Below are 72,089 nucleotides of genomic sequence, written 5' to 3'. Positions count from 1 at the left end.
TTTTGTTAAGTAGAAGTATTTTGATAAGTGTCTTGAAGTCTTTCAAAAGTGTATGAATACATATTAAAACACTACATGTATATACATTTTAACTGAGTCGTTAAGTCATCGTTAGTCGTTACATGTAAATGTTGTTTTGAAATCTTTAGGTTAACGATCTTGTTGAATGTTGTTAACCCATTATTTATTATAACAAATGAGATGTTAAATTGTTATATTATCATGATATTATGATATATAATATATCTTAGTATGATATATATATACAGTTAAATGTCGTTACAACGATAATCGTTACATATATGTCTCGTTTCGAAATCATTAAGTTAGTAGTCTTATTTTTACATATGTATTTCATTGTTAATACCCTTAATAATATATTTACTTATCATTTAACATAATTAACCAAGTGTATCAATATCTTAATATGATTCATATGTACCTAGTAAGACGTTGTTATAACGATAATCGTTATATATATCGTTTTCGAGTTTCTTAAATTAATAGTCTCATTTTTATGTATATAACTCATTGTTAAAATACCTAATGAGATACATACTTATAATAAAATCACGTTAACTATATATATAACCATATATATGTCATCGTATAGATTTTACAAGTTTTAACGTTCGTGAATCACCGGTCAACTTGGGTTGTCAATTGTCTATATGAAACCTATTTCAATTAATCAAGTCTTAACAAGTTTGATTGCTTAACATGTTGGAAACACTTAATCATGTAAATAACAATTTCATTTAATATATATAAACATGGAAAAGTTCGGGTCACTACAGTTGTAATGGGTGGCTTTTGTCAAAAGATGACAGTGACGTGACATTTAATTTTTGATTTTTTTGTTGTTGTTGTTGTTGTAATTAGATATTATTTATTAAAGAAGATAAAATAAAACACTATGTAAAAAAAATACATTACATAAAAATAATACATTACATTAAAAAACTTTACATTAAAAAAAACGTTACATTAAAAAAAACGTTACGCTAAAAAAAACGTTACAGTGAAAAATTAAAAGACTAGCTTGTAGAACGAAAGTTTTGTGGGAGGTTCCAAATATGAGCCGTTAAATCTTCACGTAGTTGATCGTGTACGTTTTGATCCCGAATTTCCTTTTCTCGTGATTTACGATCTTTGACTCTTCTCCTAATATTACGACGGGGCCTGTTTTCGGGTTTATCTAACCATTCTTGTTCCCAAGTACTTAAGGCAAAACCGTTATCTTCTTGTATCATGTTGTGCATAACAATTCAACTATACATTATCCTTCTCATCTTGCTAACGCTCATAACTCGTGCCAGAGTTTTTAAAATTGCAAACCTACCTTGTAAAACACCAAAAGCGCTCTACGTCCTTTCGAGCACTCGCTTGAAATCTAGTAAATTTGACTCGTGGCTCATCAATAGGCGTCGAATATCCCTTTATTAAGGTTGTCCAATCAGGATATATCCCGCCGCCAAGCAGTAACCAAACGGATAGACGTGTCTGTTTACTTCAAACGGAGACGGTGCAGCTCTATCCTTTTTGAGTGAATCAAACAACGGAGAATGATTCAACACATTTATGTCATTGTTTGAACCAGGCATCCCAAAAAACAAATGCCATATCTACATATCGTATAAAGCAACCGTTTCAAGCATGATCGTAGGGTGACTGATAATGCTAAAAACGAACATATATTTCATAGCATTATCCCTCAAGAAAGACAAGCTTTTAGTTGCAATTGTTCTATTTACAAGTGATATTTGTTTAAAAATTAAAAGGTAAAGACAAAAGACAGATTCGACAAATTGAAGACGCAAACGACCAAAAAGCTCAAAAGTACAAAGTACAATCAAAGTGGTTCAAATTATTGATGAGAAACGTCTCAAAATTACAAGAGTACAAGACGCAAAACGCAAAGTAAAAGATATTAAATTATACGAAAAGACGTTCGAAAATCCGAAACCGAGACATGAACCAGCTTTCAACGTACGACGCAACGGATCGAAAATTATAAATTAATTATGTATATAAATATAAAATAATATATAATTAATTATATAAATTATATATTTATATTATATTTATAATAAAATCCGTCGGCAGACTAAGATCCAAACTTGGGCGAGCTGGAATCCACAGCTCCGCACTTGCGGAGCTTTGAAGACCAAAATTCACCGCACTCGCGGAGCACTCTCTGCCTATAAAAAAACATGCATTTTGACGATTTATATATACCTTTTATATTTTATATATATTTTTCTTTCCCCATTTTTATGTATCAAGTATCACTCCAAATCGTAATCTCAATTTGTAATTTTAATTTTAAGTTAGTGATAATAATAAGGATCGATTAGTCGAATGTTTTAAGGTTTTGTAAGTCGAAACACTGTCCGTGTACCACTACGCTAATAACACCCACTGTAAGTTATGTTTATGTTATTTTCATTAATGTCTCGTAGCTAAGTTATTATTATGCTTATTTAATGCCGAAGTAATCGTGATGTTTGACTAAAAATATTAAAATGGGGTAATTGGGCTTTGTACCATAATTGGGGTTTGGACAAAAGAACGACACTTGTGGAAATTAGACTATGGGCTATTAATGGGCTTTATATTTGTTTAACTAAATGATAGTTTGTTAATTTTAATATAAAGATTTACAATTGGACGTCCCTATAAATAACCATATACACTCGATCGGACACGATGGGCGGGATATTTATATGTACGAATAATCGTTCATTTAACCGGACACGGGAATGAATTAATAGTCTATGGACTTATTAAAACAGGGGTGAAATTATGTACAAGGACACTTGGCATAATTTATAACAAAGTATTAAAACCTTGGGTTACACGCAGTCGATAACCTGGTGTAATTACTAAACAAAGTATTAAAACCTTGTTACAGTTTAAGTTCCCAATTAGTTGGAATATTTGACTTCGGGTATAAGGATAATTTGACGAGGACACTCGCACTTTATATTTATGACTGATGGACTGTTATGGACAAAAACCAGACGGACATATTAAATAATCCAGGACAAAGGATAATTAACCCATGGGAATAAACTAAAATCAACACGTCAAACATCATGATTACGGAAGTTTAAATAAGCATAATTCCTTTATTTTCATATTTAATTGCACTTCTAATTATCACATTTTTATTTATTGTCATTGTATTTAATTGCACTTTTAATTATCGCACTTTTTAATTATCGCAAGTTTATTTTATCGCACTTTTATTTATCGCAATTTCATTATCGTTATTTACTTTACGCTTTAAATTAAGTCTTTTATTTATTTAATATTTTACATTAGGTTTTAACTGCGACTAAAGTTTTAAAAATCGACAAACAGATCATTAAACGGTAAAAACCCCCTTTTTATAATAATAATATTACTTATATATATTTGTATTTTTATAAGATAAAACTAATATAGCGTTAAGCTTTGTTTAAAGATTTCCATGTGGAACGAACCGGACTTACTAAAAACTACACTACTGTACGATTAGGTACACTGCCTATAAGTGTTGTAGCAAGGTTTAAGTATATCCATTCTATAAATAAATAAATATCTTGTGTAAAATTGTATTGTATTTAATAGTTTTTCCTAGTAAAATATACACTATTTCCTAGTACGCCTCGCACACATCAAGTATTTTTGGCGCCGCTGCCGGGGAACAACACTTAACGCCGAAGCGAGACGCTATTATTATAAAAAAAAAGTAGTTTTTACGTTATTTTTGTAGAAATATAATTACATAAGTTTTAAATATCAAAAATATAAAAACATAAATATATATATATATATATATATATATATATATATATATATATATATATATATATATATATATCTTTAAGTCTTTTAAAAAAAATAAGGTATTTTTAGTTATAAAATACTCATAAGTGATTTTTATTTAAAATATAAGTTTTAGTTATATTATAAAACATTTTTTTAACAGAAAATTAAAAAAACAAAACATAAAAAAAAAAAACGAACCTACATAAAAATCAAACCTTTCTCAGCTGAAACTGAACCCTCCGCGACTCGCGGAGTATTTGAACTGGGTTCATCCGCACTCGCGGAGGTACCCTGACACGCCTGATCAACCCTAGTTTCGCATTTATTACGGTGTGTTATTATTTATTATAATTAAACCCTAATTAGGTTTTTAGTATTTTATTATTTAGTTTAGTTTTATTAATTAATTTGTATTTTTAAGTTTAATTAGTTTAAATAAATATATAAATTAATACTTTTATAAAATAAATAATATAAAAATAATATTTTTATAAAAATTATAATTTTATAAACTTTAAGTTTATTTTTATATTTTGTATCTTTTTATTTGTTTTAGCATAATTTGTATTTTTTTATCGTTCGTACTTAGTTTTAAATATAGTATTTGCCATAGTTATTTTTATTTCTAGATTTTTAGGCTTTACCGTAAAATCCCTTAAGTGCTTTTTCTTTAGACTAAAATTTAGGTGCTTTAGAATTTTGCGACACCGTTTTTAGTTTTTAGTTCCTTTTTAAGTTATTGCCATTTGGGATATAGTATTTCTTTTAAGCTTTAATATTTTTAGACGCAACTTTTAATTCTTAGTTTTTAGTTCCTTTTTAAGTTTCGGCGCTCTACTTTCTTATTTTTATTTTTCGACGCCTATTATTTTTCGCCTTTTTATTTTTCGACGTTTTTCGACGCGCTCTTTTTCTTTCTTATTTCTCGACATTCTAGTTTTAGGACTTAGATTTTTTTTCCATTTCTTCTCTAAAATTTCTTTAAATTATGAAAAATTGTTTTAAGTGGTTAAATTGATAGACATCAAAATTTTCTGGTTCGTAGTAATAGTTGGATTTGTACGTGGATCGGGTTATTGGAGCCAAACAGTACTCAATTATATTGAGACCAAACGAATCCTGCCCCTCTGCTGCATCTTTTGGCTATTCGAAACGTGGGCAAAATCAGAAAAGTCTATTAATTGGATAACTTATATAATTTTTCTTATTTTTATAACTAATAGGATATTCAGTGAATGCACCGAGCAAAACGTTCACCACCTTTTGTACGTTCACCACCTGTAACTCGATCAAGACATCTAGCAAACATTGTTACCGTTGATTTTTCTTTAGAATCATCATCCAGTCGACCAAGTACTCCAATTCAAATTTCTGATAATCCATTTTTTGAACCCGACCTCACAATTGAGAATCCGGAGAATATTCAGGGACAATTCATAGATCCTGAACCACTAATCTTTCCTCCGGAACCACCAATCATTCAAACAGAGATTGTTGAGGAACGAACCATTAAATCAGAATCCTCTAGTGATTCAGATTCAACAAATTCAATCATGGAAAATCTGGAACCTCTAAGTATGGAAGACCGAATGAGAGCTAAACGCACTGGCCAAGGTCACGCAATTACTCAACCTGACATTAATGCGCCAGATTATGAAATCAAAGGACAAATTCTACATATGGTGACTAATCAATGCCAATTTAGTGGTGCGCCGAAGGAAGATCCAAATGAACATCTTCGTACCTTTAATAGGATTTGTACACTATTTAAAATAAGAGAAGTTGAAGATGAACAGATATATCTCATGTTATTTCCCTGGACTTTAAAGGGAGAAGCCAAAGATTGGTTGGAAACGTTACCTGAAGGGGCGATTGATACATGGGACGTTTTAGTTGAAAATTTTCTAAAACAATTCTTTCCGGCATCTAAAGCCGTAAGACTTCAAGGAGAAATTGTTACGTTCACACAGAAACCAAATGAAACTCTATATGAGGCGTGGACAAGATTTGGAAAGTTATTGTGAGGATATCCGCAACATGGTTTAGACACTTGTCAAATAGTACAAACATTCTACCAAGGATGCGACATCACTACAAGGAAAGACATAGACATAGCAGCTGGTGGTTCCATTATGAAGAAAACAGAAACTGATGCTTATAAAATTATTGATAACACTGCTTCCCACTCACATGAGTGGCACCAAGAAAAAGATATCGTTAGATCATCTAAAGCAGCTAGAGCCGATTCTAGCCATGACTTAGATTCCATTTCTGCAAAGATAGATGCTGTCGAGAGACGAATGAAAAAGATGACTAAGAATATACACTCAATACGAATTAGTTGTGAGCAGTGTGGAGGACCACATTTGACAAAAGATTGTCTTAGTATTGAACTAACAATGGAACAAAGAGAGAATGTTTCATATCTAAACCAAAGGCCTGGAAATAATTATCAGAATCATTATCAACCGCCAAGACCAATTTATAATCAAAACCAAAATTATAATCGAAATGTTCCATACAACAACCAACAAGGTCCTAGTAATCAACAAGTATCCAATAATACTTACAATCAGCAAAGACCTAATTTTCAAAACAAACCACCACAAACCGATGATAAAAAGCCAAATTTAGAAGATATGATGACAAAGCTAGTCGAATCTCAAACACAGTTTTTCACATCTCAGAAACAAACCAATGAACAAAATGCTCAAGCATTTAGAAATCAACAAGCTTCTATTCAAAATTTGGAACAAGAAGTGAGCAACCTAGCACGGTTAATAGGTGAAAGAAAATCGGAAAGTCTACCTAGTGATACAAATGCTAACCCTCGGAATGAAACAGATAAAGTCATTACCACAAGAAATGGTATTACACTTAAACCACCTGAAATACCTGTAATTTCTGAGGAAGCTATTCCTACTCCACAAGAACCACAATCTGATCAAGATAAGGAAACAGAACCGGTAGTTGAAAAGGTTAATGAAGATAACACAGTTAAGGCTAAACCTTATATTAAACCATACCAACCACCACTTCCTTACCCGAGTAAAATGAGAAAAGAGAGACTTGAAGCCGAGCAATCCAAATTCTTGAATATGTTTAAACAAATAAATGTCAATCTTCCTTTCATTGATGTGATTTTAGGAATGCCTAGATATGCTAAATTTCTGAAAGATCTAATCACGAATAGAAAGAAAATGGAAGAACTCTCGGCTGTTACTATGAATGCTAATTGTTCTGCAGTGCTGTTGAATAAGATACCAGAAAAATTATCAGATCCAGGAAGTTTCACAATTCCATGTTTTCTGGGTAGTCTAAGTTCAATAGAAGCATTGACAGACTTAGGTGCTAGTATAAATTTAATGCCGTATTCACTATACGCTAAACTAGACCTTGGAGAATTGAAACCAACAAGAATAAGTATACAACTAGCCGATAGATCAATAAAATATCCTAGAGGGATAATGGAGAAAATGCTGGTTAAAGTTCGTACTTTAGTATTTCCAGTAGATTTTGTTGTTCTGGACATGGAAGAAGATTCTCAAGTTCCTCTCATATTAGGAAGACCATTCTTAAACACGGCTAAAGCAATGATAGACGTGTTTGGTAAGAAACTAACCCTAAGTATAGAGGACGAGAGTGTTACTTTTTCAGTTGATAGAGCAATGCAACAACAGCAATCTGCAGATGATACATGTTATTATATTCAAACTATAGATTCACATGCAGAATTGTTAAAAGAATTTCCAGAATTACAAGGAACAGGAGAATGTTCTTTAGGAGAAGGTACTGAACCAATTGATGAAACTGAAATGTTAGCTACACTTATGGCTAATGGATATGAACCAACAATAGAAGAAATTTAAATGCTAAAAGAAGAAGACAGATATCGATATAAATCATCGATAGAAGAACCACCGACATTAGAGTTAAAGCCACTTCCAAACCATTTGGAATATGCTTATTTACATGGTGAATCTGAATTACCTGTAATAATATCGTCTTCTCTTACTGAAAATGAAAAATCTCAACTTATTTCTGTGTTAAAAGCTCATAAACCAGTCATTGCATGGAAGATTCATGATATTAAAGGAATAAGTCCTTCGTATTGCACACATAAAATCCTTATGGAAGAAGGTCATAAAACGTATGTGCAACGCCAACGAAGACTAAATCCTAATATGCAAGATGTTGTTAAGAAAGAAATTATTAAACTGCTAGATGCAGGTTTAATTTATCCAAATTTCTGATAGTCCATGGGTAAGCCCAGTTCAATGCGTACCTAAGAAGGGTGGCATGACTGTCATCACAAATGAGAAAAATGAGCTTATTCCTACTATGACTGTAACAGGATGGCGTGTTTGTATTGATTATAGAAAATTAAATGACACCACCAGAAAAGATCACTTTCTCTTACCTTTTATTGATCAAATGTTGGAAAGATTAGCCGAAAATAGTTACTATTGTTTTCTTGATGGTTTTTCCGGATATTTTCAAATTCCAATAGCACCCGAGGATCAAGAGAAAACCACATTCACGTGCCCTTATGGTACTTTTGCTTACAAACGCATGCCATTTGGACTTTGCAACGCCCCTGCAACCTTTCAAAGGTGCATGATGGCGATTTTTCACGACATGATAGAAGAATGCATGGAAGTTTTCATGGATGACTTTTCAGTCTTCGGTGATACATTTGAATCATGTTTAGTTAATCTTGAACGAATGCTTATTAGATGCAAACAATCAAATCTAGTTCTTAATTGGGAGAAATGCCATTTCATGGTTAAAGAAGGCATCGTTCTTGGACATAAAATTTCAAAGGAAGGAATTGAAGTGGATAGAGCTAAAGTAGATGTAATTGCTAAACTTCCACATCCCACCAATGTTAGAGGAGTTAGGAGTTTTCTAGGGCATGCCGGTTTTTACCGATGTTTCATAAAAGATTTTTCTAAAATTGCCACTCCTATGAATAAACTCCTAGAAAAGGATGCTCCATTCATCTTTTCAGATGAATGCATCAAATCTTTTAATATTCTTAAAGAGAAACTCAATAATGCGCCGATTATGATAACTCCAAATTGGAATTTACCGTTTGAACTAATGTGCGATGCAAGTGATTTTGCAATGGGAGCCGTTTTAGGACAAAGGATTGAAAAACGATTTCAACCTATATATTATGCTAGTAAGACGTTACAAGTAGCACAAACGAATTATACAACTACTGAAAAAGAACTCCTTGCTATTGTCTTTGTTTTGACAAATTTCGTTCATATCTCGTTCTAGCTAAAACGGTGGTCTATACTGACCATTCTGCTCTTAGATACCTATTTTCAAAACAAGATGCCAAACCACGATTAATTCGTTGGATCTTACTCTTACAAGAGTTCGATATTGAAATCCGAGATAAAAAGGGAGCAGAAAATCTCGCCGCTGATCATCTTTCTCGTCTTGAAAAACCCGAATTAGAAGTTCTAAATGAATCGGCCATACAAGACAACTTTCCTGATGAATATCTATTAAAGATAGATTATAATGAAATTCCATAGTTTGCAGACTATGCAAACTACTTAGTATGTGGATTCCTTGAAAAAGGATTATCGTACCAAAAATGAAAGAAATTCTTTAGTGATATAAAACACTATTTCTGGGAAGATCCACATTTGTTTAAAAGTTGTCCCGATGGAATAATACGCCGATGTGTATTTTGAGATGAAGCTAGTAAAATCTTAAACCATTGTCACACAGGACCAACAGGAGGGCATTATGGGCCTCAACTTACAGTAAGAAAAGTTTACGATGCTGGATTCTATTGGCCTACAATTTACAAAGACGCACACCTTCTTTGCAAATCCTGTGATGCTTGTCAAAGGGCCGGAAAAATAATTCAACGTGATGAAATGCCACAAAATGTCATTCAAGTATGTGAAGTATTTGACATTTGGGGTATTGACTTTATGGGTCCATTTCCAAAATCTCATAATAATATATATATTCTCGTAGCCATTGATTATGTATCTAAATGGGCGGAAGCACAAGCTCTCCCAACTAACGATGCACGACTTGTAGTCAATTTTTTAAAACGTCTTTTTGCAATGTTTGGAACACCGAAAGCTTTAATAAGTGATCGGGGAACTCATTTTTGTAATAATCAACTTGAGAAAGTTCTCAAAATATATGGAGTAACTCATAAAATCTCCACCACATATCATCCACAAACAAGTGGACAAGTTGAAAATACCAACCGAGCTTTAAAACGTATTCTAGAGAAAACCATAGGATCAAATCCGAAGGAATGGTCTATTAAATTGGAGGATGCACTCTGGGCTTTTAGAACAGCCTACAAAACTCCAATTAGAACCACACCTTTTAAACTCGTTTACGAAAAAGCATGTCATCTTCCAGTAGAAATTGAACATAAAGCATTTTGGGATTTGAAGACATGTATTCTTGATTTACATGAAGCTGGACGTCTACGATTAAGTCAACTAAATGAATTAGAAGAATTAAGACATGAAGCATACGAAAATTCGTTGATCTATAAGGAAAGAACGAAGAAATGGCATGATAAAAGAATCAGAAGTTCAAAAGAATTTAAAGAAGGAGACAGAGTTCTTCTTTTCAATTCACGATTCAAGCTATTTCCTGGAAAATTGAAATCAAGATGGTCTGGACCATTCATAGTCAAAAGAGTTTTCCCATACGGAACAGTAGAATTAATAAATTCAAATGGGATTGAATTTAAGGTTAATGGTCACAGAGTTAAACATTACATAGATAGTCCAATGGAAGTTGACAACGAAGTTAATCACAATTTCGACACCACAGCTAACTAAGTGTGGGGAGAATCAAGTCTTTAAAGGATAATATGTATTTCTGTTAGAGTTAGATTTTCTGTTTTCGTGTAGTTCTCGGAAATGGAACCCGAATGGTCTTTCCCTAGCAGACCCTAAAGAACTAGTCTTCTCCCCCCATTCTGAATTTTTATTTTTTTTTTAGGTTTTACGAGATGAAGACTTCCTGTGAATTAAACCATGGTCTAATGCTACATGCTTTGATCACTAAACGTAATAATGACACACTTCCAAGTGAAATAGTATCATTAATCAGAGGTAAATTGGACGGAGTAAGAAAAGAATCCAGAAACGAAAATAATAAGTTACAATTTGGTAAAGGAAAATCAAAATTCTCAGCGAAAAGAAGAGCACGACACCTAGAAAGATGTCACAAATACGGAAAATGTCCACACGAAGGAAAATGCTCGACGAATCAGACATATTCCAATACCGAGTTTGTTACTTTATGCAGAGATGGACCGTTCATATGTTTAGAAGAAAAAACGTTGAATGCTCGAGGTTACGCCTATGTAGCTATAGAAAACCAATTAGTCCGACTATCTTATGAGTGGGCTAGAGCATATCACTAAGAATACTATCTCACAGGTAAGTTTGTACAGTTTTTATTTTTATTTTTATTTTTAACCTTTTGATAATAAATGCTAATTTGTTCACTATAAAGTATTAAATTGATATTCAATAAAATTAGGTCTTGCGACCGAAATTATTGATATCATACAAATATATTACATCACTGCGAAATTTACCGCTTATTCTTAAGGTATAAATATCTTTAATCAATCAACCCAAAATATTTCAAAAATTCGTCATGAGTTAAATTAGGTATTTGAACCGAAATTACTTTACCGAAAAGAGGGGAGTATATTTTTGATAATATTTGATTGATTAAAGTGGGATAAAAGACCAAAAATATTTTTAATTTTATTTTTACTTTGTTTTTAAAATTAATATTAAAATAATATTATAAACTTGTTAAAATTAATATATATTTAAAATTGTAAATATTTGAAAAATTAATATTTTTAATATAAATTTGTATGAAAACAAAAATATAATTTAAGTTTGGTGTGAATTTTTAATATGAATTCTTAATTTTATGCATTTTAAATTTAAGTTTGGTGTAAATTTAAAAACAAAATTTACTTTATTTTGCTAAGTTAAAAATATGATTTTTAAAATTCGTCGTGAGTTGAAGACTAGGTCGTTGAACCGAAATTGCTTTACCTGAGGGAGGGACGAGAACTTTTATTATCATTATTTTTAATCTTATTGAACTAAAGTATGCCAAAAAAATTAAAAAAAAAATACCCAAAAATCTTTGCTTTTAAAACAATGTTTTGAAATGACGAAATTTTAAAATTTTGTCGAGGGATCGTTCCGAAACAACCTCGTCCTAAACAAAAGGAAAAACAAAATTTTAAATTTAATTTATGTTTTGTTAGTATAAGGTTTTATAAAAAAAAATAGCCGCGACTCGCGGAGGTTTTAGTGGGACCACCACCGCACTCGCAGAGCTTATAAAATCCAAAAAAAAATATAACTGGTCGAACAGACCAGTTTGTACACCACCCACACCCATTTTCTGCGAAAAACACACACAAAAAATTGCCCAAATTCGTGATTTTCCACCATTTTTCATCAAATCTTTCATAAAATCACAATGAGGAGACTATTATCAAGGAATTACTCAAGGAAATCGGTAAATTTCTACACCTAATCATCATTTAATCCGAATTTTTAGTGTTCTTGAACAATTTCATGCCTAATTCGATTTTGATGCTTTCTAGTGTAATAATGCTGCAATTGTTTGTGTATTATGCTTGTATAACCTAGATTGATGCTATTTAACATGATTAGAAGCTTTGAACTTCAATTTTTGAATAATCTAGGGTTTGTGTTCTTGAGCAAAATTAGGGCTTTTTTGATATAAACAGGTTATGGCCGAATTTTATTGTTAGTTTATGCTAAATTGAGTAGTGTAACATGTTTAGGTTGCTAAATGATCAAAACTTTGATCCTAAACATGATTTATGAAGATTAAAGTGGACTTTTTGAACCAAAATTGCATGAACTTGATTTAATTGATATGAATGCCATGAGGAACTTATTTAATTGTTATAATGATTGTTTTTGACATGTTTTAAAAGATAAATGCGAAGGAACTTTGTATACATTTTTGTAAAAGTATATTTGTAAAAGTGTAGAATTGTTAATATTTTGAAAATGTGTATAGAGTTTAATATGGATTAAACATGTCATTGTAATTGTTTAAGATTTATGACTTTGCTAAAACTAATGCATATTTGGATGCACAAAAATTGTGTTTGATATATTTTGCAGACTGAAAGGGGTGAATCTTCATCCCAGGCTCGCAATGCTCCTCCGGAAGATGCAGATCAACAGGAAATTAATAACCAATACCGATAAGATATGCCTCACCCAATTGTTTCATATTCAAACATTCATGAGGCAGATTTACATCCGAATTTGAGATTTGATAGATATTGGATAGACTATCCAAAATATCAAAAGAACCTGCACAACCTTGTGTTTAATAATGTTGAGGTACCCAGAGTTATAGATTGGGAACCATTAGAGGTAGTGGAATTGGCCGAGCCAATCAGGGAATTACTTACTCAAAGGTATGATAATTCTACTTTTAGTGATTGGGTACGTTTATTCAACATGCGTAGACCTGTGTATAAAGAATGGTGTATAGAGTTATTATGTACTATTGAAATAAATGATCGGGTAGATACTTTAACCGATCGTAGTTTTCTTAGATTTTTATTAGGAGGGGAGATGCGCCATATGTCTTTACTAGATATGGCTCGGGCTTTACGTATATATACGCCCGAGGAGCTAGCATCTTATGATTGTCAGAGGTTAATAGTTTATGGTAGGAGGGTGGATGAGAATTTTGATACGAATGACGTATGGAGTAGGATGACTAGCCATCGCCGATTCCAGGGGGATTATACTCTTATCTTGATATTGATAGAGCTGAATTAAGAGTAATCCATAGGTTTTTAGCCAATTCGATTACACAACGAGGTAAGAATAAGGAAAAGGTAAATGAACAGGATTTGTTTTACCACATGTGTATTCGAGACCCACAGAGCGCTGTAAGTATACCTTTTTGTGTGGGTTATTATTTATTGACTATAGTTAGGGGTATGAGGCGTGGTAGCATAATAGGAGGTGGTATATTTATTACTTTAATTGCTGAATATCTCAGTGTGGATAGAAGTCGGGGGGATTATTAATGGCAGAACCAGAACCCCGCGATAGAATAGATTTGCGTGTTTATCATGGTGCTAAGGTCTTAAAGAAACGAAACAACGCGGCAGCTCGTTATGATGGCAGGCATCCACAGGTTGAGAGAGATCAACAGCAAGGTCAACCGGGAGGGGGTAATCCAATGACGGAAATGCAAATTTTTATGTCTCGACACGAGTATGAAATGGCTAGACAAAAAGCATTTCAAGATTGGCAGTATCATCAAAGCCAAATCATAAGTCATTATACACACGTAGGTAGAAACTACATTCCTACCGTTATGCCCGAATTTGCTCCTTGGACTTTAGAGAGCCGACCACCATATCCTACATATGACCCAGCCCAAGCATTTTACAGCATCTATGGATACGCTTGGGACCCATACTGGAACCATCCTCCTCATCCATAATTTTCTATTTTTGTTTATTTTATTGTAATGTTACTAATTCTTAATTTTCTTATTTCTTATTTCTTATTTTATTATTATAATAGCTTTTATAATTTTCTAACTTCATTAGATTTTAATAATTTTTTAATGTGGTGTGAAAACCCAACTTCAAAAATATGTATATATGTGTTTGTAGTTTATCTCATGTACAAAACAGGGTAAAACAGCGCATTTTCAAAGACTGGCATTAAGTTCAGCAAAAGCTATTAATTTTGACGACGAAACGAAAAAACAAATGTGATGTACCAATAGACGGAATGAACAAATGATGTGCACCATTTATCATTCAGCAAACAAACGCCAATATATTTGGAAATTTTGGTAAAATTTAATTATTTTTCTACGCTAATCACCCTCAATAATTTAAATTGTTACTGATTTCTTGCAAATGAGGGCATTGCAAGATCTTAAGTATGGGAAGAGGTTAAATTCTTTCGGGATTTTAAAAATTTTTGATTTATACACTTGGTTACCATTAAAAATACTAGTAACGCAGTAGTTGTATTAGAATCTGGTGCTCTCTGATAATAAAGAACAGCCCTAGTCTTATATACTGACTACCCAACTCTAGTAAAATTTTTCAAAATTTTCAATTAAATGAACTCAAAATCATGTTTATATATATTTATGAACGATAAAACTAGGTGTTAACTCCGAAATTATTGTTACCTCGGAAAGGACATAAATTGAGAAACAAACTAAAATGTTAGAATTCATTTAAAATGGAATAGAGGACAATAAAAAGGCAAATAAAAAATAAAAGCCAAGTGTGGGAAAATTTACCAAGTTATTTTGAACATATATCACATATTTTTGTACAAATAACTGAAGATGCTTTTTCTTTAGACTAAACTAATCAGTTTTACCCAATTTACTGTAATATATTTGAAAGAAAGATGGAGCTACACGATGAATCAATTCCATCATTAAAAGGAAGTAAAGTCTTCCGAAAAAGAAACGCGCTTCTTGATTTAGGTCATGAAGTTGTCGTCCAGACTAGCTGTAGGTTGACGAAAAATCTAGAAAAATCATCACTAAAATCAGCAGGAAATCCACAGACCTCAGCATAAAACAGGGTCGCCAAGTGGTCAGACTTATCCTAACCATGAGAGGATCTGTCTTGTAAAATGGAGAGGACGCCGTGCAAATTAGCTGGATAAGACTAATGAATCAGATCCCCAGAAAGGATAATCTTCTTAAAAGATCAAAAATCAGCTTTTAAGCCTGATATTACTCAATCCTAGAGATGGACCTTAAAGATTGAGAATTACAAACTCATGGAATTCGATGATATCTAAACTCGAGCTTGAACGAGAAAATATTTTGATAAAAATTATAAACCGATTTGTTTTCTGAAAACCCATTTTCAATGCGTTCATTACCATTGAACGTAAAATCCTAGGAATTCACCTGGAATTCATTAGGTCACCTGAACCAAATCGGGTGTCAACCGTAAGAACGGTGGTTGCATAGCATGGTCAAAGACAGGACCTTGTGCTAGACCGAAAAATTATAAGGGTGAGCTTTACTATTGCTCCTACCAAGGATAGTAATTGCATCCGACACGTTATAGACCATAATTAAAAGCATGTTAGGGGACATTGCCTTAACAGTTGCCTGTTCAACGCTTTCCTTTACAACCGGACGGTAGTTTACCGAAAGGTAATATACGGAGCAAGTATACTGGACGTGTTGCTTTCCCATTACAAGGTTAGCAAGTGGGTGACACAAAACCGCAAGTTTTGAGCTAAAATTTTCAAATCTGAAACCCACCAAACCCATAAAAACAATTTGCAAACACCGATGAAGGGTTATTCCGGAAAATTTATCTATGATAAAAGCTAGATTTAATTTTCAAAAGATCAAATATTTTCATAAAGATCCAATTTCTTAAAGGATCTAAATTTTTATAGTCATGTGGGGCTGTAACCCATAACGTTACTACCATTGTTCATACCGCCGTAATGAAATCACTGATGTACAAAGTGTGAAGAATAAGGAAGTGATTCTAGTATGTTTTTATTCAAGACTATATTGCTTGAGGACAAGCAACGCTCAAGTGTGGGAATATTTGATAATGCTAAAAACGAACATATATTTCATAGCATTATCCCTCAAGAAAGACAAGCTTTTAGTTGCAATTGTTCTATTTACAAGTGATATTTGTTTAAAAATTAAAAGGTGAAGACAAAAGACAGATTCGACAAATTAAAGACGCAAACGACCAAAAAGCTCAAAAGTACAAAGTACAATCAAAGTGGTTCAAATTATTGATGAGAAACGTCTCAAAATTACAAGAGTACAAGACGCAAAACGCAAAGTACAAGATATTAAATTATACGAAAGGACGTCCGAAAATCCAGAACCGAGACATGAACCAGCTTTCAACGTACGACGCAACGGATCGGAAATTATAAATTAATTATGTATATAAATATAATATAATATAATATATAATTAACTATATAAATTATATATTTATATTATATTTATAATAAAATCCGTCGGCAGACTAAGATCCAAATTTGGGTGAGCTGGAATCCACAGCTCCGCACTCGCGTAGCTTTGAAGACCAAAATTCACCGCACTCGCGGAGCACTCTCTGCCTATAAAAGAACATGTATTTCGACGATTTATATATACCTTTTATATTTTATATATATTTTTCTTTCCCCATTTTTATGTATCAAGTATCACTCCAAATCGTAATCTCAATTTGTAATTTTAATTTTAAGTTAGTGATAATAATAAGGATCGATTAGTCGAATGTTTTAAGGTTTTGTAAGTCGAAACTCTGTCCGTGTACCACTACGCTAATAACACCCACTGTAAGTTATGTTTATGTTATTTTCATTAATGTCTCGTAGCTAAGTTATTATTATGCTTATTTAATGCCGAAGTAATCGTGATGTTTGACTAAAAATATTAAAATTGGGTAATTGGGCTTTGTACCATAATTGGGGTTTGGACAAAAGAACGACACTTGTGGAAATTAGACTATGGGCTATTAATGGGCTTTATATTTGTTTAACTAAATGATAGTTTGTTAATTTTAATATAAAGATTTACAATTGGACGTCCCTATAAATAACCATATACACTCGATCGGACACGATGGGCGAGATATTTATATGTACAAATAATCGTTCATTTAACCGGACACGGGAATGAATTAATAGTCTATGGACTTATTAAAACAGGGGTGAAATTATGTACAAGGACACTTGGCATAATTTATAACAAAGTATTAAAACCTTGGGTTACACGCAGTCGATAACCTGGTGTAATTATTAAACAAAGTATTAAAACCTTGTTACAGTTTAAGTTCTCAATTAGTTGGAATATTTGACTTCGGGTATAAGGATAATTTGACGAGGACACTCGCACTTTATATTTATGACTGATGGACTGTTATGGACAAAAACCAGACGGATATATTAAATAATCCAGGACAAAGGACAATTAACCCATGGGAATAAACTAAAATCAACACGTCAAACATCATGATTACGGAAGTTTAAATAAGCATAATTCCTTTATTTTCATATTTAATTGCACTTCTAATTATCACATTTTTATTTATTATCATTGTATTTAATTGCACTTTTAATTATCGCACTTTTTAATTATCACAAGTTTATTTTATCGCACTTTTATTTATCGCAATTTCATTATCGTTATTTACTTTACGCTTTAAATTAAGTCTTTTATTTATTTAATATTTTACATTAGGTTTTAACTGCGACTAAAGTTTTAAAAATCGACAAACCGGTCATTAAACGGTAAAACCCCCTTTTTTATAATAATAATATTACTTATATATATTTGTATTTTTATAAGATAAAACTAATATAGCGTTAAGCTTTGTTTAAAGATTTTCCTGTGGAACGAACCGGACTTACTAAAAACTACACTACTGTACGATTAGGTACACTGCCTATAAGTGTTGTAGCAAGGTTTAAGTATATCCATTCTATAAATAAATAAATATCTTGTGTAATATTGTATTTAATAGTTTTTCCTAGTAAAATATACACTATTTCCTAGTACGCCTCGCACACATCAGTGACCGTGATCACCTCTAGTATATTGAACTTTCCATGCAACGGGACAATTTTTCCAAGCTCAATGCATACAGTCAATACTACCCAACATTCCTTTAAAATCATGTTTCTCCTCGTGCACCGAATACAACCGAGCAACGTCAGTTGCCGTCGGCTTCCGCAAATATTCTCGGCCATATAAATCAATTATACACTTGCAAAAATTATTTAAGCAAACATATCCCGTTTTCTCTGCCATTTTTATATATTCATAAAAAATATCATCGCTTGTTCCATACGCCAATTGGCGTAATGCGCAAGTTATTTTTTGATACGTTGTAAAACCTAGTCGGCCGATGTGACGACCCAGAAATTTTCGACCAAATTTAAACTTAATCTTAATATGGATTCGACACGAAAAGCAAAGTCTGTTAAGTTGAATCTCAAAAAGTTTGAACTATTTATATGGAATCATTTGACCATTGACTGCTCCCGACGATTCACGAACAATTATGTGTAAATATATATATGATAAGATAAATAAAAGTGACAAGTAATAATTATTCAACAAAAGATGATATATAAAATAAGTAATAATACATATATATAATACAAATATGAATATAGTTGTTATATAAATATTGTTGTTCCAGTAATGATATCAATATTAGTATCATTAATATTATCATTATTATTGTTATAATTATAATTAAAAAGGTTATGATTATCAAATACAAATATTACTATAAGAATGACTAAAACTATAATTTTAGTTATTATTATATTATTAATATTAGTATTACTAAAAATCATTTTTTTTTATTAATATCATCATTTTATTTACAGTTACCATTATCTTTATAATTATTATTAATATGATTAGTTATTATTATCCTTATTAGTATTATTACTAATAATAATATTAAACAAGATAAATTATAATCTATAAATACAATTACATAAATAAAAGAGATATACAAATTGGATATAAATATAATACATGAATATTGATATACTTACAGATTATAATTATAATTAATTATATATTTATATATAGACATATAAAAAAAAAATACAGATAGTTAGAGATATAAGTACATGTATATCCGTAAATTGCTTTCAATCACCATCTTCTATGTTAAACGGTCTCCCTAATTGATTCCATTTGTATCAATCACGATTTAAAAATTCAGAAGGAGTCAAATTTTGTTAAAGGTCTTTTCTTCTTTTATATTTTCTTGTATTCTTCCTTCTTGTTTATATTCTGTCAACCACTCCCATTATAAACTAATCCATTAACATGTGTGATAGGAAAATCATTCGATTATTACACCAACCATCTTTCGAACCACAAGAAGACCAATGATCAACTATCATAATCAAGAACCAACCGGTTGATCCTAGTTCAATCAACACAACCAAATCCCATTGTTATACACCACTTTCATGATCAATTTCGTTAAACCATCCAAGGACTTGTCAAACTGCTCGACAGTTGTTGCTAATCACTACCTCCTGATCAACACCCAAACACAACCCAAACCTTGCTTATTTCCTGTCTACGAATTACTGCAGCTACTTTTTTTTTTAATTCAATCACCATCATCAAATACATCACCATGAACAATACAATGGTACTTTCTGTTCTGTTTCTAGTCGCTACTGCAACTGCTAATTTTATTCCTGTTTTCCTGTGTAAACCATAGTAAACCTCACCCACTCAATTAAATTATAACTGTCGCTGCTAAACAATCATGTCTACTGTTTCCTGTTGTTCTATTATATATTTCGGTTATAGACAATCGAATCAAACATATAGATTGCAAATTGGAATAAATTGATTACTAAATTACAAGAACAAATTTACCTAAGTTTATATATATATGAATTACAAGAACACAATTATAAATAGATAAATAAATAAATAACAAGAACACAATTTACCTAATTGATCAATTACTGGTTCGATTATAATTAGTTGATATTGAATTGATGAAGTCTCCGATATTATACACTACGGTGCTCAATTCTTCTCCCTTGTGTGGACAGACGCCAACCGAACCTCTGCTTCCAATTTTCTGTTGATTCGATACTGTTAATGATGTGGAAACGATGATGATTACGATGATGATGATGAACGGATGACCGATTGTACCTTGATGATGGTCGCTTGATCGAATGATTCGATTGAAAAATCAAATATCACCGTGGTTCTGCGAATTGCTTTTGCTATCCTCGATCTACTTTACAGTCACCAACATAAACCACAAATCCTTTTATATTATGTATTATTATTATTATTATTATTATTATTATTATTATTGTTATTATTATTATTATTATTATTATTACTATGATATGATATTGGCATGGATTTTAAGATAAAGGTTATAAATATAAAATTTATTATGAAAATGATTGGAATTAAAATTATAATTAAGGTATAAATGAAACAATATTGATATAATTATTACCATTACCATAATTATTACTAACTTTATTATTATTGATATTATGATTATGATGATATATATTAATATTAATATTATTATTAATTATTAATATAGTTATTAATATAGTTATTATTATTAATATTGTATAAATATTATAACTAATATTATTATTATAAGTATTAATAGATTATATATATAAATACTAATCTTAATACATAACTAAATATATATAAGTTTATTTGATTACAATTATGTTTTAATATATATATATATATATATAAATGATATAGGTTCGTGAATCCGAGGCCAACCCTGCATTGTTCAATATAGTCATATGTATTTTTACTACAAAATACATTAGGTGAGTTTCATTTGCTCCCTTTTACTCTTTATATTTTTGGGCTGAGAATACATGCGCAATCTTTATAAATGTTTTTACAAAATAGACACAAGTAATCAAAACTACATTATATGGTTGAATGATCGAAATCGAATATGCCCCTTTGTATTAAGTCTGGTAATCTAAGAATTAGGGAACAGACACCCTAATTGACGTGAATTCTAAAGATAGATCTATCGGGCCCAACAAGCCCCATCCAAAGTACCGGATGCTTTAGTACTTCGAAATTTATATCATGTCCGATGGAGGATCCCGAAATGATGGGGATATTCTTATATGCATCTTGTTAATGTCGGTTACCAGGTGTTCAATCCATATGAATGATATTTTTGTCTCTATGCATGGGACGTATATTTATGAGAAATGAAAATCTTGTGGTCTATTAAAATGATGGAAATGATTATTTATGTTAAACTAATGAACTCACCAACCTTTTGGTTGACACTTTAAAGCATGTTTATTCTCAGGTATGAAAGAAATCTTCCGCTGTGCATTTGCTCATTTTAGGAATATTACTTGGAGACATTAATGGCATATTTCAAAAGAAGTTGCATTCCAGTCATTGAGTTCATCAAGATTATTATTAAGTTAATTATAGTTAGATATATTATGAAATGGTATGCATGTCGTCAATTTTCGTAGTAATGAAAGATTGTCTTTTCAAAAACGAATGCAATGTTTGTAAAATGTATCCTATAGAGGTCAAGTACCTCGCGATGTAATCAACTGTTGTGAATCATTTATAATCGATATGGACTTCGTCTGGATGGATTAGGACGGGTCCTTTCATTTAGTATCAGAGCGGTGAACCAGGTCTTGCATTAGTGTGTCTAACTGATAGTTATTAGGATGCATTAGTAAGTCTGGACTTCGACCGTGTCTGCATGTCAAAAGTTTTGCTTATCATTTCGTGTCGAAAAATACCTGCTTATCATTATTAGGGAACCACTTGTTTATCATCCTTAGTCTAGACACATCTTATTGCATTGATTGCATGATTAGTGTATAGACAAAATACGTATCTTAGCGTATCTGCTAATTCATATCTTAGCATATCTGTTACTGTAGACTTTGCCTGACAACTTCCGTAGATTCCTCTGTAATTTATGGGATTTTAGTATTTTATATACATATGTAAATTATATATTGCAGGGTACTAATCTATATCCTATAATCTATTTCTTATCGAAAATCCTTCATCTGATCGTACGAGATGAATGCCTCAACAAGTTCAAGTCCCTCAGATTCCGATAGCTATTCCGATAGTTATTCCGACAGCTATTCCGACATAGATGTTCACCTAAGCTCCGAAAACAGCGTCATCGGCATGAATCAACCAATCAGCCATTATCAATTCATCTGATGGGTTCGTAGTCGACTTAATTAATGGAAACGCGCAGAAGGCAATCCCTTCCACCAACCGAATTCACCTCTTAACAATGAACCTGAAGCGTTTACCGGCGAACCTATTCTAGACACCATTTTCAGTCTCATTTCCAGGGTAACTCGATAAGATTATATGCTATCTACAATTCTGAACCTTATTCATCCGCTCGTTCCGACCGACGATCATCCTGAAGTAATAAGTCAACGAACTTCGCGCTCGAATAATCAATTCGGAGAATATGGTGCAAAATGTACCAGCTTCAGCAACATCACCGGCACCAACAGTACCATCAATAACAGCACCAGTACCATCAACAATCCATGCTTCAATATCATCATCCATACTTTGAGTATGATCTTCGTTCTACGTATCGTTCTACTTCATTTATCTTCGTTCGACATGACGAATATGTAATCTCTAAAGTTTTAGAGATTATTTATTCTAATTCCAACCGAAAAGCAAATGAGTTTAGTATCATATTAACTCATTAAATCCATGAATACATCTGAAGAGAATATATATGTAAGTATATTTTCATAAAGATTGTAATTAAAAATTCTTTTGTACAAACGATTAATGATGAAAATATTTTAACGGGTAGGTAATACCCAAGAAATATTTAGATTTCACATTAATAAGATACACTGTACATTCTTTGAATCTGATTCAACAATCATTTACTATCCTACTTACATCTACCGATATACGAATCCGTTCACCACAGAATAACCATTTTCATTCAAATTCAATCTCATATTTGGATTTTGACTTACCAGGATCCAACAAGTGACATAATGATAAAATAATGAACACAATAAAAAAAATTGATTAGAAACAGACTAATTAACAATATGAAATTTTGTTAAGAAACCACGCTAACAAGATCCTAGCTAACTGTTCCTAGCTAACTGATTACATTTTATTTATAGCAGTTTATTTATCGCAATTTAACTTATCGTCATTTAATTTATGTTATTTACTGTACGCATTTAATTATCGTCATTTAGTTTCTGTTATTCATTTTACGCACTTTAAATATCGGGACACATATACAAGGTTTTGACATATCATATCGACGCATCTATATATATTATTTGGAATCACCATAAACACTCTATATGCAGTAATGATCGAGTTCTCTATACAAGGTTGAGGTTGATTCTACAATAATATATATAGTTTGAGTTGTGATCGAGTCTGAGACATGTACACGGGTCACGATACGTATTAATTAATTAGAATATTATATATTTAATTATATATGAATTATTGGACTGTCAACTGTGGACTATCAACTGAGGACTACCAACATTGGACAATTAAAATGAATTAAAATATTGATTATAACATATGAAACAAAACAATTCTTCAAGTTTGTCACTTGATTTCATCTTAAACCTCATTTGTATTTTGACGATTATAATCAACGTTCAAATCTTTCATGATTCTTGAAAACACCTCAATCAAGAGGATGAACCAACCGCACTTTATCTACGGAAGGAAAGATTTATGTATATAGTATTGCACCTGAGAAACTCTCGGCAACTGAGTAAAAGTTTAACACGTAGCCGCGTCAGATCCTTTGGCATTTATTAGCAAAAATAACTTTGCGATCTCTTTTCAAAGTAGCAAATTTTGTCACAGCTTCAGCAAATTAACTTCGACTTTTCATTTGAAACAACCTTATTATCACCTTGATTTATATGTATGCTCTTTTATTGTTACCGGGGAACCTTTTTATATTCCACCATGTTACCGTCAGCGTTTAATCATCTAAAAATGCAATTTTCTTGAAATCACCTCGAATCGATAACCAATGATTCAGATATGGTAGCAGTAAATGTAGAGGAATCGGCAATCAGTACTTTAAAAACTCACAGCATATCTATATCAACAGTTATATGTATAACATTTATCTCTTAGAATTATGATCTTTCATTCTGAAATTCTAAAAAGCACTCAGTCTACAAATTAATACTCTGAATGTTGAGAAATCTGAATGAAGCAGCAGAAACTGTAGACAACCGTAAACGACCATAATCGTCGGAAGTTTAATGATAAAGAATAGTATGTTGGAAAAGCTAAGAAACGTTAGAACTGGAAAACGGATAGAGTTAACCATGAAGGAGACCAAGGACAAATACAAGGACCATACCCTATATTTAAAGAATCCAGATAATTCTGGATCCGTTGAAATCTTTGGAGAATATCTTGCCCCGAAGTCATGTTAAAATCTTGCGGAAAATCTTTCTCCATCAACCATCGAACTTAGAAATTCCAAAATATCATCATCAATATCTTCGATATTTCTGAGGATATTTTCATAAATATTCTCGTCCGAAATTATATACCTCTTCGTGCTTCCTGTGTATCATTATATTGGAAAAATTCAATAGAAAATTTAGTGCCGAAAATCAGATTATGCGAAACTATGAAGAAATCCGTGGACAAATCACAAAGAATAAGTTTGACTTCAAAGAATCCAAATGATTCTGGTTCAGATGAAATCTTTAACGAATACCTTGCTTCCGAATCTAAATCCTTACGGATAAATCTTCTTCATCATCCATCGATATTAGAAATTCCAAGATACCATCGTATCTTTTATTATAAATATCCTCCATATTTCTGAAGATATTTTCATAACTATTCTTATCCGAAATCATTAATCTATTTGTGCTATCAATGTTACATCATATAGAAACTGTTAGTTTCTATATTCTGTAAACTTTCAAGCTTAAGATATGAATGTTATTGAAGTAATGTTGGGAACTGATGCATGAGTTAATATAATATAATGACACTTGATCAACGTGATTATATTACAGTAAGTCATGCTGAGTTCTAATGGGACATGATGGTTCACAGTAGATCATACCACCATCATGTGTCATGTTACATAACTCTTTCATTCTAATTAACTTCTGAACATATCAAGAAAGTATATTTTTGATAGCTCTATTCTCAATGATTCTGGTAATTTGACGAATCAAATCGTGCTATTACGTTCTTTCATGATTATAACATTAAATTCATTCGAAACTCCATACTTACAAATTCTAGACCATTACTCGTTTTATTAGAGATCGAGAGGAGATTAAAAAGACGAAGAGCTCCGAAACATAAAGGAAGATATAAAACTCGACAACAACACTGAAATTACAATAATTAAAAATTAAAACATCACGACAATTAAAAATTAAAAGATTACAATCAAACTACTCGTCGTTGTCAATTGTCATCTGCAAAGTAGCGTTCACCAGTCATTTCACCATCTGTGAGGTATTCTGGAGACATCGGTATTTCTCTTGATGCCTCAACTGCTGCTTCAGCTGATTCATCGAGGTAACGATAACCCAACGTCTCTTTATCTTCAAGAACCGCATACAAAGAAATGCGTTTACCGCGATCTTCAATGGTATCTTTTATAAAGTACCATCGATCATCGGTACACAGAAAACTTGCTCTACAATCCTCATCATAATCGTCTTTATAAAAGAACACAGATGTGAATTCACACGGAACTTTTTCCTCCAGAAAGGATAGCAAGTCTTGTAAACCAACATCACGAATGTCGATATCTTCAAACGAAATACTGTCGCCCCACTTATATTCCTTCATTTAATTACGGAAATCACCTCCGTAATGAACATCGAATGAAACGATCATTGGGGGAAGTGTGAACATTTTTCAGTTTGGGAGTGTTTGATTTTGATTTTGATTTTGAGAAAGGTGGAAAAAATAAAAGAAATATATGTTTGAGTGTATAAAAATGAAGTATATGGTTGGTGTTTTTATAGTGTAAAAGTGACCGTTGGGATAGCCGTTGAAATTTTTTTTTTATTTTACTAACGGCTAAAAATTTGGGCAAGTTTTTGGGCGAAGGTGGACGATGCCCGTTGGGACCTCTCTCATGATAGTTTCATTCATGCTCTTCGAATAATCGAATTATTTTATCTGTATTATTCTGTAATGATGAAAACTCTATTTATCAGCTCATATTCGTCAAGAAAAACATATTTATTGTTAGCCATGACGACCTCACTCAAATTTCGGGACGAAATTTCTTTAACGGGTAGGTACTGTGACGACCCAGAAATTTTTGACCAAATTTAAACTTAATCTTAATATGGATTCGACACGAAAAGCAAAGTCTGTTAAGTTGAATCTCAAAAAGTTTGAACTATTTATATGGAATCATTTGACCATTGACTGCTCCCGACGATTCACGAACAATTATGTGTAAATATATATATGATAAGATAAATAAAAGTGACAAGTAATAATTATTCAACAAAAGATGATATATAAAATAAGTAATAATACATATATATAATACAAATATGAATATAGTTGTTATATAAATATTGTTGTTCCAGTAATGATATCAATATTAGTATCATTAATATTATCATTATTATTGTTATAATTATAATTAAAAAGGTTATGATTATCAAATACAAATATTACTATAAGAATGACTAAAACTATAATTTTAGTTATTATTATATTATTAATATTAGTATTACTAAAAATCATTTTTTTTATTAATATCATCATTTTATTTACAGTTACCATTATCTTTATAATTATTATTAATATGATTAGTTATTATTATCCTTATTAGTATTATTACTAATAATAATATTAAACAAGATAAATTATAATCTATAAATACAATTACATAAATAAAAGAGATATACAAATTGGATATAAATACAATACATGAATATTGATATACTTACATATTATAATTATAATTAATTATATATTTATATATAGACATATACAAAAAAAAAAACAGATAGTTAGAGATATAAGTACATGTATATCCGTAAATTGCTTTCAATCACCATCTTCTATGTTAAACGGTCTCCCTAATTGATTCCATTTGTATCAATCACGATTTAAAAATTCAGAAGGAGTCAAATTTTGTTAAAGGTCTTTTCTTCTTTTATATTTTCTTGTATTCTTCCTTCTTGTTTATATTCTGTCAACCACTCCCATTATAAACTAATCCATTAACATGTGTGATAGGAAAATCATTCGATTATTACACCAACCATCTTTCGAACCACAAGAAGATCAATGATCAACCATCATAATCAAGAACCAACCGGTTGATCCTAGTTCGATCAACACAACCAAATCCCATTGTTATACACCACTTTCATGATCACTTTCGTTAAACCATCCAAGGACTTGTCAAACTGCTCGACAGTTGTTGCTAATCACTGCCTCCTGATCAACACCCAAACACAACCCAAACCTTGCTTATTTCCTGTCTACGAATTACTGCAGCTGCTATTTTTTTTTTGTTCAATCACCATCATCAAATACATCACCATGAACAATACAATGGTACTTTCTGTTCTGTTTCTAGTCGCTACTGCAACTGCTAATTTCATTCTTGTTTTCCTGTGTAAACCATAGTAAACCTCACCCACTCAAATAAATTATAACTGTCGCTGCTAAACGATCATGTCTACTGTTTCCTGTTGTTCTATTATATATTTCGGTTATAGACAATCGAATCAAACATATAGATTGCAAATTGGAATAAATTGATTACTAAATTACAAGAACAAATTTACCTAAGTTTATATATATATATGAATTACAAGAACACAATTATAAATAGATAAATAAATAAATAACAAGAACACAATTTACCTAATTGATCAATTACTGGTTCGATTATAATTAGTTGATATTGAATTGATGAAGTCTCCGATATTATACACTACGGTGCTCAATTCTTCTCCCTTGTGTGGACAGACGACAACCGAACCTCTGCTTCTAATTTTCTGTTGATTCGATAGTGTTAATGATGTGGAAACGATGATGATGACGATGATGATGATGAACGGATGACCGATTGTACCTTGATGATGGTCGCTTGATCGAATGATTCGATTGAAAAATCAAATATCACCGTGGTTCTGCGAATTGCTTTTGCTATCCTCGATCTACTTTACAGTCACCAACATAAACCACAAATCCTTTTATATTAGGTATTATTATTATTATTATTATTATTATTATTATTATTATTATTATTATTATTATTATTATTATTATTATTATTATTATTATTATTATGATATGATATTGGCATGGATTTTAAGATAAAGGTTATAAATATATAATTTATTATGAAAATGATTGGAATTAAAATTATAATTAAGGTATAAATGAAACAATATTGATATAATTATTACCATTACCATAATTATTACTAACTTTATTATTATTGATATTATGATTATGATGATATATATTAATATTAATATTATTATTAATTATTAATATAGTTATTAATATAGTTATTATTATTAATATTGTATAAATATTATAACTAATATTATTATTATAAGTATTAATAGATTATATATATAAATACTAATCTTAATACATAACTAAATATATATAAGTTTATTTGATTACAATTATGTTTTAATATATATATATATATATATATATATATATATATATATATATATATATATATATATATGATAAAGGTTCGTGAATCCGAGGCCAACCCTGCATTGTTCAATATAGTCATATGTATTTTTACTACAAAATACATTAGGTGGGTTTCATTTGCTCCCTTTTACTCTTTATATTTTTGGGCTGAGAATACATGCGCAATCTTTATAAATATTTTTACGAAATAGACACAAGTAATCAAAACTACATTATATGGTTGAATGATCGAAATCGAATATGCCCCTTTGTATTAAGTCTGGTAATCTAAGAATTAGGGAACAGACACCCTAATTGACGCGAATTCTAAAGATAGATCTATCGGGCCCAACAAGCCCCATCCAAAGTACCGGATGCTTTAGTACTTCGAAATTTATATCATGTCCGATGGAGGATCCCGGAATGATGGGGATATTCTTATATGCATCTTGTTAATGTCGGTTACCAGGTGTTCAATCCATATGAATGATATTTTTGTCTCTATGCATGGGACGTATATTTATGAGAAATGAAAATCTTGTGGTCTATTAAAATGATGGAAATGATTATTTATGTTAAACTAATGAACTCACCAACCTTTTGGTTGACACTTTAAAGCATGTTTATTCTCAGGTATGAAAGAAATCTTCCGCTGTGCATTTGCTCATTTTAGGAATATTACTTGGAGACATTAATGGCATATTTCAAAAGAAGTTGCATTCGAGTCGTTGAGTTCATCAAGATTATTATTAAGTTAATTATAGTTAGATATATTATGAAATGGTATGCATGTCGTCAATTTTCGTAGTAATGAAAGATTGTCTTTTCAAAAACGAATGCAATGTTTGTAAAATGTATCCTATAGAGGTCAAGTACCTCGCGATGTAATCAACTGTTGTGAATCGTTTATAATCGATATGGACTTCGTCCGGATGAATTAGGACGGGTCCTTTCAGCCGAGTGCATCCGGACGTTGTTGGAAAAATACAAAGTGTTGAGGTGCATTATTAGTATAACAGTGATTGAGAATACCGTCTTTGATACGGAAAATAAATTAATTCGCATCCGAAATCGTCTCTTGAAAACGTCGTCTGAAAATGTCGAATTTTGCGAAAAGTAGTTGTTCCACAAAAGGAGACCCGCAACTTCACGATCTCTATTAATAACACGTCGTGGGTTCCGTTGCACCCGAGTTCTTCTAGGTTCGTTTTCTTCCTCTTTGTCGGACGAGGTGCTATCGAATAACAAATCAAGACTCGCGGCTAAAAACTCCATTTTTTGTTGATGAAAACGAAAATGTTTATGTTTATATAAATTGGATTGATATGTATAAGTATGAGAAAAGTGTGAAATGAATAATGAAAATGAAGGTAAATTGTGCATGTATTTATAGGAGAAAAAGAAAAAAAAATAAAATTTCCAACGGTTCATCCCCAACGGCTAGTTTTCAGCAACCAATCCCCATCCGACACCTCACTTGCCGCCCCTCTTTCTTCTGCGTTTCTTCTTGACAACCGCCGGCGGATAAAAGCCCAGAAACGCCCATTTCTGGCGTTTGTGGTGGCGGTTGTGGTGACACCTCATGAGCAAAGGGTGGTACAAACGCACGTTATCTATGGTCTAAAGGAATAATTTGAATTTAACTCTTCATGCCTTTATGTGCCCAATCACCATTCATTTTCTCAGTTTGAGTATATATGTATAAATGTATAATAGAGATTGTTAATTCCTTATTCTGTGTTTAACTACACTCGTTATTAACATATTATCTGATAGACAAAATTTGTCTTATATGCCATAAATAGTACTATTTATATTTTTGCTTTTCACAAAACTAATCCCCTAACTTTCATTAAAATACAAATCAAACCCCTCACTTTTTACCTATATTCTAAATTCTAAATTCTAAATTATTCCATAACTTCCATTAAAATACAAATCAAACCCCCACTTTTTACCTATATTCTAAATTCTAAATTATTATTTATTCCATTACTAAAACCAAAAATACTGAATAATAACACTCACCACGCTTTACCGACTTGTACACTGCGCTCAAACAGTTGGACCCACAGAGTTCACTACTGTGCTACAGTATTTTTTTTCTTTTTTTTTGTCTCCAACGATAAAAAAAGTAACTTTCGTAAAAGAATCAACTTTCACAAAAGGAACAAACCTTCAATGTTATATGTCGAAAAAAACTCTTTTTTACAAAATAAATCAAGACTTTTTTTTAACTCGCATTCAAAACGGAGCCCTCAGCGCGAAGCGAGAGCTCCACAACTAGTTTAGGCTATTTTTGGGTGACTAAGAAATAGGCAACAAGCATTATTAATATGCATGATAGTACTATAAGTACGAATCTCAATATAAATATGCAAGTAAAATTAAACAAGTGATCATCTCGATCGAGTTTATCGATCACAAACTCACTCTTTTTATGATGGAGTTGGGAAGGAACATTCTTGATTTTTTTGAACAAAAGAGTATTTTCGTCACTGGCGCCACTGGATTTCTGGCAAAAAGTAAAGCCCTATATATACTTCTACATATATATACATTGCATGTTTGTTTGTTTATGATGTTTCTGATGATATACAATACCATATATTATATCGAGTAGACATGTAAAATTTGCTATTGACACATTTTTTTGGCCGAATGTGTCACTTCAGCTCCAATTTATGGGTTGAACGGACAACACAATACCTCTACCCCAATGGCTAAGTAGTTCAATCTATATATACTTATGTGCACATCTATAATGTAGTTTTTGTGGAGAAGATACTTAGAGTTCAACCAAATGTTAAGAAGCTTTATCTACTTATTAGAGTTGTTGATGCCAAGTCTGCCTTGCAACGTTTCAACACCGAGGTATGATCACTCAGTCATGCGAGACAAGAAAACGCTAATTATATGTTGAAAATAATTATAAAATAGTTTTTAATGCATGCATATCATTTAGGTTGTCTCAAAGGACTTGTTTGCGGTCCTTAAAGAAAAATACGACACAAATTTTCAAAACTTTCTGTCGGAAAAAGTTACTGTAATTGCCGGAGACATCACCTATGAGAACTTGGGAGTACATGACTCCTCGCTGAATGAACAGATGTGGAGGGATGTTGATGTTGTTGTTAATGTAGCTGCCTCTGTTAAGTTTGACGAAAGGTGTGTATATGCATACTTCACGTACAAATACACACATACATGTATATACACAATTTATGATGGAATTGAATGTTCCGTAGATAATTTATTTATAGTCGAACATATTTATAGTCGAACAAGTAAACAGATAAAGCTTTCATTTTAAGAATTAATACCCAAAGAGGACTAGTATATATACTCGTATTAGTTTTTGTGACGAATTTAATCATAATAATAAGTAATATATATCGTTTATGTGATTCATATAGATACGATGTTGCTCTGGCTCTTAATACATACGGTGCTATAAATGTATTGAATTTTGCTAAGAAATGTGTCAACATAAAGCTGATTCTTCATGTTTCCACTGGTAAGTTGGTAGATAAATTTCATTATTTTCACAATTAAATTAATCAATTATACTGATAATTGTGTAACAAATATTGTATATATTTAGCCTATGTGTCCGGTGAGAAGCCAGGACTAATCCGTGAAACACCGTACCACTTGGGAGATACGCTTAATGAAACACAAAGTCTCGACATCGAACAAGAGAAGAGGATGATTATAGATAAACTAAAGATGCTCAATTACGATCCCAACATTAACGAGAAAGTGATTACAACTGCAATGAAAGAAATGGGCATGAGAAGGTCATTAAGCGGTTATATATACTAGAATTTTCAAGTGATTAATTTGCGTACGCGATTCTTGATCAAGATTTGTTTTTTGGATGCAGGGCAAAACATTATGGTTGGCCAAATACATATGTTTTCACAAAGGCAATGGGGGAGATGATTCTTGGGAAGTTGAAAGGAGATGTACCGTTAGTTATACTTCGGCCAACGATTATTACCAGTACCTACAAGGAACCCTTCCCTGGCTGGATTGAAGGCATCAAGTAGGTAATTCTGTTATAGTGTAACCCAAAAGTTAATGTAATTGCATTTCTAATCTAAGATGATCTCATTGGTCACTTTTTGATATGCTTCATCGTCAACTCAACGCCATATCAGCTTTCTCTCTCCACTTCCTCACTACTTCCTCCCATGACATTTTCAAACACACAATTGCCAACCATAACAACATTCCTCACATTTTATTATTTTTAATATTAATATTAATATTAATATTAATATTAATATTAATATTAGTATTAATAATAATAATAATATTATTATTATTATTATTATTATTATTATTATTATTATTATTATTATTATTATTTAGATTATTATTATTATTATATTATTATTATTATTATATTAATATATTATTATTATATCCGTAACTAATACTCCGTAATATTTTAAATTTTGCAGGTGTATGGATATTTTTATCGCTAATTATGGCAAGGGTAGATTAACATGCATGCCAGCAGATCTTGAAAATGTATATGAAGCGGTGAGTTCATCTAAATCAAACTTGTTCAAATTATTTCCATTTACTCAACCAAACTTTTCTATAAGACCATGGCTTACGGGCAACATATTAGGCGACAAATTGTGTTTGAATTTTAATGCTCATCAGATCGTGTTACGCGGTGTTAGAATTTTAATTTGTTGGGCGTTAGTTAGCAATGCGGTGACAATATTAGGGGTGAAATTGGATGAAACTGATCAAAATTCAACAAGTATATATTCATTTTATTAATTTATTTACGTTACACTCAATTTTCAATCATATTTTATCACATCATCTAAAATTTTATCACTCAAATTTAACATCAAAATCCAACAAGATTTTTCTAAATTTTAAATTTTAACATTATCACATCACAATAAATTTTAACATTATCACATCACAATAAGATTTTTCACATCAAAATCCTCTTTAAATTTTAACATTATCACATCACAATAAGATTTTTAACATTATCACATCAAAATCCTCTTTAAATTTTAACATTTTTCACATCAAAATCCTCTTTAAATTTTAACATTATCACATCACAATAAGATTTTTCTTTCTCTTCTAAAAAGTCCAATTTTGACTCCACGTCACATTCCAAAAGTGTCAGTCTAACGATCAAATATATATTCTAGATACCTGGCGATATGGTGGTGAATGCTATGATCGCGTGCATCGTGAATCATGCCAATCAAACTTGTTCCGAAACAATTTATCATGTGGGATCTTCAGTATCAAACTCTTTGAAGCTAACTACAATTTGTAAATGCATGAACATATACTTTACTCAACATCCAAGGACTAATAACGACGGAAACAAGATCGTAGTTTCTGATCATAAAGTTTTGAAATCACCTGCTAGTTTCTATCGATATATCACTTTTCATTACTTGCTTCCATTGCAGGTTAAATTTAATTTGGCTATTCTTCTACTACTCTTTTGTCTATTTTTTCCAAATATATATATATATATATATGGGCAGGATCAATGGGGAAGTAACCAATCGAGGGGAAGCGGGGAAGCAAATTTTTTTTGTTTTTTTTTGAATTTTTTTTTCAGGCATCAAGATCACACGAAAATATGAACATTTAGAAAAGACACTTCGTGATGAATGTTATTATTTAGGCGAGAAAACGAACGACAAAAATAACATTCAAGATAATATTGTTCGTGAAGAATATTAATGTTTTTTTTCTTCATGTTTTGTGAAGTAAAATTTAGCCCGATTTAGAGTTTAGGGTTTAGGGTTTGAGGTTTGGTATTTTGGGTTTATTCCATAAACCCAAAACACCAAACCCAAAACCCTAAACTCTAAACCGTTCGTGTTACAAAATCAATCTAAATCCTAAATCTAAACCCTAAACCCTAAATTTCTAAACCCTAATATCTAAACCATATAAACCCTAATATCTAAAACCTCAACATACGCTCGAAAAACACGATAATTGTTATATATTAGTTCTTCGAGCGTTTTCCCGCAAAAATAAAAACATTTATCACAAAGTGTCTTTATTAAATGTTCATATTTTCATCAAATCTATAATGTTCGTGAACAAAGTTTTTTCAAAAAACGAAAAAGAAAAAAAAAAAATTTTGCTTCCCCCCGATTGGTTACTTTCCTCTTGTATCTACCACTATATATATATATATATATATATATATATATATATATATATATATATATATATATATATATATATATATATATATATGATCAATGGAGAAAGTAACCAATCGAGGGAAAGTGGGAAGCAATTTTTTTTTTCTCGCTTTTTTGGAATTCTTTTCAGGCATCAAGATCACATGAAAATATGAACATTCAAAAAAGAAACTTCTTAATTAATGTTATTATTTAGGCGGAACAACGATTGACAAAAGTAACAATCAAGATAATATTGAACGTGAAAAATGTTAACGTTTTCTTTCATGTTTTGTGAAAACTTTTTGTCAAAATTTAGCCCGATTTAGAATTTAGGGTTTAGAGTTTAGTCCCAAAACTCAAAACCCTAAACCCTAAAATCTAAACCGTTCGTTTTAAAAACGCAATCTAAATCCTAAATCTAAACCCTAAATTTCTAAACCCTAATATATAAAACCCCAAAATACGCTTGAAAAACAAAATAATTGTTATATATTAATTCTTCGAACGTTTTCCCGCCAAAATAAAAACATTTATCACAAAGTGTCTTTATTAAATGTTCATATTTTCATCCAATCTATAATGTTCGTGAACAAAGTTTTTTAAAAAATTGAAAAAAAAATTGCTTCACCCCGCTTCTCTCTGATTGGTTACCCCTTGACAGGAGATCAATAATCATTTAATGTTTCTTTAGGTTTTTAAATTTGTTGGATTCATATTTTGTGGAGCTTTTGCTAAAACATACAAGAATCTTGAACAAAAGCGCAACTGCGCACTTCGACTAGTGGAGCTTTACAAACCATACTTGTTCTCTCGGACCAACTTGTGAGCTATATCATATTTCACCTGATTAATTAATACTCTCTATGTCCTAAATTAACTTTTCAAAGTTTTTATTTTTTAACTTTTGACTTTAAATAAAATTTTTTATATTATATTATATTATATTTGTTGAAATTTATATGGATGAATTAAGTTTTATACGTGTTTTCGTTTGATATAACTTTCATTAAATATTTTATAACACACAAAAAAAATTATTTAAAATCAAAGTTAAGAAATAAAGATTTTGAAAAGTTAAAACATGACTATTAATTTGGGACGGAGGTAGTAACATCTCCGTGTTTTTTAAGGCAAGACCCCAAAGTTGCTGATTATGGGAATTGAACTTGAGTTTCCTAAATGGCCACTCTCAAGTGGCTACCAAGACTCCTATTGAAGTTGTAGGTCTCGGGTTCAATCCTTGGTAATGTCCTTTTGAACCTAATTAGGGATTTAAAGTGGAATGTGTTTACCTTACATTGGGGTGACGTCTGGATTCCCGAATCCGAGGTTTACGTGCTATGGGGAGCCAATGTGTTCATTCATTGGGGTTCCTCATTACCAAACAAAAAATATTAAATAAAAAAAGAAACTTGAGCTTCCACCATAGATTTTCAAGACTCAACTACCAGACTACCTCTTGAGATTCTAATCTCTGTGTTTAAGGTTTTGAATATATATATATTTTTTAAATGGTGACAGGTACGATGACACAAATACTGAAAAGTTGCGTAGGACGATTAGAGAAAGTAAAAACGACGAGAATGTTGTCTACTTCGATCCAAAGGTAATCGATTGGGAAGACTACCTCATACACACCCACATTCCTGGACTTGTGAAATATGAATTTAAATGATCATAAGCCCATATGATCTATATATATCAGGGTCACCTTAATAATTACTCGTCTTTAATAATGAACGATAAGCTTAAAATCGGATGATTTGTAACTTACTATAGTGTAACCTTCAAGCTTCTACAATAATTTCACATTAAATTAAATGTGTTGACTTAAGCTATTAGCATTAATAGATTATATCGCGTGTAGTAAGGCTTAAGATACAGCAAAGAACAAGTATCAAAAAAACGTTGTATACATCAAGAGCTAAATGTTTACCGTTTCTGATTACATAAAAGTATGAAAGGTATGGTAACGAACATTCTAAAAGGTCCCCTTCCCATTTCTGATGCAAACATGAGTACCCTATGCAGGAAGAGTTGTACCTAACCCATTTCAAAAAGCCTACATTTCATCATCTCTTTATAATAAAGTACAGAGTTTTTGTGTTGTAAAGATCAAATAAGCAATTCTTTATATGCATCAAGTCCTTGGCTTTCAGAATATTGCTTCAGTTTAAACAGGGCTCGGTTTTCCACTTGTCGAATTCGTTCTTTAGACACACCCAACATGATTCCTATATCAGCTAACGATTTCCGTACCTCACATCCAATTCCGTACCTCAATCGGATTACTTTTCTCTCTCTTGGGTTTAGAACACCAAGAAGGTTTGTAATATGGTTTCTCATAAGTTGCTTTGTTGCACTTGCGTCCGGTGTATCAATTGTAGTATCAGGAGTGATTTCCTGAAATAACAAAATTAAAATCTTATAAAATTTCTTGATGCTTCAAACAAGATGCAAAACAAGTCCAGTCGTAACCCCTGAAATTTGGGCCTGAACGCGGCCATCAGGACCACACCTATCAAGCCCATTATAAGTAATTGAGTTCTTTTAAATTATCATGCCGTCTCATTAATTTTGAAAGTTAATTTTGAAAGTCCTGTTCGAGACATAGAAATGGGCTCTTATTATATGGGCAAAAAATTAAAATAAATGAAAGTTGCTTACTTGAGCTTGGGTTATCTAAGTAGTTGGGTGTCAAACAATAATAAGCTAATCTTTTCTAGCTTATAATCTTTAAACTAGCTAATTATAACTTCAAATCTTTGTTTGAATAATATTCCGCTACTGTACATAAATAAATGCATTATTATTTTTCAAAATTTTGGGCCATGTTCGGTTGCACACTTTGCACATGTGCCTAACGCGCCTCTGTAAACTATTTACAAAAAACTTATGAAATTAAATTTAAGAATTTAACATTATATTATGGGAAGTGAATACCTCATATGTGGTACTATCATTAGCCCAAATAGGCTTTTGCAATGAGAGAGTTATTTTTTGTATAGACCGCAAGTTTTGCAGTTTATCGACAGTCATTCCAGCCTGATCTGCAATTTCTTTCTGCGTAGGCTCGTGATTACCTTCACGTATGCAGAGTCTCTTTGCTTCACTAACCTTGTACATCATACTATATACACCTTCCTGCATGTTAATATAATTATATCAGTACATGCTTAAGCACCTTCTTTTTAATAAATTTAATAAAATAATATAATATTCAAAAACAATGGCATACTGGCAAACGTATGAGCTTGGAATTTTGAAATATAGCTCGTCTAATAGATTGTCTTATCCACCAATAAGCATACGTAGCAAAACGACAACCAGCTTGGGGCTTAAATTTATGAACACTTCTCATGAGGCCCATACTCCCTTCCTGCAAATGGAGAGCAAAAAAAAAAAAACTTTAAATTAGTTTACATTAAATGGTCTTGTAGCATAAAATTGTGATTATCAATTGGGATTAATTCCTAATATAGTACATAGTACATCAAACTAAAAAAAAATTGAAACTTTGATGGGTTTTTTAGGTCTAAAGAGAGTGGGTTATCGGAAACTTAACAGAATAAGTTGTTACCTGCAAAAGGTCCTGAAGATCGAGTCCACGTCCCCTATATTGTTTTGCTATATAAACAACCATACGTAAATTGGCACATATTAACTTCTCCCGGCTACTATTACCAAGGTGAATTCGAGACTTTAAATCTTGGCTACTAAGATTAGCAGCTTCGGCCCACTCAACCAATGTTGGTTCACGGCCAAACTGATCATATAACCGACTCCTAGCTTCTTCTAGTATCATCCCACCCTAAAATATTGCAACCCTTTGTTAGTTACATCAAAATTAACTAACATAACTGAAAACAAACATGTTTGGTACAATGTTAATTTCAAACCTTTATATTGGCAATGAGTTCAAGTTCTTCTTTGGAAGTCAAAAGTTCTCTTGTTACTGGACGTGCCAAGAACATACGGAGAGGATCATGTAGATTAGCATCTTTATATGACGTTTTCTTCTCTGGCTCGGGTTTTGTAGAAGTGCTAGTCTCACGAACAATAACTTTTGACTTTGACTCTTTTCTCCTCTTGGATTGCCTCTCTAGGAGACGTGTTGACTTTACAAATTTGACTTTCTTGGTTTGAACTAGACTTGAATTTGTAGATCCGAAGCTGGAAAGTCACACATCAAACTTGTAAATATATGTCTAGCTAAACAAAGATAACACATATATGAAAAAGGTCAAACCTTAAAGTGATTAGACTTTCTTGGTCAACTCCAAATGATTCAACATCATCAGCTAGTGAAGCTGCTTCTTTTGAAGCTGAAAGAGCCTTTTTTGCAAGGGCAACAACTTGTCTCATTTCGACATCCATAGTCTGCATCGTTGAAGAGGGAATTGGGTTTTCATTTGTATCTGAGTATGGTAACCTGTGAGCGCACTTTTTTAGTTTTTTTATTTTTAAAAGCTCCCATCATAAAAAGAATAAGATAATTTCATTCTTACAAATACCATAAACCAGGCCACTGTAGCAACTGGGATTGGAATTCTTTTAAGTATTGATCAGAACTTATACCAACCGCTTCATGTGTTGAAGACTCAGTTTCTATCTGACCGCTATCCACTGTTGCCTGTAAACAACAAGTTTATTCAAACATTAAATAAAGTTAGTCAAATTTACTAGAAGAATACAACCCTTTGAAAATGTGGACTTACCTGGGATGTTTTCTCATCTTTTATAGTCTGCAATAGTGGCTTGCTTTCACGACGTTGTTCTTGAATTAACACAGAAGTAGGGAAATGTTGAGCTAAAGAAGTTGCTAACATAGAAGAGTGTGCAGGAGATGCAGGCTCATATAACTTTAGAGCTGCAATAGCATTGTTATGGCATCAGTTTAGGTAATTACAAGCCAATCTTAAATTCTTAAACTTTAGAGCAGATGTGTTGTAAACCCAATTTCAGATATGTAGTTACAAAAATAAATTCTTGAATTTTTCGTAGAGGGCCTAATATCATATAATAGACACACACACACACACACACACACACACACACACAATATATATATATATATATATATATATATATATATATATATATATATATATATATATATATATATATATATATATATATATATATATATATATGTATATGTTGGTGGCCCATTTTGACAATTTAAATCTGTCGGGACGTGGTAATCATATATACTTCTTTTATTCGGGTAAAGGGTTTGATATCATATGAAGCAGATTCAAACGAGAACCACAAAAAGGGCGAGAACTGCGAGAACCATTAAATTACATGGTTTATATGCATTTATATTCAACCAATTACATATAACTGTTATCTAATGTTCATATCATTGGAAAACAAATGTTCACAACCACAAATTACATGTAATTGTGAATTATATGAAATGTTCGCATGTCTACAAACACATCTGCACATGTGAACGAGAAATTATATATTTGATTATATAGTTAAATTATAGGTCTTTTTAAACTTTTTTTTTTTGTTCAATCTTACTCTCCATCAACATTTATATGTGATTCAACCTATGAATATGTGAAAATCCTTGTAATTAAATGGTTCTCGCAGTTCTCTTCCTTTTTTTAATTCTCGTTATATAATTCTTTGATGGTGGCTAATTTGGTATTTCGATCACCTAATGACTACTTTCTTCATTATGTGACATTTTCTGATGAGGTGGCTTATATCACTAGTAATAGTGACTTGCTATAGATAATTAAATATTTTTAAAATTGATTTTACCCTTCGTTGACGCACGGGTTTGCTAATAGAAGCATACGGATAATTTAGAAATAATTGAAAACACAACTGTTAACTATAACTATTTACTATGGCATACATAGAAGCATACTGATAGTTTATTATGGCATGATACCAATGCCTAAAACTTTTGGGTTAAAGCCAAAAATAGGCTACAAACTTACACAAATGTACCGGTGTCGCCCACAAACCCATTTCCGTCCTACTGTCGCCTACAAACTTATAAAAAATGTGCTGATGTCGCCCACTATACTTTTTTTACCTGTAACGAAAACAATTGATGACGTGGCTTCTAGGTAGTTTTGACACGCCGATGATACATCGGAACAGAAACTGAAAGTATATGGGCGACATCGGGACATATAAAATGAAAAAAATAAGTTAAATAATTAAGTTTACCTGTTCAGCAGGTAATCCGTAACAAAATGTTAATATTGGTACATTTTTTATAAGTTTGTAGGCGACAGTAGGACGGAAATGGGTTTGTGAGCGACATCGGTACATTTGTGTAAGTTTATAGCCTATTTTTGGCTTTAACCCAAAACTTTTAACTAAATTCGGATAAGTTAAAGTCCAGAACCATGTGTCTTTGCTTCAAAGTTCAAACACTATAGATAGCAAACCAGTTACAGTTGCCAAAGGTCAACAAATATATAACCAAAAATCTCTTAAAATTACTATATTACTAAAGCACATTTCACCTTTTTCTTTCCAAGATAAGGTAAGCAAACAAAATGTATAAGAGATACATAAAAGCAGTCACAGCAATTTCAATGTTCGTTGAGGCAATTCATCAAACACTTGGTGTACCAAAATATTTATACACAGAATTAAAGAACAGTAAAAGAGTAAAAATTCAAACTTTATTATTACCTGAAGGAGGATGAGGAGATTGCTTGAGTTGGTTTCTTGGGGGTATAATTAAAGATGATGAAAGCATTTTGCTTGCTGCTGCTGCTTCCATTAATATACATCAATGTGTGTATGTATACGATTGTATGTGTATATATGTATATCTATTGATGATAAACTTAAGATGTGTGAAAGTGATGAATAAAACAATCAAAGAGGGAAATATTCAGAGTCTGACTCTGAGGCCATAAGAGAAGGGGAGTTTTATCTTTCTGAAAGGATAATGGTTTTAATGTTTTAATACAGGTTTATATAGCTTCACTGATATGCCCTTTATCTATTGCTTTATTACACATTTGGTTCTCTTAGATAAAAAAGGAAACAAAAACACGTCTAATGAATACCTCGGGTGTTCATGGTTCGGATAGAACCGAAAAAACCGAGGACTAAGCATACACGAGAATATTTGGTTTGGTCCTTAGTCCATATATTTTGACTATTTCATGTTTCGGTCCGGTTCGGGTCAAACCCGAAAAAACCAAGGAATTTGAACCGATATATACATACGTAATCTTCTTCGGTGAATCAATTATATTGTAGAACTTTTACCAAATATAGATTTCTTGGTAGTAGTATGTATAGTCGGTGGTCAATAAATATACATACATACATGCTTTCTAGTTAGAATTATTTTTTCAATAAATTAACATAGTCCGTATAATTAATTACAACAATGTTGAAACTTCGGAAGAAGATTAGAAGACTTTTCATTGTAAAATTAGTTTTTAACTTATATTTTATATCTAGAATTTCGTAAATTATAACTCTCATTAAATCTATCAAATTTGTTTTATTTATGAATTGCTATCATTTGAAGTTTTGATTACTGCATTGATTTTAAATTTGGATTAGTTTCATCTATATGTTATCTTTTCGTGTGTCATATATTGATAATTATATGAAGTGCTTTGTAAATATGAAAATTAAATAATAGGTATATATATATATATATATATATAGTTTTTTTCAAAAGTATATATACGGTCGAGTCTTACCCGAATCGTTAGGACCGAAGCTAGAACCGGACCGAACCGAACCGAACTATATATTTATGGTGATCATTGGTTCCTATTTTCATCAAAATTTGGGTTTCGGTCGAGTATGGACTATGCAGAGCAAAGCCCTACTTCGTATGACATAACAAAAGGCAAACATGAATATTAATCGGATGTTAAACTCGCGGGTTGATCGACAGGCACTCGGTGTTTCTGTGGCAAAAATTCAAAGAGGTAGTGAATGTTTTTTTCAAAACTAACGAGGCGTATTTTAGAAATGTTTACCTTTAAGAACATATATCTTAAAAATATATGGTGTTTAACACAATTTGAAGTATAATTTTTAATAAAAATTTCAAACTAATGAATAATGATGTTACAAGACTTCACTTGGCTCAAGGTAGGTTTTCCACTGGTTTAGTGTGGCTATACGTAAGTTGCTATTATTTTTTTTTTTTTTGGAAAGGCAAAGCATATATTATTAAAAAAAAAGGAGGAACAGAAGGCATATAAGATAATGCCTTACAAGATTACATCAAAAACCACGAAAGAAAGGGATAGAGCAAAACTATTACAAACTAACTAGCCATGAACATCATAGGAGTTCAGATTTATCAACCATTGCGACCAATTGAGGGATGACTTTCTTGACCTGTTTGAAATCCATTCATAAGCTTTTAGTTGTATTTCACTGACTAACATCGACCCATTGCTCCTCTTTTTCTTGAAAACTAAATCATTTCTCTTTACGTACGACAAACATAATAAACAACATAGTCTTCGGACATGTGCTAAGTGTGCGGTTGCACATGATTCGAAAATTTTAGGGGCCTAAAATTTTGAAAATTATATATATTTATAAATACTTATTTCAAAAAAAAAATTGCCGGCGAACAAATTTATTATTATTATTATTATTATTATTATTATTATTATTATTATTAGTCTATAACCAGCGTTCTCGCGGGACTACTATAACTATATGATCCAATATTAAATTCGATAGATTGTTAAAACAAATGTATAATGCTGAAAGTACATAGAATGTTGAAATTAAACGACATCAACTTGTCATGTAAATCAAAATTATATAAAACTCAAAGGTCAGATAACCAATACAACTAAACATGTTGTGTAATTTCAATATCTACTAATAGCATGCAAAAAAGTGGTCATTTTATTCTCTACAATTTGCGTTTTGGCCAAGGAAGATTTTGTCAAATGCCCAATAATTAAGGGTAATTATATTCGAAACGGAGTATATATATATATATATATATATATATATATATATATATATATATATATATATGTGTATATATATATATATATATGTGTATATATATATATATATATATGTGTATATATATATATATATATATATATATATATATATATATATGTATGTGTATATTCGAAACGGAGTGTTTTATATATATATATATATATATATATATATATATATATATATATATATATATATATATATGTATGTGTATATATATATATATATTGTAACATCCTCCCAATAGGGTCTGGAAGGAACGTCACTATTATCAAAACATACCAACATATTATAATAAACGAGAACAATACTAAATGATGAATTTAACTTTAATGAGTACGCAGCGGAAAATGAAATGTCGTTACAATGACAGGAATAACAATGTCGTAAATGTTCACATGCAGAAGTAATAAATGCGATATCTCTTGATCCTATGTCCAAGTAGCATCACATAAGCAGTAAGTATAAGAGCTTGAATCAAACAGCACCTGAGACAAAACATGCTAAAGTGTCAACCAAAAAGGTTGAGTGAAGTTCATAGGTTTAACAAAAAGTTTGTCGTTGTTTTAGACCACAAGATTTAGTTTGTAAAGTTGATCTCCCGCAGGATCAAAAAGTTATGCCAATGCGTGATATTTAGACTAAACGTTCAAGTTTGCCCCATGACAAGTTGTGTCTGTCCTTGTCGGTTTAATTTCATTATTAAGTAATACAATGACTTGGTCAAATGTATCGGGGACGTTACTCCCGATAGGCCTACCCCCAATAATTAAGCATGCCGCAGCAATTAAAAATATCACTGTAGGGACTTAGTCGGACATAGCCGGGTATAGCATAGTTTAACAGTTTGGTACTTGTGTCTAAAGTGCAAAAAGTAAAAACAGCATGTGTCTCACCCCAAGTAAAAGTAAGTAAGTTTGCTAGCAATTAAAGATGGGCTATGAATTCACCTTAGTAAGTAGAGAGAGAGTTATTCCTCGGAATAAAGAGTTGAACGAGTGAGCAGGAAAGTCAACCTATTGACATTTAAGAGTAGCTAAGTGTTTTGCCCATGTTTAAGTATAGTTTGTTTTACTAAGTTTCTATTCCTAGTAAGTTACTATTTTTATAAAGTTTCCATTTTTAGAAAGTTTTTTATTTTACTAAGTTTCTATGACTAGAGAGTTTCTACTTTTATCAGTGTTTTCCATTTTAGGATACTTGTCGTATTAGATAAGCTTCCAATCACCCCTTTCCCTTCGAATGGCTAATTTAGATCTAGGGGCTTGAGCTATAGGACCCTTTAAATCGGAAATCCAAACCCTCTGCCTAGAATCTCATAGAAACCATTCGCCAAGAAAGTTCGAAGATCTATACATCTCTAATACATATCCCAAAATGTTTTTATGTTACAATATAAGTAGTAGGTTATAGGTGCTAGTAATAGTAATAGTGTATACATGTTATTTATTTTATTTTTAATTGCATATAATTTATAACATTATTTACATATTTCGGTAAAAATAATAACCGAAATAAAAAGTAAAAAGTAAAAAGTAAAAAGTAAAAAGTAAAAAAAATAAAAAGTAAGAAAAGAATACTTACTATTAGTAATTCTTCAAAGAGAGAATGAGAGAAATTTTGGTGTGAGTTTGAATGAGAAATGAGGGGTATTTATACTTGAAAAAATTAGGTAAAAAGAATAAAATAATTAAAAGAAAAAGAAATATTTAAATCTTAATGGAATTTTAAAATTAAAAAGTATTAAATGTTAGGTCATGGGATAATGCACAAAATAAAATAATAAAAGTAGTTTTTTCATTACAATTTTTAATTAAAAAGTAATTTATTTTTTTATTTTTTTATTTATTTTAAGGATTTTTTTTATGTAAATAAACAAATTTATTTAATGTTTTTCCAAGAATATTTGTCAATAATATATTTTTTTTATTTAATTAATAAATACAAATTTTGCATAAAAATAATAAATAATTCGGTATTTTGTATTTTTAATAATAATTATGATTTTAATTATTAAACTATAGCTTTAGTAAGTTTGTAAATATTATTACATTTATATATAATTGGATTTATTATATAGTTAAATATATAATACATTAACTAAATAATAAAAGTGATACAAAGTTTATATACTTAGTTAAATTATGTCAAATTATATAAATTAATAATATATTATTTATTTAAGCGTACATTGTTGACTAAAAATTACTATTCGGTCAATATTTAATTGTATATAACAACCCTTAATACATATAGTCAGACATATAACCCTAGGGTTAATTCAGAAATTTAGAAGTCGAAAAGTGAGGGTTGTTACAGTACCTCCCCGTTAATAAAAACTTCGTCCCGAAGTTTTAGGTAGACTTCTCGGATGCATCAGCGGTTGAGAAGAGATGGGGATATTTCTGTTTCATTTGGTCTTCACGTTCCCAGGTATACTCGGGGCCATGTTGTGAATTCCAATGGATCTTAACAATAGGTATGGTGCTTTGTTTTAAGCGTTTAGCAGATCGGTCCATGACTTCTACAGGTTCCTCTATGAAGTGCATTTTATCATCAATGCGAATGTCATCTAAAGGAATAACCAGAGTGTCATCAGCGAGACACTTTTTAAGATTCGAGACATGAAATACGTCGTGTACGCTGCTAAGTTCAGCAGGTAATTCTAATCGATAAGCCACGGGTCCGATCCTTTCAGTAATTTTGAAGGGTCCAACAAAACGCGGACTTAGTTTGCTTCGTTTACCAAAACGAACGACGCCTTTCCAAGGGGATACTTTCAACATGACTTTGTCACCAACTTGGAATTCCAAATCTTTTCGACCTTTATTAGCATAGCTCTTCTGTCGACTGCGGGCAGTTTCTATTCGTTTCTTAATCTGAACTATCTTTTCGGTTGTCTCGTGTATGATTTCAGGACCAGTTAACTGTCTGTCCTCTAATTCATCCCAGCACAGTGGGGATCTACATTTTCGTCCGTATAAGGCCTCAAAAGGTGCAGCCTTAATACTTGAGTGGTAACTATTATTGTAAGAGAACTCAACCAAAGGCAAATGTCTATCCCAGCCTTTGCCGAAGTCGATAACACAAGCGCGAAGCATATCTTCCAATGTTTAAATGGTTCGTTCACTTTGACCATCGGTTTGCGGATGATAAGCAGTACTCATGTCGAGTTGAGTTCCAAGAGCAGATTGTAAGGATTTCCAGAATCTGGAAGTGAATCTACTATCGCGATCGGATATGATTGATATAGGAACACCATGACGAGAGACATTTTCTTTGATATACAGTTGTGACAATCTCTCCATCTTGTCGGTCTCCTTGACCGGTAAAAAATGAGCAGATTTAGTAAGACGATCTACTATGACCCATATAGTATCATTGCCACTAGAAGTCTTGGGCAATTTAGTAATATAGTCCATAGCGATACATTCCCACTTCCACTGCGGAATATCGGGTTGTGTCAATAGACCAGAAGGCTTTTGATGTTCAGCCTTGACTTTCAAACAAGTGAGACACTTACTAACATAAGTAGCAATGTCGGCTTTCATATTAGGCCACCAGTAGAATTCCTTCACATCGTGGTACATCTTACTGGAACCCGGATGAATAGAATACCTAGTCTTATGCGCTTCATCCAAGACTAGTTCACGGAGATTACCGAAGCGAGGAACCCAAATTCTGTTGCCAAAGTACCGTGTACCATTAGCTTTCACTTGGAGTTGGTTCTCGAAACCGATAGGTCCTTCACCTTCGATAAGTGTTGGTTTAATAGCTTCCAGTTGAGCTTCGCAGATTCGTGATATAAGATTTGATTTGATTTTCAGGTTTAAGGTACGAACACGTTTAACATCGTCTTTTCGACTGAGGGCATCGGCAACTACGTTTGCCTTGCCAGGATGATATTCCATCTTACAGTCATAATCGTTTAATAACTCGAGCCATCGGCTTTGCCTCATATTCAGCTGTTTTTGATCAAAGATGTGTCGAAGACTTTTATGGTCAGTGTACACCGTAAACTGGGTACCATATAGATAATATCTCCATATATTTAATGCAAATACCACGGCACCTAACTCAAGGTCGTGTGTGGTATAGTTCTCCTCGTGTTTCTTCAACTGTCTAGATGCGTAGGCAATAACCTTTTCACGTTACATTAAAACACAACCAAAGCCTTGCTTTGAGGCATCGCAGTAAACAACAAAATCGTCAGTACCTTCAGGTAAAGATAGAATCGGGGCTGTGGTCAACTTCTCTTTCAGAATCTTGAAAGCAGATTCATGTTCTTCGGACCACTCAAACTTCTTCCCTTTTTGAGTTAGCTTCGTAAGAGGTTTGGCAAGAAGGGAAAAATCTTTTATGAATCTCCGATAGTAACCGGAAAGTCCTAAAAATTGACGAATATGCTTCGCAGTCTTTGGTATCTACTAATATCAAGATGATCTTTTTTCTTCTTGCATTTGGGTTTTTGAACAGATAGCTTGAGAGTTTTCTTTGAATCACTTTCTATTCCATACGTCATGATATTGGAATTTTTCTATGAATTACCGTAATATAATCACGTTGGCCACCGTCATTATATTTCACTAATTCATATTTTCATTCCAAGGTCACTCCATAAGGTCAGGATATGATAAATGATGATTTCTAATATAGTGTATTAAGGATAGCAGTAATCTTAGCTGGATTGACAACATGTCGGTTTTAAGCCAAAACTTGCACTTAGAAAAGTTTGCGTAGAGTTGTTCTTCTTCTTAAGAATGAATTTGCAAATGTTGCTCATGTTCTTTCTCACTCTTGGAGCAGATCAAAATGTCATCCATGAAAATAGTTACGAACTTGTCGAGTCATGGTTGGCTAGTTTTAAGTTGCAGTCTTTATAGACTTTGTCAACTTTCATACCTTTGAAAGTTATGGAAGTTGTGAAAGTTATGAAATGGACGTGGTCAAACGAGAAAGTTATGAGACATCGTGGTAAGAGTTGGTGCAGTTGGACGAACCATGATTCTCCACTACATAAGGGTGTATAGAAGTTTGATAAATCTGATAGGTCATAAGTTTGAAGACTTTTTAGGCAGGATAAAGATGAATATGATATGAACGAAACACTTTATATTATTAAGAACGAGGCATTAAACAAGCCTTTATTACACGATTCGGAAATAGAAATAGTTTAAGGCATAGCCTTTACATAGACAAGGAATTGGAAAAATAATCTAGGAAATATTAAGATTGAAGTAATCTTCATATTTCTTCTTCTCATCCTCCACCTTCTTCATAAACTCATCAACTTTCTCGTTCCTCGCCTTTTGTTTCTCATGCAGGAACTCGAGATTATCATAAAGGTTAGAAACTTCATTGTTGATTACATGGTACTTGTGGTCCCTTATAGAAAGTTGATTATTCACGCGGTTTTCCTCCATCTTCAATCTAAGGTTAACATCTTCTCTTAAGCAAGAGAGAGATTGCTTCCCCCATCGGGTATTTCTATCACCTTCATACTTCACCAACTTTATCTCTTTCTTTAGTTCAGCATTTTCCTCCATGAGCTTCTTGATCGCTAGGTCTTTTTCCTTCATTTGAAAATCGATCCTTGCAATATGGCGAATTAGGTCATCGGTAGTTTTTCGCAGATTCATGAGCTCGTACTTGGCATCAACTTCATCGTAGAAAGGAGATCGGGATCTTTTCTTTGACGGCCCAGTTTCTTCAAAACATTTCCTCTTGTCTTTATTCCTCGGGGTAGGATAGTATTCAGGAGACCCATGTAACTTTAGAGTAGTATTTGGGCTATAATTTGGTGAGGGAGGACCACCAAAGCCATAAGGTGGACTTTAGACTGGTCATTCTATGGAACACCTTTCAGTATCTTTTTCGGTTGGCTTGAAAAGATTCATTTTGGTCGTTTGATGATAATTAGACATCCTAACATTAGGAAGGATATTTTGATTAGAATCTTTAAGTCAAGTTTATTAAAGCATAATCGTTAATATTATGGGGCAATCCTAAGTGCTTTAATTCTAAGGCAGGAAAGGTTATAGTTTCCTAGATTGCTAAGGCACCCTAGCTAACAAGTAAGGTACACATAAAAATGCAATCCTGGTTCTCTATAACAGCCTGGTTATGCTCTGATACCAATCTGTAACATCCTCCCAATAGGGTCTGGAAGGAACGTCACTATTATCAAAACATAACAACATATTATAATAAACGAGAACAATACTAAATGATGAATTTAACTTTAATGAGTACGCAGCGGAAAATGAAATGTCGTTACAATGACAGGAATAACAATATCGTAAATGTTCACATGCAGAAGTAATAAATGCGATATCTCTTGATCCTATGTCCAAGTAGCATCACATAAGCAGTAAGTATAAGAGCTTGAATCAAACAGCACCTGAGACAAAACATGCTAAAGTGTCAACCAAAAAGGTTGAGTGAAGTTCATAGGTTTAACAAAAAGTTTGTCGTTGTTTTAGACCACAAGATTTAGTTTGTAAAGTTGATCTCCCGCAGGATCAAAAAGTTATGCCATTGCGTGATATTTAGACTAAACGTTCAAGTTTTCCCCATGACAAGTTGTGTCTGTCCTTGTCGGTTTAATTTCATTATTAAGTAATACAATGACTTGGTCAAATGTATCAGGGACGTTACTCCCGATAGGCCTACCCCCAATAATTAAGCATGCCGCAGCAATTAAAAATATCACTGTAGGGACTTAGTCGGACATAGCCGGGTATAGCATAGTTTAACAGTTTGGTACTTGTGTCTAAAGTGCAAAAAGTAAAAACAGCATGTGTCTCACCCCAAATAAAAGTAAGTAAGTTTGCTATCAATTAAAGATGGGCTATGAATTCACCTTAGTAAGTAGAGAGAGAGTTATTCCTCGGAATAAAGAGTTGAACGAGTGAGCAGGAAAGTCAACCTATTGACATTTAAGAGTAGCTAAGTGTTTTGCCCATGTTTAAGTTTAAGTATGTGTTTAAGTATAGTTTGTTTTACTAAGTTTCTATTCCTAGTAAGTTACTATTTTTATAAAGTTTCCATTTTTAGAAAGTTTCTTATTTTACTAAGTTTCTATGACTAGAGAGTTTCTACTTTTATCAGTGTTTTCATTTTAGGATACTTGCCGTATTAGATAAGCTTCCAATCACCCCTTTCCCTTCGAATGGCTAATTTAGATCTAGGGGCTTGAGCCATAGGACCCTTTAAATCGGAAATCCAAACCCTCTGCCTAGAATCTCATAGAAACCATTCGTCAAGAAAGTTCGAAGATCTATACATCTCTAATACATATCCCAAAATGTTTTTATGTTACAATATAAGTAGTAAGTTATAGGTGCTAGTAATAGTAATAGTGTATACATGTTATTTATTTTATTTTTAATTGCATATAATTTATAACATTATTTACATATTTCGGTAAAAATAATAACCGAAATAAAAAGTAAAAAGTAAAAAGTAAAAAGTAAAAAGTAAAAAAAATAAAAAGTAAGAAAAGAATACTTACTATTAGTAATTCTTCAAAGAGAGAATGGGAGAAATTTTAGTGTGAGTTTGAATGAGAAATGAGGGGTATTTATACTTGAAAAAATTAGGTAAAAAGAATAAAATAATTAAAAGAAAAAGAAATATTTAAATCTTAATGGAATTTTAAAATTAAAAAGTATTAAATGTTAGGACATGGGATAATGCACAAAATAAAATAATAAAACTAGTTTTTTCATTACAATTTTTAATTAAAAAGTAATTTATTTATTTATTTATTTATTTTAAGGATTTTTTTTATGTAAATAAACAAATTTATTTAATGTTTTTCCAAGAATATTTGTCAATAATATTTTATTTTATTTTATTTTATTTTTTTATTTAATTAATAAATACAAATTTTGCATAAAAATAATAAATAATTCGGTATTTTGTATTTTTAATAATAATTATGATTTTAATTATTAAACTATAGCTTTAGTAAGTTTGTAAATATTATTACATTTATATATAATTAGATTTATTATATAGTTAAATATATAATACATTAACTAAATAATAAAAGTGATACAAAGTTTATATACTTAGTTAAATTATTACAAATTATATAAATTAATAATATATTATTTATTTAAGCGTACATTGTTGACTAAAAATTACTATTCGGTCAATATTTAATTGTATATAACAACCCTTAATACATATAGTCAGACATATAACCCTAGGGTTAATTCAGAAATTTAGAAGTCGAAAAGTGAGGGTTGTTATATATATATATATATATATATATATATATATATATATATATATATATATATATATATATATATATATATATATATATATATATATATATATATATATATATATATATAAGGGTAAAATTTGTAAGATTTTGTGGTAAAAGTTATAATTTTAGGGATTAAAATGTTCATTTACAATTTATTATAATAATAACTAAATAAAATACACCCAATTTCTTTTTCATGATTTATCTTTTTTCCCGCCGCGAGTTAGGTTTCTCCGTTACCATCGTTCAATTCGAAATAATTTTACGAAAAAAGGAAGCTAATTATATTCAAAACGGAGCATTTTTTATTATATATATATATATATATATATATATATATATATATATATATATATATATATATATATATATATATATATATATATATATATATATATATATAGTAGAGAGATTAAATGAGAAATTTTTTTTGTGAGAACCCTGAGAACTCCAAAATACACTGAAATTCGAGCAAAAAACGTGGCGGGCGAGCAAAAAAGGTTAAATTCGAGCAAAAAAGGGAAAGTCGAACAAAAAAAAAGGGCGGCCGAACAAAAAAATTGAAAGTCGAACAAAAATTGTTAAATTCGAACAAAAATGTGTTCTACATTTTTGAAAGTCGAACAAAAAAATGTAGAACACGCTGATATTCGAACAAAAAACGTGATATTCGAACAAAAATGTGTGCTACATTTTGGTAATTCGAACAAAATAAAATTTACTTTCGTCCGTGTTTTTTTTTTTGCTCGAATTTCATGATTTTTGCTCGAATCTCCTGATTTTTGCTCGCGCGCCACTTTTTTGCTCGAATTTTAGTGTATTTTTGAGTTCCTAGAGTTCTCACACTAAAAAAGTTCTCACTGGATCCCTCTATATATATATATATACACACACACACACACACATATATATAATCAAGAGGGAAGCACTTTTTTGGGGGGAAGTAAATTTTTTTCGTTTTTTTCAAAATTTTTTTAAAGGCATCAGGATCACACGAAAATATGAACATTTTAAAAAGACACTTTGTGATAAATGTTATTATTTTGGCGGAAAGACTCTTTATAAATGATAACATTCAGTGCACTGAATGTTTTGTTTCTGAGTTTTTTTTAGGGGTTAAAAATTAGGTTTTAGAAATTAGGGGTTAAAAATTAGGGTTTAGCTATTAGGGTTTAGAAATTAGGGTTTAGAGTTTAGAAATTAGGGTTTAGGGTTTAGAAATTAGAGTTTAGATTGAATTTAACACGAACGATTTAGAGTTTAGGGTTTAGGGCTTAGGATTTAGGGTTTTGGGACTAAACCCAAAACCATAAACCCTAAGCCCTAAACCATCTAAATTGGGCTAAATCTTGAAAAAAACTTCACATATGATATAACATTCAGGAATAACATTACACACACTGCATGTTATCAGTTTTTCGCGTTTTCCCGCCAAAATAATAATATTTATCACAAAGTATTTTTTTTAAATGTTCATATTTTGGTGTGCTCTTAATGTTGGAATTTTTTTTTGAAAAAAACGTAAAAAAAAAATTTACTTCCCCCTTCCCCCCAAAAAAATGCTTCCCTCTTGATTATTGTAATACCCCGTCAGAATCCACTAACGATGTATTAACTCCGGTCCCACAGTTTAGCGGCCATGCCCTCTATATGAGACGTTTCCGAAAAGTATTCACATTAAATATTAAAGCAAAGTCATTTATTAAAGAAATGAATCTGAAAAGTGGTTGACATAAACGACTAACGTAGGTAAACCCAAAACATAACGATAAGTAAATAGTTTCAATGCGAATATTTATTCTTGAAGTAAGACATGACTGAAAACATGATGGATAACATTCCAGAACTAGCAGCAAACAAGCATGACAACTCTGCAAAGAAGCTATACCTCTATGGACCTGAGATAAGAAACATGCAAAACATCAACGAAAAACGTTGAGTGAATCTACAGGTTTAGTAAAGCATTTTGTAAGTTAGGCCACAAGATTTCTGAAAAACTTCGTAAAATTATACATAAGCATGAGCACTTGATTATAAAACTTTAACCCGCGGATAGCTAAACGCTACACATCTTCCCTTTACCCTTTCTAAGCATACACCGATCAAATGTACAAGTTACAACAGAATAAGCACCTCGTAGGTTGAGGCGAGGTTCATCAAACCTAACGGTACCGTCCCTATAAGTCGAGCTTACGTAAAGTAATTAATATAATCAAGCTAAGGTATTTTTGATCTGAACTCATATGTATAGAGTTTAAGTTACTTGTGCCTAATATGTAAAACATTTGTAAAAGGCATGTTATCTCATCCTTGAAAAACGGGTAGTAGGGACTATAGACTCACCTTAGCAAAAGCACTGAAATATCTTAGCAAAATCGTACTGTAGTCGAACAATCTCAACCGAACAACGCAACCTAGTCAGATAGGTCATCTTAAGTATAAATATAGGTCACACTATGTCAACCCATAGTGTACGCATAGTCCTAGTACTCAGACTGACTCAACATGCAATTAAAAGTCAACTAGTCCAAGCAAGTCAAGAAAAGTCAACCAAAGTCAACTCAAAAGTCAAGTCGGTCAAAGTGGTCAACTAAAGTCAAACATCTCAGTAGGTCATGAAAACTTAGTCAACATGTCAAACCTAGGTCATATAACATGTTATAGCTCGTAGTTTAGTAATTTGCACATGCACAGTTTATCGTATGTTCCTAAAATACGCACATCATAGAAAGAATCAAGTATGACGCTTAGCACATAATTCCTAAATTTATGGCAAACTCCAGATCACAACTAGACTTAAAATTAATTCCCAAAATTCCATCCAAGGCCTCATACAATGTCTACAAGTCGGATATCAGAGAAGGTCTAGTTACAGTTTACCCAATCAGTTTCTGCTTGCGCGTCAGTTTTGAAACATTTCTCATAAAATATTGAAAATATCTTTTGATGAACGACCAATTGGAGATATCTCAAAATATTTCAAAGTTTTAGTGATAAAATAATCAAAGATATTTCTTTAGCTAATTAGTACAGATCAATCAATCTTTACAGACCCTTCAGTTTTAATCAACAAACAGACATATCATTTGGTTGAGCTTATAACTCATAGAAATTCACGTTTTCAGAAGTTTGCATACAAATGAAATACATCAAGGAACATATAAATTAATATATTCCAGAAGATGAAAGCCTCAATCAATTTCTAGTTCACTCTAGCAATTTTTTTTAACTTTGAAAACAGATTCAGCACACTATAAAGCACAAATCTTCGTTTTAACGCACCGAGAGCATTACAAAAGCTTTTGACGCATCTTAAGTCTAACATGCATGATTTTTCAAAAAGATTCCAATGGTGTACAATTCATTAGCCAAATCATAAAGCACACAACTCAGAAAATACGTATCATGTAAACCCTAGCGAAAACTTCGATTTAGCATATCTTGAGCATACGATAACGAAATCAAGCAAAATCAAAGTCCAAATTCAATAGTTTTTAGATACATTTTCATCTAAACACATTACAAGATCAGTCCACAAGTCAATTTTATCAAATTCATAAGATACAAATTTGTTTTTCATGCAAACAACATCAATCGAGCAATTAAACGATAAACGACAACTCTAGACATCATCAATTGAACACTAGACTTGATTACACTATGTAATTGTAAGATCCTGTTTTCCAGTAGTGTGGGACGCCGTCCAAACAGGTGGGACGCAGTCCTAATGAGAAGGACTGGACCGTCCTGAAATCTGGACGCCGTCCAGTTGAACTGGCGGGCCAGCTGTGTTCTTTTAGATATTTTAATGGGGGTAGTTTGGTCTTTTCACTTTGTGGATGAATTTAAGGCTCTAGATCAGTTTTGGAGCACCATTTACTCCATCTTCAACTACCACATCTTTTCCACTTAAATTCTAGAGAGAGAAAGATCTAGAGTGAGAGAGCTCAAATCAAGGAAGAAGAAGCTTGTTTCGGGTTAAAGTGCAAGTTCTAAAGTTGTCCATCTAGTCTCTAGCTACGTAGTGGTTGTGGTGGTAAGCCTTAACCTTGATTTCCTTATTTTAATTAGTTTAAGGGTTAGGGTTCTGGTAGTGTTGAACAAGAAACTCATTTTGTTAGTGAATTGGGGTTTTTGAGTAAGTTTGGGTCATGAGGACTCAAAGATGAGTAACCTAGGGTTATGAAATGTTAAATGTGTTTATAGATCTTAATGTGATTAGTTAACTACTAGCACACCTAGATGTTATGTAAGTGGGTATTAATTGGGTATGTGGTGACCCAAATGGGTGTGTAAACGTTGAAATGGGTCAAGGGAGTCTTTGATGGCCCAAGTTGCCTTATGAATGTGAAAATATGATAAACTTGTGTTAAAATGTGTTTTAAGACCATATTTGGCTAGTATTAGTGTTTTGGCAAAATTGACCCGATGTTAGGGGTAAGTGTACAAATGGGTCGAAGTTGCACCAAGGGTCAAAATGACTTTAGGATGGTTAGCAAGTTGGTTGACCAACTTGAGTTTGTGATTGATTATATACATAATGTGATAGGTGCGTTACATTGAAGGTTGCAAGCTCGGTTATCTTTCACAAAAGACTTTAAGGTGAGTGGAGTAATTATATGCGTAGGTATATAATGTATTTATTTGTTGTAGCGTGAGATGTGAAGTGTCGAAGTGTTAAGACACCACGTTTCATGTGATGAGTGAAGTGTCGAGGTGTTAAGACGCCACTCTGGGTGAAGCATCGAGGTGTTAAGATGCCACCTAGGAGTGAAGTGCCGAGGTGTTAAGGCACCACTCCGTAAGATAAAGGGTGAAGCATCGAGGTTTTAAGATGCCACCCGAGGGTTTAGTGATACGAGGTGTTAAGTACACTAACGGATGTTATGAACACCGATGGCCTTTAGCGAGTGCCATTCCCTTTTATGATTGGTTAACCATGGTTATTGTGTTGTAGCGTAAGCATATTACATTGTTCGAGTTATATATATGCTATTGTTGTGCTAGCTTGTGGTATTGGAGGTTAATAGCTTTGTATTTGAGATGATAAGCTAATTGTGTTGCTAGCATGTATGCGGAATGTTTGTAAGTGTTTGCAAGTAGGTATATTATATATGTATGTGTATAATTATTGCATTCACTAAGCATTATGCTTACCCTCTCATTGTTTACCTTTTTTAGGCTCCGGCGTGGATAAGGGCAAAGGTATTCGGTTGGATTAGTGATTCTCGGGGGATTAGCTTTTTGGAAGTTCGGCCAAGATTTGGGTAGTTTAACCCCAAACACCATGCTCTAGTGTCGTTTGGAAATTAAACTAGAAAGGTCGAAACTTGTATTTTGTACGAAACGTGTAACTCGGGCCGATGTGGGCCCGGTGATGTAAAACTTATTTTGATGATGGAAATCTCTTAGTTTAACTTATTATGACATGTTGTGAAAAGGTTTTCATTTAAAAGTGTCAGGAAGCGGGTTTTTCGCTCATGTAAGTTGGACCCCGGAGACAGCAGACTTTAGTTCATTTGGACGCCGTCCAGATTTTCTGGACGCCGTCCAAGGCTTCTTTGCTGGATGCCGTCCAGATGTACTGCATCAGAATTTTTTTTTTGTTAGTGTGTTTTTGTGATGACGAAGTCGGGTTGTTACAAGTGGTATCAGAGCATGGTCTAAGGGATTTAGGTGACTTGAGATAGGTGCCTAGACTTAGACTTTATTGTGTATGCACATTATGCGGGACTTGTAGGAGACGGGTCGGACCGGGATTTAGCTAGTGCCTAGGTTTAAGTAAACTAACTATGCGCTAATTGTTTTGTGTTGTGTTTTGCAATCATCAAGCGAGATAGACGTTGTACTATCGAGTTAATGCGACGTGCTCGCGTAACAATGATTAGCTACCATTGTTACGGGTTCAAGTCGTGTCAAACAAGCAATGTACGATGATTGTTGAGCAAGATGAAGCGGTGTGGTATATTTATGACTTGTCCTTCGTTTCGTTGTTTAACCTATTCCATTTTATAGAATGAAGATGAGAAATGGTCATGATACCAAAAATGGAGGCTCGAGCGAGGACTCCGAATTCACGGCCAAAGTCGAGGCCATCATTAAAAAGCAAAGAGCAGAATTCCTTGAGGATGTCCGAAAGGTTTTCCAAGAATCGGTTGATGGGCAAGTAACCGAGTTAATAAATGAACGAATGAATGCCGCGATCGAAGAGGCATTAGAAGCTAGAAATATTTATCCTCGTGGTGAAGGGGGTGATGGTAACGGCGGACATGGAAGGCGAGACTTCCATTCCAAAAATTTCAAGGATGCTCAACCTCCTATGTTTAATGGAGTAAGGGATCCGTTGAAAAGCACATGTTGGATCTCCGACATCGAGGGGGCTTTCCGTACCGCGGAGTGTCCTCCCGAGAAGAAAACGAGATACGGTTCTAGTATGTTGCGTAAAGAGGCAAAGTTGTGGTGGGACGATAAGATTAAGTTGTATGGTGAAGAGCAATGTATGGGCTTGTCGTGGGATGAGTTTAAAACGGAGTTCTTTGATGAATATCGGACTCCGTCTGATCTTAACAAAATCCAGGACGAGTTGCGCGATTTGCGACAAGGTTCGATGGACTTGGTCACTCCCAAGTCTACCTTCTTGTCAAAGACTCGTTTTTGTCTGGAGTATGTAGGTAATGACCGAATGTTGATGCTAGATTTTTATCGTACACTAAGCGATGAGTTGAAGCGTAAGATTAGTCGGGGAATGGCTAAGTCTTTTGATGAATTGTTTGAGTTAGCCCGGGGTTTCGAGCCGGAGGTTCCAAAAAGAAGTGATTTCTCTTTTTCTAAGAGAAAATTTGAAGGTTCGAGTCATTCGAGCTTTTCAAGCAAAAAGAGCAAGAGCAAGAAGGGTTCTAAAAGTGTCAATAGCGTGAAGAAGAGTGCTTCCGGGGGTTTTTCTTATACATGCTACAATTGTGGACAAATGGGCCATATGGCTCGTGATTGTCTGAACCCATCTTCCGGAAATAACCTCACATGTTTCAATTGCCAAAAGCAAGGATACTGAAAGTTGGAGTATCCCGATTTGAACACCGATCATGTTAAACGGTTAGAGAAGGCGACGGGTACGGCTCGGGGACGAAATTATTTGATGACTAATGATGAGGCCAAGCAATCAAACAAAGTTCTCTCAGGTACTTTCATGGTTAACTCTAATCCGACAAGGATCCTATTTGATAGCGGTGCTAATTTATCGTTTGTGTCTCCGCAATTTGTGTCTAAGCTTGATAAACCACTAGCTAAGTTAAGTCATCCGGTAGAAGTAGAAATAGCGGATGGTAAGACGGTGCTAGGGGTTGATGTTTGTAATGATTGTGATATTGTGTTTGGTGCCGAAACCTTTAAAATTGATCTCATTCCGATGACTTTGGGCGAGTTTGATATTTTCATTGGTATGGATTGGCTCGATCGTTATAGAGCCGATATTGCATGCCATGAAAAGTTTATTCGGGTAAAGACCCCAAGTGGGGGAGAACTAATTATTCATGGTGAGAGACGGAGAAGACTTGTGCTGTTATGCACTCTTGTACGGGCACGTCGTTTTCTTAATAGTGGTGGTATGGTTTTTCTTGCACATGTAGTTGATACTCATGAAGAGCCACCATCCATTCGTGAAATTCCGGTGGTTAATGAGTTCAAAGACGTTTTTCCGGATGAGTTGCCGGGTATTCCGGCGAAAAGACAAGTTGAATTTCGCATTGAGTTGGTTCCGGGTGCTACTCCCATTGCTAAAACTCCTTATCGATTAGCGCCGACCGAAATGCAATAATTGTTAAATCAAACCCAAGAGTTGCTCGAGAAGGGTTTTATTCAATCGAGTGCTTCGCCATGGGGCGCTCCGGTTTTATTTGTGAAGAAGAAAGATGGTAGTATGCGGATGTGCATCGATTATCGGGAGTTGAACAAAGTGACGATCAAGAATCGTTATCCATTGCCTAGGATTGACGACTTGCTTGATCAACTTCAAGGTGCAACGTATTTCTCTAAGATTGACCTACGGTCCGGCTATCACCAAATGCGGGTCCGTGAGGAAGATATTGAGAAAACGGCTTTTCGAACGCATTATGGGCATTTTGAGTTTGTAGTTATGCCTTTTGGTCTTACGAATACACCGGCAGCATTCATGGTTCTTATGAACCGAGTGTGCCAACCTATGTTAGACAAGTCGGTGATCGTGTTCATTAATGACATACTTGTCTATTCGAAGAGTATGAAGGAACATGAACATCATCTGCGTGGTGTGTTGAAGACGTTGCGGAAGGAGAAGTTGTATGCAAAATTCTCCAAATGTGAATTTTGGCTAAGGGAAGTTCAATTCCTTGGCCATATCGTGAAGAAGGATGGTATTCAAGTAGATCCGGGGAAGATTGAGACGGTGAAAAGTTGGGGACGACCAACTACGCCTACGGAAATCCGAAGTTTTCTCGGATTGGCCGGTTATTACCATCGGTTTATCCAAGACTTTTCTAAGATCGCTTCTCCATTGACGAAATTGACGAGAAAGAACGCGAGATTTAATTGGGAGAACGAGCAAGAAATTGCTTTTCAATTATTAAAAGAGAAGTTATGTCAAGCTCCGGTGTTAGTGTTGCCGGAAGGTGTAGAAGACATGACGGTTTATTGTGATGCATCTTTAAATGGGCTCGGGTGTATTCTAATGCAAAGAGGTAAAGTCATCGCTTATGCCTCTCGACGATTAAAGGAACACGAGACGAGATATTTGACTCATGATCTTGAGTTGGCGGCGGTTGTTCATGCGTTGAAAATTTGGCGCCATTGCTTGTATGGTGTCAAGTGTACGATTTACTCGGATCACAAGAGCTTAAAACATCTTTTTGATCAACGAGATTTGAATTATCGTCAACGTAGATGGATGGATGTGGTAAAAGATTACGATTGTGAAATACTTTATCATTCGGGTACGGCGAATGTGGTCGCGGATGCGTTGAGTCGGAAGAGTCAACATCCGGCGATACGAGTTGGATCCTTATGCATGATTATTACTAACGATTTTCTTGTAAAGCTCGGTGAGATTCAAATTGAAGCTTTTGTTAACAATAAGCATGAGGAACAAATCGTGGGACAAACGGAGTCTATTACTTTAGGTCTACATGGTTTGTTATCCTTTCAAGGACGAGTGTGGGTGCCTAGAATGGGAGATTTTCGACGAGTGCTACTTGATGAAGCACATAAGTCAAAGTATTCCATTCATCTGGGCGCGACGAAAATGTATCTTGATTTGAAGAAAGAGCATTGGTGGCCGGGCATGAAACGTGATGTTGTAAAGTATGTTGAACAATGTGTCACGTGTTTGCAAGTTAAGGCCGAGCACCAAAATCCATATGGTAAGTTACAACCGTTGGAAGTCCCGAAATGGAAATGGGAGCACATTACCATGGATTTCATTACAAAGCTACCAAAGACGGCGAGAACCCAATTTGATACGATTTGGGTGATAGTTGATCGGTTGACGAAAAGTGCTTTGTTTCTTCCCATTCGGGAAGCGATATCGTCGAGACCTTGGCAAAGTTGTTAATCAAGGAGGTGATATCGAGACACGGGGTTCCTATATCTATTATTTCGGATCGAGATACTCGTTTCACATCTCGGTTTTGGAATAAGTTTCATGAAGATATGGGTACACAATTGAGAATGAGCACGGCGTACCATCCTCAAACGGACGGTCAAACCGAACGTACGAATCAAACATTGGAGGATATGTTACGGGCATGTATTATTGATTTCGGGGGTAGTTGGGATGAGCACTTACCTTTGGTGGAATTCTCGTACAATAATAGTTATCATACTAGTATCGGGATGCCACCTTATAAGATGCTTTATGGGCGGAGGTGTCGAACTCCGATTTGTTGGGGTGAAGTGGGTCAAAGAGAAATCAGGAGCACCGATTTGGTCTTATAGACGAATAGCAAGATTGAGATGATTAGGACTCATTTGAAAGCGGGTCAAGATAGACAAAATTCGTATGCCGACAAACGTAGGCGATTGATTGAGTTCCAAGAGGGTGACATGGTGATGCTTAAGGTTTCGCCATGGAAGGGTATTATTCGGTTTCGAAAACGGGGAAAGTTAGCTCCTCGGTTTATTGGACCATTCAAGATTTTAGCTCGCGTTGGTGAAGTTGCGTATCGTTTGGAATTACCCGAAGAGCTTGCGGGGATCCATAATACATTTCATGTTTCACATCTCCGTAAGTGTCTTGCGGACGATTCTTCATGGATGCCATTAGACGAAATTGAGCTAAATAATAAGTTAGAGTATGTTGAGGAACCAATGGCAATTCTTGATGAAAAGGTGAAAATGTTGAGAAATAAAGCGGTGAGAACTTTTAAAGTTCAATGGCGTCGTAGTAAGGGTTCCGAGTTTACATGGGAATCCGAGGATTTTGTTTTGGTCTATCTTCCTGCTTGTCATGTGGCTTGGATTGCGAGGACGCAATCCGGTTCAAGTGGGGGAGAGTTGTAAGATCCTGTTTTCCAGTAGTGTGGGACGCCATCCAAACAGGTGGGATGCCGTCCTAATGTGAAGGACTGGACGCCGTCCTAAAATCTGGACGCCGTCCAGTTGAACTGGTAGGCCAGCTGTGTTCTTTTAGATATTTTAATGGCGGTAGTTTGGTCTTTTCACTTTGTGGACGAATTTAAGGCTCTAGATCAGTTTTGGAGCACCATTTACTCCATCTTCAACACATTTTTTCCACTTAAATTCTAGAGAGAGAGAAAGATCTAGAGTGAGAGAGCTCAAATCAAGGAAGAAGAAGCTTGTTTCGGGTTAAAGTGCAAGTTCTAAAGTTGTCCATATAGTTTCTAGCTACGTAGTGGTTGTGGTGGGAAGCCTTAACCTTGATTTCCTTAATTATTTTAATTAGTTTAAGAGTTAGGGTTCGGGTAGTGTTGAACATGAAACCCATTTTGTTAGTGAATTGGGGTTTTTGGGTAAGTTTAGGTCATGAGGACTCAAAGATGAGTAACCTAGGGTTTTGAAATGTTAAATGTGTTTATGGGTCTTTAATTGATTAGTTAACTACTAGCACACCTAGATGTTATGTAAGTGGGTATTAATTGGGTATGTGGTGACCCAAATGGGTGTGTAAACGTTGAAATGGGTCAAGGGAGTCTTTGATGGCCCAAGTTGCCTTATGAATGTGAAAATACGATAAACTTGTGTTAAAATGTGTTTTAAGACCATATTTGGCTAGTGTTAGGGTTTTGGCAAAATTGACCCGATGTTAGGGGTAAGTGTGCAAATGGGTCGAAGTTGCACCAATGGTCAAAATGACTTTAGGATGGTTAGAAAGTTGGTTGACCAACTTGAGTTTGTGATTGATTATATACATAATGTGATAGGTACGTTACGTTGAAGGTTGCAAGCTCGGTTATCTTTCACAAAAGACTTTAAGGTGAGTGGAGTAATTATATGCGTAGGTATATAATGTATTTATTTGTTGGAATGTGAAGTGTCGAAGTGTTAAGACACCACGTTTCATGTGACGAGTGAAGCGTCGAGGTGTTAAGACGCCACTCGGGGTGAAGCATTTTAACGACCCGTCAAAGTACACTTGACGACCATCGTTATCTTGGTCCCACAGCTTGATCATAACTCTATATGAATTTGATAAATAACCTTGCATTCTTTATTTAAAAATGATTTCCTATAAAGGAAACCTACCAAAATATGTAAGTTTAGAAAAATCATACATTATTACTTAACCAAAAGTTGACCAAAACAAGTCAACAACATCCACTATTAAATGTATCAAAATAGAATGCAAGTTAATGTTTAACAAAAGCTGCCATCATAAATATGCAGACTCTCTAAGCACAGCGGAAGCAATCAATCATGAACCTGAGAATAAAACATGCGAGTAACTGTCAACAAAAATGTTGAGCGAATTATAGGTTTAATATTGCAAACAATATTTATTTTTAACCAATAAAATTTATGTTTGAAAACATAAAAACTCCTTTTTGGACCACAAAATTATATGCTAGAAAACATATAAAAACATTATTCCATTTTCCATGAGCCACCTGGTAACCACTTAACCATTTATTTACCTTTGCCAAACACAATAAATAATATACACCGAACAAGTGTATCTTCAACTAAATACGAAGTATAAAACATTCCGATTATAAATTGCTCGCGCGACTAGCTCGAAATGGGGTTGTCAAACCCGATAGATCTATCCATAGGATTCGCGTTCACCAGTAGAAACCAGTGATTACAGTTATCAGACTAGGGAATATTTTTGTTCAACCCACAATGAATAATTTAAACCAACTTTCACTTGTGTCCAATATGAAAAATAAAATGCATGTATTCTCATCCCAAAAGATTTAAAATAGAAAAAAAAAAATGGAACTATAACTCACCTTAAATCAAACGAAGTAACCACACAATAATGCGAACAGCAAACGAAGTAAAGTGATCAGGAATGATCACAACGCCGACCTATAAATAAAGCAGGTCGATATAAATAACTAACTTAGGCCAAGTCTTAGTATGATAGCTATTGTACATGTTGCAAGTAGACATAGAACAACACTCAACATGCATCGGTTTGATCAGAACAGCGTACAAACACACACTTTCTATTTTTAGAAAGTTTCTATTTTTAGCAGGTTTCCATTTTTGGAAAGTTTCTATTTTTGGAAAGTTTCTATTTTTGGAAAGTTTCTATTTTTGGAAAGTTTCTATTTTAGGAAAGTTTTCAAATTTAGAAAGTTGCTATTTTTGGAAAGTTTATAAGTTAGGAAAGTTTCCTTAATTAGAAAGTTAACAAAAGTCAACTGAAAGTCAAAGTCAACCGAAAGTCAACTCAAAAGTCAACCTTGGTCAAACATAGTCAACATTAGTTTTTAAAGTGTAAGTTGTAATAATAATATAAGTTATAATGTTAATTAAAGTTAAATATGTATAATTATGTTATAACATAAGTTTAATTAAATTAAAATGAATTATTAAAGTTAACATAAGTTTAAATGATATAATTAATATAACATAAGTATTTAATTTATTAATTAAATATTAATCATAATATAAGTATTATTAATTAATAATAAATTTTAAGTCATATCATAAGTATCATTAATTAATAATGAATTATTAATCATATCATAAGTTTCTAATTTTAATTATTAAATCATAAGTATTTAATAATTAAATTATAATTAAACAATAACTAAGCCTTATAATAATTAAATAATTAATTAATCTTTATTATAAGTATTATTATAATAATCTCATAATATAAGTTTAATACTTACCATAAGTATTTTTCATTGATAATAAAAGTATTATTAATCATAAGTTTAATTAAATGTTTAATTAAATCATAAGTAATTAATAAATGATATAATAAATATATATCATAAGTCTTAAATTAAATTAATTACTTTTTATATCATAAGTAATTTATTAATAATGAAAGTCATTATTTTTATCATAAGTCATAATTAATAACCATAAGTTTTAATTAAAAGTTCATCGGGTCATAACTTGAGCTCCGGGAATCAGTTTTCGGCGAGTCTTATATATATCTTCGCCTAACCAACTCACCCGAAAACTTTGTATGCTTAAGAACACCCCAAGAATAGCAAACAAGTCGTGACTTACAGCCACTAATCAGTTTGGATCTTCAATCCGCTCAAAAACGTGTTTTAGTCATAACGGGTGATCCGTGGCTCGGATTTCGATGGCCCGAACATGAAAGTTCATCCCCTCATCATTCCTAACACACTAGTACACCCTAAAAACTCTAAGAATGATCACAAAGTCAGACCATACCTGTACCAATTCATTTTCACAATTTAATCTTAACAAAACACCATTTTAATCATATCTAGAGTTCCGGGAATCGAAATGACATGAATCCGGAGTCTAAAATTAATGTCTTGATGATAGGAACTCATATAGATACTTTAATTTAACTTTTATATCAGTTACACAACCATAAATGAACGAAAAAGCTGCTGTCCCAATCCAATCAAACCGAAAACATGCAATAACGAGTGATTCTATGCATACAATCAATAATCCAACAACATACAAGCACTATACTATCATATTAAACATAAAAATCAGTAAAATTGGATAAAAATCAAAAGGTTAGGGTTAGGGTTTATACCCTAATCGAGAATCAAATGATGTAGATGTTTAGAGAAGAACGCGTAGAATCCGAATATGTGAATGATTTCTTGATCCAAGTATTAATTTATGAAGATGATGATGATGGTTACTGATGGTGGTGACGGCCAATAAAAAGGGAGAGGGAGAGCAAAAATTAAAATGTGGAAAATGAAAGAAATGAGGAGTGTATTAGGTTTTGATCAAAATGCTCCAAGTTAGAAGAAATGGCACAAACTCCCCCTCCCTAAGGGAATTTTGGGCCAAAATAAGCAAGGGGGTGGGCCCCACTATTCTAAAATGTTAAAAAGTCAATTAGCTTGTGGCCCGAACTCCCGATCGAAGCCCGAAATGCGAAAACGCTACTACTCGATTGATTTTTCGGAGAGATAACAAATACACGATGAATAAAATATATAAACACTAAATATAAACATATGACATTAAAATATCATATTTAAAATAATTAGGACTTAAAAATCCCAAAAGCTCGACCGTTGGTTTGAAAACCGAAAAGATTCGCCGGATAGAAATCCGTGACACGTAGAAACGTACAATTTAAGATATGAATACAAATATTCATATAACACATAATAATTAATATATTATTACAAAAATAATAATAATATAGGTCATAGAAATGACGTGACACGAATAACAGTTAACGGTCATTAAATAATTAACGGTAAAAGCTAATGGAAAATGTAGGGTCGTTACAGTACCTTCGCATTATGGAAATTTCGTCCCGAAATTTAAGCAGGTGCAGGGGTTGACTCGGCATCTGGGAACAAATGCGGGTACTTCTGCCTCATCTGACCTCCATGCTCCCAAGTGAACTCGGGACCGCGTCTGGCGTTCCATCTAACTCGAACAATAGGAATTCTACTCTGCTTAAGAGTCTTAACCTCTCGATCCATAATTTCAACAGGTTCCTCAATAAAATGTAGTTGCTTATCAACATGAAGTTCCTCCAGAGGAATGGTTTTATCGGCCTCGGCCAAACACTTCTTTAAATTCGATACATGAAAAACATCATGAACATCACTGAGTTCTTGTGGCAATTTCAAACGATAAGCCACGGGTCCAACTCTTTCAATAATCTCAAATGGTCCAACAAAATGAGGATTCAACTTTCCCCTTTTACCAAATCGTACCACACCCTTCCAAGGTGATACCTTCAACATAACACGGTCACCAACCTGAAACTCAATATCGTTCCTTCTCTTATTGTCATAGCTCTTTTGCCGACTTCTGGCGGTTCTCAATCTTTCCTTAATCTGTACAATCTTCTCGGTAGTCTCATGAATAATCTCTGGGCCTGTGAGTTGAGCATCCCCAACCTCATTCTAACAGATATGAGACCTACACTTCCTACCATACAGATCTTCAAACGGTGCGACTTTAATACTTACATGATAGCTGTTATTATAAAAAAATTCAGCCAGTGTCAAGTACTTATCCCAACCATTACCAAAATCAATTACGCATGCTCGCAGCATGTCTTCCAACGTTTGGATGGTCCTTTCACTCTGACCATCCGACTGTGGATGATAAGCAGTGCTCATATCCAACTTAGTTCCCAAAGCTTCTTGTAAGGACTGATAAAACCTCGATGTGAATTGACTGTCTCGGTCTGAAATAATAGATACGGGAACACCATGCCTCGAAAGAATCTCCTTCAAATACAAACGAGTAGTTTCTCCATCTAATCCATTTCTTTAATTGGCAAAAAGTGAGTTGACTTTGTGAGTCGATCTACAATCACCCAAATGGTATCATAGCCACCCGCAACTCTCGGTAACTTTGTAATAAAATCCATCGTAATACCTTCCCACTTCCACTCAAGAATCTCAGATTGCACCAAAAGTCCAGACGGTTTTTGATATTTGACTTTAACCTTAGCACAAGTCAAACACTTAGCCACATAAGTAGCCACATCAGCTTTTAAATTAGGCCACCAATACAGCTCCTTAAGATCATGATACATCTTTCCTGAACCAGGATGAATAGAGTACCTAGACTTATGAGCCTCGTGCCCTCATCTAACACAAGTTGTTACAATTTACCAAATTTCAGAACCCAATGGCGTCCCGCAAAATACCGAGTGCCATCGGTTCATACCTCTAACTGTTTACTCGAGCCTCGGACCTTCCCGTTACAAAATTCTCCTCCTTCAAGGCTTCTTGTTATGCTGCAAGAATCTGCCTTGCGAAGTTTGTTCGAATGGTTATATTTAAGGCTTTAAACCTACGAGGTTCAACTCTCTCTTTTCGACTCAAAGCATCAGCCACGACATTGGCTTTTTTTTCCGGAATGGCTAAAGGAGTTCACAATCATAATCCTTCAACAATTCAACCCATCTTCGCTACCTCATATTCCACTGTCTTTGATCAAAGGTATGTTGAAGACTTTTGTGATCAGTGTACACTGTACCTTTGAGCCCATATGGATAATGTCTGCAAATCTTAAGAGCAAACACAACAGCTCCCAACTCTAAATCATGGGTTATGTAATTCTGCTTGTGAATCTTCAACTGACGTGACGCGTACACAATAACTTTCTTTCGTTGTATCAAAACACAACCAAAGCCTTGACGCGAAGCATCACAATAAACAACAAAATCATCCATCACCCCTCAGGTAGTGACAATATCAGAGCGGTAGTCAACTTCTTCTTCAAAGTTTGAAAAGCAGTCTCTTGTTCATCCTTCCACTCATACTTCTTCCCGTTGTACGTTAAATCAATCAGAGGTTTCGTTATACGAGAGAAATCTTGAATGAACCTTCTATAGTAACCTGCCAACCCTAGAAACTGACGAACCTGAGTAGGAGTTTTCGGAATTTCCCACTTCTCAATCGCCTCAATCTTGGCAGGATCAACCTGTATTCCCTGTTTACTAACAATATGTCCAAGGAATTGAACTTCTCTCAACCAGAACACACATTTAGAAAAATTCAGCATACAGCTCTTCTTTTCTTAACAAATCAAGCACTTATCTTCGTGCTCTTGATCACTACTTGGAATAGATAAGGATATCATCGATGAAAACGATAACGAATTTATCCAGATATGGGCTACACATACGGTTCATGGGGTCCATGAACACAGCAGGTGCGTTAGTCAATCTGAACGACATAACAAGAAATTTGTAGTGACCATAACGGGTACAAAAAGCAATTTTTGAAATATCAGTTTCTTTAACGCGCAATTGGTGGTAACCAGAACGGAGATCAATCTTAGAATAAATGGACAAACCTTGAAGCTGATCGAACAGATCATTAATTCTCTGAAAAGGGTAACGATTCTTAATAGTAAGCTTGTTCAACTCACGATAATCAATACACCATCGGAACGAACCACCTTTCTTCTTAACAAACAAAACAGAAGTTCCCCAAGGGGACGAACTGGGACGAATGAAATATAGTTGCAACCAACAAAGAAAACATTATATAGAGTGGCCACATCAGTGATATAGATGTTTATGGCGATTCCTTCAAAGGGGATAAGAGGGATCTTGGACTTCAAAGTAAATTTTCATTACATTTCCGAAAGGAAGACGTACGAATCATGGGTTATAAAGAATGGCCGACTCCAGGTGAGATGAATCTCCAAAAATAGTTTCATGCACCTCAAAGTATTGAATCCTAGGATTGATGTTTACGAGGGTGTTGCGGTTGACAGCGAATATTGAGAGTAGAAATTCTTCAAACGGTCTAGTGTAATATATATCCATGATACCCACTATAACAACAGTTGGGGTAGAAACCCACCTAGCGCCTTCTCTACAATAGGGTGACCACCGATTGTACCCCAGAAAATTGATTTATCGGTCCGCGTTTTGGCCATGTCCAACCATAAGAGGGAAAAGTTTATGAGCGCAAAGACTTTCCAATAAATTTTATAAAACCGGCATCCAAAGTGGTGTAAGAGTTTCTATCAATGAACTTAATGGTAAATTATTCATCCTTAAACAGGAGATGAGAAGAACTGGGATCCAAACACTCTGTAGAGTAATGCGAAAATTTGATAAAATCAATCAAAGGAGTTTTGAAAAAGCTTTAAACGTTTGGCGTGACAACATAAACGGAATGAAGTTCTTAGTAAATTTAGAAGTATGTACAACGTGTACCATTTTATATAAAACAAATTAACTTAGTCAAACAGCTCAATAAATGAGTGGTTTTAAAATAATTTTGAAGGTATGATTTAGTATATACTAGCCAAAATAGGTAAGGGTAAATTTATTCATTTGAATCCATACGTACATATATGATTTTATTTATTGTATACGTGACAAAAATATTTCATTACTTCTATTCGCCCATAAATCTTGTGAGAAGCGCCCAATTAAACAAATGTGTGAAACTCCTGATGATAAACAGAGTATCCGTATTTTAGAAGTTACAAGTTGAAGTAAGATCGTGGAAGATCGAATAAAGGACTTGAATCGTCCTGCGACATTTGACCAAATGTTACGAGGTCATGAAAACCAATGAGTTCAATGTTGTTTTGACTGTTATCAGGACATAAGTCCCTGGGTCAAAACTGTTCCCGAGCGAAGCTGTTGCTAACAAGCGAGTTATGAAGGATAGAGCATGAGATAGATAATCTGGTTAAAACAAGCTTCTCGTATATCAACAAATAAGATAATGAATATTTTCCCTACCCATGTAATACATCGGAATTTCTGAATGAGTAGTGTAAAAATTTTCTTTGACTCGCTTTCTATTCCTCATGTCACAATATTGGGACTTCTTTATGAATTAATGTAATATAATCATGTTGGCCTGACGCCATTATATTTCACTAATTCGTAGTTCCATTCCAATAGCACTACATGAGTCCAGGACACGCGATCAACCTCGAATTTCCACACAATTTCTCTAAAACGATCTCTTAAACAATGTGCTAAGGATAGCACAAGAGACAAAAACATCAAAAGTAATGAATAGGAGTAACGATGACATAAAAATGTCTTCGAAGTACCAAGAATCTTTAGAAGTCAAGAATGACGTTTTTCGGTTCAAAAACCAAAGCACATAGGCACAGCGACACAAAGGCACGTAATATTACAAGAATATTATATACCTAAACATAATAGCTGACATTGAAATGCCGAGCATTTAGAATTCAAGAATGACATCTCGCGTAGTATAACTCAAACGTTATATATATATAACCATAATAGATGACATAGAAATGTCGAAAATTCCAGAAGTCAAAAATGACATCCCTCGGTTTCACTAACCGACGTGTCCTTATAAAAGATAAACTCGCAT

The 72,089-nt window shown here is 33.0% G+C and overlaps 2 protein-coding genes across 3 annotated transcripts; one reads left to right on the top strand and one right to left on the bottom strand.

Annotated features, from left to right (window-relative positions):
* Window positions 1–31,550: 31,550 nt before the first annotated feature.
* Window positions 31,551–37,137, top strand: LOC139856003 (fatty acyl-CoA reductase 3-like). Its single transcript, XM_071845244.1, has 10 exons — window positions 31,551–31,676; window positions 31,922–32,025; window positions 32,117–32,319; window positions 32,568–32,668; window positions 32,756–32,951; window positions 33,038–33,199; window positions 33,621–33,702; window positions 34,344–34,613; window positions 36,043–36,173; window positions 36,873–37,137. The coding sequence occupies exons 1-10, from the start codon at window positions 31,592–31,594 to the stop codon at window positions 37,024–37,026; spliced, it is 1,488 nt and encodes a 495-aa protein (XP_071701345.1). The 5' UTR covers window positions 31,551–31,591; the 3' UTR covers window positions 37,027–37,137.
* A 107-nt stretch (window positions 37,138–37,244) lies between these two features.
* On the bottom strand, window positions 37,245–42,266 carry LOC139856002 (RNA polymerase sigma factor sigF, chloroplastic). 2 transcript variants are annotated; one of them, XM_071845242.1, is made up of 9 exons: window positions 42,021–42,266; window positions 40,070–40,221; window positions 39,860–39,984; window positions 39,601–39,783; window positions 39,251–39,524; window positions 38,932–39,162; window positions 38,590–38,730; window positions 38,295–38,495; window positions 37,245–37,754 (listed from the first exon to the last, which is right to left on the bottom strand). In XM_071845242.1, exons 1-9 carry the CDS (start codon window positions 42,109–42,111, stop codon window positions 37,467–37,469), a joined length of 1,686 nt encoding a protein of 561 aa, XP_071701343.1. In that variant the 5' UTR covers window positions 42,112–42,266; the 3' UTR covers window positions 37,245–37,466. The 2 variants fall into 2 exon arrangements, with proteins under 2 accessions (XP_071701343.1, XP_071701344.1); XM_071845243.1 differs by having other exon boundaries at window positions 39,866–39,984.
* Between the last annotated feature and the right edge of the window lie 29,823 nt (window positions 42,267–72,089).

Source organism: Rutidosis leptorrhynchoides, chromosome 6 (genome assembly GCF_046630445.1).
Source record: "Rutidosis leptorrhynchoides isolate AG116_Rl617_1_P2 chromosome 6, CSIRO_AGI_Rlap_v1, whole genome shotgun sequence".
Taxonomy (NCBI): Eukaryota; Viridiplantae; Streptophyta; class Magnoliopsida; order Asterales; family Asteraceae; genus Rutidosis; species Rutidosis leptorrhynchoides.
This window is presented reverse-complemented; position numbering and strand designations above follow the sequence as displayed.

Bases quoted from the DNA above. Each gene is read 5' to 3' on its own strand.
- LOC139856003 (XM_071845244.1), top strand. From the start codon at position 31,592: ATGATGGAGTTGGGAAGGAACATTCTTGATTTTTTTGAACAAAAGAGT. The intron at 32,026-32,116 runs GTATGATCACTC...CATATCATTTAG, and splicing joins TGCAACGTTTCAACACCGAG to GTTGTCTCAAAGGACTTGTT. The intron at 32,952-33,037 runs GTCATTAAGCGG...TTTTGGATGCAG, and splicing joins AAAGAAATGGGCATGAGAAG to GGCAAAACATTATGGTTGGC.
- LOC139856002 (XM_071845242.1), bottom strand. From the start codon at position 42,111: ATGGAAGCAGCAGCAGCAAGCAAAATGCTTTCATCATCTTTAATTATA. The intron at 39,985-40,069 runs GTAAGTCCACAT...TGTTGTTTACAG, and splicing joins AAGATGAGAAAACATCCCAG to GCAACAGTGGATAGCGGTCA. The intron at 37,755-38,294 runs GTATTCACTTCC...TTGTTATTTCAG, and splicing joins ATGATAGTACCACATATGAG to GAAATCACTCCTGATACTAC.